Source organism: Pogoniulus pusillus, chromosome 27, assembly GCF_015220805.1.
Source record: "Pogoniulus pusillus isolate bPogPus1 chromosome 27, bPogPus1.pri, whole genome shotgun sequence".
In the NCBI taxonomy this organism is placed as follows: Eukaryota; Metazoa; Chordata; class Aves; order Piciformes; family Lybiidae; genus Pogoniulus; species Pogoniulus pusillus.
In genome coordinates, this window is record NC_087290.1 from 12,313,589 (window position 1) to 12,384,746 (window position 71,158).

Here is a 71,158-nt window from a genome sequence, read left to right on the forward strand (position 1 = left end):
GCTTGCCCCTTGCTGGAGCTCACAGCTGTGGCACCCAGTTTGGGCTCAGCAGGACTGTTAGAAATCATGAAATACAGACTAGGAGTCTGGGCTTTTAACTTTGTGTTGTCTCCTGGGTCTGTGTGCAGAAAGTGGTGTTTTACCTTTGCGCTGAATTTGAAATGCAGCTCCAGTAATCTTTGGTCCAAAACTGAGACAGAATTTTGGGTGACTGTAGAAAGCCAGGCTCGATGTAATCCACAGCATAACACTGATTTTAGGCATAAGCTCAGGTGGCCTGATGTTCTGTCCAGCAGATGAGGAGGTTCTGGGGAAAGGACCCCACCATACCCAGGCTGCAGACAAGAGGTCCCTTTGTAATACAGGAACAATATAGAATCAGTCAGGGTTGGAAGGGATCACAAAGATCATCCAGGTCCAAGCCCCCTGCCATGGGCAGGGACACCTCACACTAGATCAGGCTGTCCAGAGCCTCATTAAGCCTGGCCTTAAAGATCTCCAAGGATGAGGATACCAACTCCCTAGGGAACCCATTCCAGGGCCTCACCAACCTCATGTTGAAGAACTTCTTCCTAACATCCAGTCAGAATCTACCCACTTCTAGCTTTGGTCCATTCCTCCCAGTCCTATCACTCCCTGACAGCCTGAAAAGTTCTCCCCAGCTTTCTTGTAGGGCTGACAGCAGCTGGCTTCAGTGCTGTCTTACATAGCTCCTGAAGCTGGCAGGCCCTGGGTGGGTCCCTCTTGTCAAGTACAGCATCTTGTGCAGTTCTGACAGGACTGAGGCTCAGGCTCTGAGTGGTTTCCTTGCCTTTATTCCTTCTCCTGCTTTTTACATCCCTTCCTCTGTCACACAAGTAGCTTCTGTAACAGGCAGCTGTATTCTGCTCATGCAGAGCTAAGCAGCACCAAACATTGCCAGACCATTGCCCTCCAGCAACTCGTGCTAATACATCTTCTGCACCTCCTCTGCAGTGGTCTGCTTGCATCTTGGGCAAAGCAGCTCACAGTTATTCACAAGTCTGTCTGATTTCTTAATACAAAATAGCTATAACTACCTGATTTTTTTTTTACCCTCAGGGTCACAACATACAGAAGCTGCTTCTGTACTCCCTGTTCCTTTTCTTAAAGAGATTTCCTAGGCATTTTTCTTGTCCTGTTTTTCAAGTGAAAAGTCTAAGACCCTTTTACCAGGTGGAATGGCAAGTTGCAGGGATAGTATTTTACTTAGTGATTAAGTCACTAACCTTGAATTTCATCCCAGATTTCAGCACTGAACCTTACAGAATAAATTGATGTTTCAGCAAGCTCCTGAAATTATAGGAAATTACATTCTGATAGTGTCTTTAACACACCAGATTTTCACTGAGTAGTTAATCTTGAGGCTGGAATGTGTGCAAAGTGCTGACTTGAGGTGTTCTGTATTGCAGCAGGTACAAAGCCTACACCGCCAGGCTAATTACTTTGAGTATCTGGAGTGTGGAGGGGGCACAATTTCACTCCCCTGTTGCATGTATTCCTGTCAGACCACTGAATCATAGGATGGTTTAGGTTGGAAGGGACCTCAAAGCTCATCCAGTTCCAAACCCCTGCCATAGGCAGGGTCACTTCCCACTAGAATAGGTAGCTCAAGGCCTTGTCCAACCTGGCCTTGAACACCTCCAGGGAGGGAGCATCCCCAACCTCCCTGGGCAACCTTTTGGGCACTGTGAGCTGTAATAGCAGATAGCTGAGCCTGGGAGTGCACCATGACTGGTGTGAAGGTTTGTAGCTGAAGGCCTACCAAAGGGGCAGCACCTTCAGCACCGAGCACACACTGGCAGCCAGTGCCCGTGGGGGCTGCAGTCCTTGATCCCTTTGATGTGCTAATTGTGCATGGACTTTGCAGTGAGAGTGGTGGGGATCTGCACAGTGGGCTTCCAGCTCATGAAGAGGGGACCACCGTGTGCTGGGCTGCAGCAAGAGCAGTGTGGGCAGCAGGGCAAGGGAGAGGATTCTGCCCCTTCACTCTGCTCTCATGAGACCCCACCTGGAGTACTGTGTGCACACAAGTGCAGCAAAAGAAGGACATGGAAGTGTTGGAGCGAATCCAGAGGAGGCAACAAAGATGCTCAGAGGGCTGCATCAGCTCTGCAGCTCTGCTATGAGGACAGGCTGAGAGAGTTTGGGCTCTGCAGCCTGGAGAAGAGAAGGATTTGAGGAGACCTTGGAGTGGCCTTCCAGTATCTGAAGGGGACTACAGGAGGGCTGGGGAAGGACTATTGACAAGGTCTTGTAATGACAGGATGAGGAGGAATGGGTTTAAACTGGCAGAGGGGAGATTGAAACTGGATTTTAGGAAGAAATTCTTTACAGTGAGGGTAATGCAATCACATTCTGTGCTCCACAGCCTCCTTGGAGGTGTTCAGGACCAGGCTGGATGAGGCCTTGAGCGACCTGTTCTAGTGGGAGGTGTCCCTGCCTATGGTGAGGGGTTGGAACTGGATGATCTTTGAGGTCCCTTCCAGCCAAAACCATTCTCTGATTCTGTGAGTCTATGAATTTCTCTTAGCACCAATGCTGTCTTGTACAGGGTGTACATCTCTGTGCACTTCCCAGTGCTGGTGGGTGTGAGGCTGCAGTTCTTGGACATGACTGGGGACATGTGTGGAAAGAGCCTGGAGCAGTTTCCAGCTAGGAAATGGATGATGAATGTGTGAGATGGTTCTGCCTAGTGCAGGTGGCTCTCGTGGTGAACATCTTTAAGCAGAACACAGAGCAGCTCTGCACTTCACTTGAAAGATTTTGTCTCCTGCTCATCCAAAGGAGCTTTTTGAAAGATTTGAAGCTTCATCTTGGCTTGACTTTCCTCTGTACCCAAGTCAGCACTGGGACTCGCATTGATTCCAAGGAGAGCAAAGCTAATCCAGTGCTGAATGCTCTTAAAAAAACTTCACTGTTGCAGAAATTCCTTTCATGAGCTTTCTTCTGGCTTCCAGAGAGCAGAAAAAGGACACTGACCAATTTCAATCTTATTTTTTTTTTAACCTGAAAACTATTGAAAGAGCAACCTGGCAGTGTCAGGGTGGAGTTGGGGCAGGAATTAATTTAGCTTGACTTGAGAAACTTTTTTTCTCCCCTACCAACTATCTAGGCTGAGAGCTGCAAAGGCTTTGTATTTTTCCCATTTTTCATAGCAGAAGCAATCCTCTGAGTATTTCCTCCTGTAATTAGGGTTTATCATTCATTGCTCAGTGCTCTGGCTCTGCTTCTTTCCCAGATGCAAATCTTTGTTTATCATCCTGCAATAGATCATTATTCTGGAATATTCACATGGGAATATTCAGACAGGGTTGTTTGGGTTTTTTTTTTCCACCACAGTAACAGCAGTCAGCTCCTCATGGCCATTAAGGCAGGGCAATTCTTGTACTCTTTTACACGTCAGGAACCAAGTTTCTTGATCTGTCTTCTCTGCACCCTTGGTAAATGGCCCTTCATATTTGATGGGCAACAGCAGCATAACTTGGTGGTTTGTTTAGCCCTGCACCTTTCATTCCTCTTCCTCTTCCTCCCATTAGCATTGTGTGAATGAATTGTTTCTGCAGGCAGGCAGCTCGTTATTAATATCAGGTGAACCAATTACTGACACAGGAGCCAGTAGAACTGCTTGAGTGTGGAGGGATAATGAAAGCTGGCATTTCAAACCCACTGACCTCATTTATCTAAGCTGCAGTGATTTATGATGGAAAAATCCAGGCCCCAGCCCTGGGAGATGCTTGTCACCCTTCTGAACACAGCGCTTAAAGAAAAGGCATCCTCCTCCTGTGCCCTATCACTGCCCCTCGGGTCTCACTGACTGGCTGGAAACAAAGGCAAACCTCTAGAGCTAGTTGTGAAGAAAACTGCCACCACCTGCTGAAGTGAAATGAAACTGCCTCATGCTGTCCAGCGTGCATTAAAATTTCCCCACTGCTTTAAAGGGCAAATTGTCAAGAACTTGTCAAACTCACTCCTTCCTCTACCAAAGAACGGATGCCTGAGGATCTGTTTGCAGGATAATCCTCATAGTGTGCTCTGGACCTGTTCACAGGCTCACAGGGACCCAAAGAAATCATCAAGTCCAGCCCCCATGCCACAGCAGGATCATACAATCTAGCTCAGGTCATAAAGGAACATATCCAGACAGGCCTAGAAAGGCTTCACAGAAGGAGACTCCACAACCTCTCTGGGCAGCCTGTGGCAGTGCTCTGGGACCCTTCCAGGAAAGAAGTTCCCCCTTGTGCTGAGGTGAAACCTTCTGTGCTGCAGCTTCCATCCATTGCTCCTTGTCCTATCCCAGGCAGCAAGTGAGCAGAGCCTGTCCCCCCATCCTGACACCTGTTGGCCATTAAAAGATGTCTTTAGTTCTCTTTCTGTCTTTGCCTGTCTAACGATGCTTGACTTGGCTTTGCTTTTAGTAAATGTTCCTGTGATAAGCACGAGTGAGTAATGGGACAGCTTCTCTTGCATTCACCTTGCAGTCCAAAGAGAAAACAGCTCATTTCAGCAGGGAAAAGGCTCTTCCTGATCTGCCTTTTCAAAGCTTGAAAAGCAAATCAAGGGAGGTTCTCCTCCACCTCTACTCTGCCCTGGAGAGACCCCATCTTGAGTACTGCATTCAGTTTTGGGCTCCTGAGTTGAAGAGGGGCAGGGATCTGCTGTAGAGAGTCCAGCAGAGGGCTATGAGGATGATTAGGGGACTGGAGCACTGCCTGACGAGGAGAGGCTGAGGGGCCTGGGGCTGTTTAGTCTGCAGAAGAGAAGACTGAGAGGGGATCTAATAAATGTTCATAACTATCTGAGGGCTGGGGGTCAGGAGGGGGGACAGGCTGTGCTCACTTGCTGCCTGGGATAGGACAAAGAGCAGTGGATGGAAGCTGCAGCACAGGAGGTTCCACCTCAACACAAGGGGGAACTTCTTTCCTGGAAGGTTCCCAGAGCACTGGCACAGGCTGCCCAGAGAGATTGTGGAGTCTCCTTCTCTGGAGCCTTTCAAGGTCTGTCTGGATGTGTTCGTGTGTGATCTGTGCTAGATTGTATGGTCCTGCTGTGGCAGGGGTGTTGGACTCGATGATCTCTTTGGGTCCCTTCTAATGCCTGACATCCTGTGAGCCTGTGAAAACTGCTGGTTGGGAAGATGTGTTAAAGAAAGCCAATTAAAATGATAGCAGCTACTTTTAAGATGCCATCATGTAAATAAACCCATGCCTTGGTACCCCAGCAGGCAGATCAGGAGTGAAATTGCAAGTGATAGAATACTTGCAGGTTGGGTGCTGCTACCATGCTTTGTTCAACAAGTCTCCTTTCTTCCTGCTCAAATCTCTCTGCTGCAGACTCCTTGGGAAAGCAGAAGGCAATTTAAATAAAAAATGGCACAGATTAGGGGTCGGTGCCTCAGAACTTTCACATGCATTTGACAAAGCATCATTAGGAAAGTAAGAAAAATACAAAGCCAGAGGGGAATTAATCAGCTCCCTATGGCTGGTAAGAAATGCATTGCTGCTTTTGAACAAGGGCCTTTACTTTTAGTTTGGTTCCCTTCTGACCTGCATTCTAAAACACCAAGAGAAGTCTCAGGAGGCATCTTGAAGCTATAAAAACTTAATTGCTTGGCTGGCTGCAAACAGCATAAAGCAAGGATTTGTTTTCTTGATCAAGCATTATGTCTCAATACATGTCTTTTAGGAATAAGAAGTTATCTTGGCAAACTTGTTAGCTGTTTTCTGGTACCTTGGGGGAAGAGGAAGGTGTACGATAGAAGCTCTCCCAAATATATAACTCAAGGACTCTAGACACAGAAGACTAAAGGGCTTTTGCCTTGCACTACATCAAAGGTATCACATCTGATTGTACCTCCTTGAAAGCATCCTCCTGGGAGAAGCTGCAGCTCCATGAATATATCTACACATAAAACACTGCTTCAGCCCCAGACCTCATCATAATAGGATTGGACTCCTCTGGCAACGTGAACTTTTAAAACTCACAAATGGAAATGGAATTGAAAAGCTTTGAGGAAGTGGAATGTAATTTATTTACTGAATAATGGGGGGGAAATGGCTGCCTTTATAGAGAGTGCCTGCCATGCAGCTCCAGTGCTAGCTGGCTTAAAATATTGCATGGAGGGGGAGCAGCCAGATGGCAGGAGCTGCAGGAAAGCTGCTCCGAGGAGAGCAGCAGCCGAGCGTTGCCGAGCATGGTGGCTGCAGGATGGTTGGCAGAGCTGCCCAGGCTGGATCCCCAGCCTGAGGGAGCCTTCCCAGCTGGGCTCAGGCTGTCGAGGGAGATGTGTGTCCATGCCACCTTGGACTGCTGTTTGAGGGTGGTGTGTACCTGTGCTGGTTTGGTCTGCTGCTGAAGGAGGTGTGTACCTGTGCTGGTTTGGTCTGCTGTTGAGGGAGGTGTGTATCTGTGTTGGTTTGGTCTGCTGCTGAAGGAGGTGTGTACCTGTGCTGGTTTGGTCTGCTGTTGAGGGAGGTGTGTATCTGTGTTGGTTTGGTCTGCTGCTGAAGGAGGTGTGTACCTGTGCTGGTTTGGTCTGCTGTTGAGGGTGGTGTGTACCTGTGCTGGTTTGGTCTGCTGCTGAAGGAGGTGTGTACCTGTGCTGGTTTGGTCTGCTGCTGAAGGAGGTGTGTACCTGTGCTGGTTTGGTCTGCTGCTGAAGGAGGTGTGTACCTGTGTTGGTTTGGTCTGCTGCTGAAGGAGATGTGTACCTGTGTCGGTTTGGTCTTCTGTTGAGGGAGGTGTGTGCCTGTGCCAGCTTGGGCTGCTGAGGTGGAGAGCTCAGTTTCATCCTTTGTAACTCATTAACTCACCAAGAAAATAAAGCAAAGCCCCAAGCATGGTGCTGCCTCATACCTGGTGTGAGCCGCAGCCACAAGCCTGACCTCTGGAGCAAAGAGCCCCTGGGGAAATGAACTCAAACCTGCCCCAGAGCAATGTCTGTTCCCACCTGGCTTTAAAACGTTTTCTGTTGTACAGGTTCATGAGCAGCACCTGAAGTATTGTAGGGAGTTATGGGCTGCTCAGGAGTGGTGGAATGGGCCACAAAACACAGAAATGACTTGAGAAAACCAGTTTATAAATGTGAAGCAGGAATATGATGATCAAATTGTCAAATGGCTGTAATTCACCTCCATGTAATTTGGGAAATAAATTATAGTAAGCCTTGTATATGTACAATTTGCTCCTTGAATTCCAGTGTGTTCAGGCTTGCATTCATTTTTTATTAGCTGAGAATATTTCACCTTCTGGCTCGAGTTCAGAGCCAAAGGGTAAAACTAAAAACTGTATTTGTACATCAGCAGAGTGAAAAAAAAAAAGACATCTTTTATTTCCTGGCTGATAGAATGAAGTTTGCCCCTGCTGCCTGGCTAAAATATTGTCCTCAGTGAAAATAGGTGGTACAAATAAACAGAGTTTTCATTTGCTCAGGCAGACGTGGTACAACTAATTCAGAATAGGACTTAACACTGGGTATGTTGTGTGCCCAGGGAAGATGCAAGCCTGAACTCCTTGGAAGCTGCACATGGATTGGCCTGTCCACTGTGAGGAAAAAAGCATCTGAGCAAAACTGCACCTCCTAGGGTGCACTAAGAAGAGGGTGGCCAGCAGATGGAGAGAGGTTCTCCTCTCCCTCTACTCTGCCTTAGTGAGGCTCCACCTAGAATATTGCATCCAGTTCTGGGCTCCCCAATTCAATCTGCTGGGCTCCCCAGTGTGCTGGAGAGAGTCCAACACAAGGCTATGGGGATGCTGAAGGGATTGCAGCACTGCCTGATGAGGAGAGGCTGAAGGACCTGGGGCTGCTTAGTCTGGAGAGAAGAAGGCTGAGAGGGGAGTTAAGAAATGTTCATAACTATCTGAGGGCTGGGGGACAGGAGTGGGGGACAGGCTCTGCTCACTTGCTGCTTGGGATAGGACAAGGAGCAATGGATGGAAGCTGCAGCACAGGAGGTTCCACCTCAACACAAGGGGGAACTTCTTTCCCGGAAGGGTTCCACAGCCTCCCAGAGAGGCTGTGGAGTGTCCTTCTCTGGGGCCTTTCCAGCCCTGTCTAGATGTGTTCCTGTGTGACCTGAGCTAGATGGTATGGTCCTGCTCTGGCAGGAGGGTTGGGCTTGATGATCTCCAGAGGTCTCTTCCAACCCCTAAGATCCTGTGAGCCTGTGAATTCCAAGTAAAATTACTAAATGACCTAAAAATGTCTCGTTTGAGAAACAAGCTGTATTAAAACACATCTCTTTTGTCCATATTGTGATGTCTGAAGTTACAGATGTTAGATGGTTCAATATATTGTGGCCCATATTTGGGCAGCCCTTTGCAAGCTTTTAAATACTGTGCAGAAGGCTTGCTACCATTTATGTTTTAAAGTCCCTGGTAATGAGAATTAATTCTTTCATGATTTTTTGGTGCTACAGAGAGGCACAGTAAGTGTTATTTTGCAGTGTAATTGGTTTTAATTTCCATGTTGATTCTCATGTGGATTTCAGGCACTTAATTATAGCCTAAAGGTTTTTAAAATCATTGACCTACAAATTCTTGATTAACACAAATCTCATCCTGAATAAATATGTAAAGAATTTGCCATGGAGGGAGCTGCCCTCACTGGCTCTCCAGTGGAAAACTTTAACCTTCTGTGCAGCTGAGGCTGAGGCGAAGCTTGGCTGCGTCTTGCTGTCTGAGCCCTGCCCAAGGGAACAGCTTTTTTGCTCTGGGCAGCAGCTGTCTGCCTGGCCAGGCCTGTCTGCAAGGGCCTCTCAGCAGGTAAAATACTCCAAACCACCTGCAAGATCTTTCTCCTGCTGTCTGCTCTGCTCCACTCCTGCTGCATTTTCGGCAGCCTTCCTGGGTGGCTGGCTTGGGTCTGGTAGGGGTGTAAGGAGTGGAGCAAATGCTCTCTGCTCTGTGAGGCAGCTGCCTGTGAGCTGAGGATGGTGGCTGCAGGGGCTCTGGCACAGTGAAGTGACCCACAGCACCTTGGGGTCCATCCATTGGGTGCAGTGTGCCAGGCATGAGTGGTGGTGTGCTGTGGTACCTCCGCAGCAGTGGGGTCCAGCCCCACCAGCTACTGTGCTTGGCCTGTTCTTTCCCTGCTGAGCAAGGCTCTGCAAAGTCACTGCAGAGAGGGGATCTGAGCTCTGTAGAACAAGTGCAGGGCTGAGCAATTATGCAGCTGTTTAAAGGATTCAGTGCAGATAGCAGCATTTACCTAGAACATGATTAGCTGACTTTGACCAGTGAAAGTGCAGTAATAGAATGGATAAAGCACAACTCAGAAAGCAATTTAAAAAAGAATCAAATCCAAATTACAAGTGACATAGTAATAAACAGTGTGAAATGGCAAGATGTGTCCCACTCCACTCCCCACAAGCAAATGCTGTAACAATATTACAGAGCTCCTTTTAATTCCATTTTCTTGGAGAGCTGTGGCACGATGATTAATCAGTGAGGTGCTAAATGAATTTCCATTTCAGATGAAGTCTGCCAAGGGAAGCATTGCTGGCTCCAGTGTTAGGGGAAGCATTGTTCAGAAGGACTTAATTCAGTTTTGTATAAAGGTCTAACAGTTATTAAGATACATTCCAATTAGCTGTGGTTAAAAATTCAGTCAGAATTAGGTATTCACTGAGTCTTCTCTCCTGCTAAAGTGGATTTGTTTCATGGAAACATTCCCTCCCACCTTGCTTTTTTCCTCCAGTAAAGCTTAGTCCTCTTGAGGGTGTTTTGCTTCAGGATGGAGACACTTTTCACTATAGCTCCTTCCCAGTGCTGGTTCCCAGAGAGGCTCTGGGCTGGGCTCTGTGTCCCACTGCTATCGACCTGCTCCAGCTGAATGCTGGTGGGGCTGGCACTTGAGCAAAGGAAGTCAAGTGGCATTGGTGTTGGTTGACAATTTCTCCTTATTTTCCTCCCTTTTTGTTCATAAGTGGTAATTTCAATAAGGCTTCAGGGCTGCCTAGGGTGTTATTAAATCAGCCCTGCTAAAAGCAAGTCCTTCTCAAATGCAGATGCACCTCAGATGAAATAGAAACATGGGCACTTTGTAAACCACCAAGGCTGGAAGGGGTGCATGGAGCCAGGCTAGTTGGAGGATTTTGGAGCACAAGGCTTGGTGATGGAGACTCTGCTCTCTTCAGGGAGGCAGAGTGGGTACAGCTGGGCTTCTTTGCCTGATTTTCCCAGTTCTGAGGCTGCTCCTGCAGGGTTTGGGAAGGAGGAAAATGTTCTTCCTCCACCCATTCAGAGCTGCCAGAAAGCCCTCCTCACATGAGCTGCCACCTGGACAGCCCTCTAATTTCAGAGAATCAACCAGGTTGGAAGAGACCTCCAAGTCCAACCTAGCACCCAGCCCTATCCAGTCAACTGGACCATGACACTAAGTGCCTCATCAACACCTCCAGCGATGGGGACTCCACCACCTCCCTGGGCCAATCACTGTCTCTGCCAACAACTTCCTCCTAACATCCAGCCTAGACCTCCCCTGGCACAACTTGAGTCTGTGTCCCCTTGTTCTGTTGCTGGTTGCCTGGGAGAAGAGACCAACCCCACCTGGCTACAGCCTCCCTTCAGGTAGTTGTAGACAGCAATGAGGTCACCCCAGAACCTTCTCTTTTCCAGGCTAAACACCCTCAGCTCCTTCAGCCTCTCCTCAAAGGGCTGTGCTCCAGCCTCCCCTGTGACCCTGGCTGCCTGTGCCTGGGATTTTGCTGCACCTTGCTCCTTACTTGTGAGAGGGAGAGGAGCAGCCTGGCTGGAGATTACTCCTGAGGGTTTTTCTGGGTCAGAAGGTAGCAGATGGGGAGTTGGAAGAAATCTCCCTTGGTGTTTAGGGATTGCCCTTTCAGCTCTGCACACTCAGCTTGTGGTCCTGGCACCTATTCCTGCTCTGCAATGTATCAGGCACAGGGAAATGCTTCCAGGGCTGTTAGTTAGTCAAGTCAGGCAGATAAAACACCTTGTACGTTGCTGAGTATGAGCAAGCTGAAGTTTAACTCCTCCATCTGTGGGTAGTGTGAGACAGGGAGGAGTGTGGGGTGACTGTGTGAGGACAGACAGACTGGAGGTTGTCTTGGAGAGCTTCAGAGTCAGCATACGGCAACTAATCTGTCATGTGTGAAGATTTTCAGTCAGTTTCTGAGCTGGGGAATCAGCACTGTAGCAAAACAGGTTGGACCCTTGGCTACTGGAAGCTGAGCAGAGTTTTTCTGCACATTTGTGACTGAGAATCTGGTCTGAGGTTGTCACATCTCCCATGCCCCTGGTCAGGCAGCTACTGGAAAGCTGCAAATCCCACTGCAACTGGTGGGTGCTGACCCTCATCAGGCTTTAAACTGAGGCTGTCATCTTGTCAAGGTCAAGGGCATCCAAAGGCTTGGGGGTCATGCACTGGGTGCATTCATCCAAAATACTTTGCAGGCAGAAATGTATCAGAGCATCACTGACAGCAGGAAACAGAATCATAGAATGCCAGGGGCTGAAGGGGACCTCAAAACATAGAATCACAGAGTGGTTTAGATTGGAAGGGATCTCAAAGCTCATCCAGTTCCAACTCCCCACCATAGGCAGGGACACCTCCCACTAGAACAGGTAGCTCAAGACCTCATCCAACCTGGCCTTCAACACTGCCAGGGAGGCAGCATCCACAGCCTCCCTGGGCAACCTGTGCCAGTGTCTCACCATCCTCACTGTATAGAACCCTTTCCTAACATCCAGTTTCAATCTCCTCTCTGCCAGTTTAAACCCATTCCTCCTCATCCTGTCATTACAGGACCTTGTCAATAGTCCCTCCCCAGCCCTCCTCTAGCCCCCTTCAGATACTGGAAAGCCACTCCCAGGTCTCCTCAAAACCTTCACTTCTCCAGGCTGCAGAGCCCAAACTCTCTCAGCCTGTCCTCATAGCAGAGCTGCTGCAGCCCTCTCAGCATCTTGGTGGCCTCCTCTGGCCTTACTCCAACAGTTCCATGTCCTTCTTGTGCTGGGGGCTCCAGAACTGCATGCAGGACTCCAGGTGGGGTCTGAGGAGAGTAGAGCCAAGGGGCAGGATCCCCTCCCTTGCCCTGCTGGCCACACTGCTCTTGCTGCAGCCCAGCACAGGGTTGTGTCTGGGCTGCACTCACACTGCAGACTCATGTTGAGCTTTTCATCACCCCAGGCCCCCAGGGCCTTTTCCTCAGGGCTGCTCTCAGCCATTGCCCACCCAGCCTGGAGTTGTGTTTGGGATTGTGCCAACCCAGATGCAGGACCTTACACCTGGGACGGCGCAATCCCAAGATCCCAAGATCCCAAGATCCCAAGATCCCAAGATCATGTGGTCCAGCCCCCTGCCAGAGCAGGATCACCCAGAGCAGATCACACTGGAATGCATCCAGACAGTTCTTGAGCATCTCCAGAGAGGGAGACGCCACAACCCCTCTGGGCAGCCTGTTCCAGTGCTCTGTCACCCTCACAGGGAAAAAAAATCCTTCCTCAGGTTCACATGCCTCAACTTCCACCCATTTCCCCTTGTCCTGTCCCTGGGCATCGCCGAGAAGAGGCTGGCTCCAGCCTCCTGGCACTCACCCCTTACATATTTATAAACATTAAGACTTCTGTCCCAGGAAATAGGATTTCTGATCACCACACAGCCTGCAAATAGGAGAGGTCAGAGCTTCCTTTACCACTGAAAAACCTATTTTGCTCCATTTATTGTTAGCACCTGCCCTTGCAACAGTTCAACCTCACAGGAGAAGCAGGCTGAGGTCTGTCTCTGCTGGAGGAGCAGGGCTGTGACACTTAGTCTTGCTGAGGTGAACCGCTTGCAGCTTGTGCTTTGATCTGAGCTGAACCCTGAACTGGCAGAACTGGGCTACTAATACTTCACCAGGCTTTCAAACAGCCCTTGCACAGCCTCAACCCACTGCCTGAAAGATGCTGTATGTCTTCAGAACCTGATAAAATGCACAATTAAATTGGAAGGAAGATGCTCATCAGCTCCCTTGTGTGCTGTGTTGTGTCCTTGTGCAGTTTGCTGGGCTGGGATTTGTTCTGTTTCTCTGTTCCTTCTGCACCAAGTTGACAGGCACAGTTTGGATCTAGGGATGTGCACGGCTGTGGGAAGAACATTTCAGTAGATCAACATTTCAGGAAGGGTCAGTGAGAGGCATATATCTCCCCTCAAAGAGGATCCTTAGTGTTAATTGACCCCAAGTGGCAGGCACTATCTGGCAGCTGGCAGGCTGCTGGCAAAGGAACCTACACAGAGCCCTTCAGGACAGCACATCTTGTAGACCAACCCAGCAGAAAACCCACTGAGAAAGTGTCTGGCCAGCATGTTTGCTGCTGTGGGCTTGCACAGAGAGCTTCAGGAAAACAGCTTGGGGCAAAAGAGGGACTCTGAATATTTTGCTTTGCCTTGCTTGACAGAAGTGATCATTTTTCTTACTGCCCTTTTCCAGAATTAGCATTTTCTTCTATCTAATTCTTCCATTTCCTAATTTCCCCCCCATTTTTCTTCCTTCATGAAAAAAGACTACTAGTACTACTTCTGGCATATTTATCAAGCCTGCCTTTAACTGAGATTTATCTGTCAGCTGGCCAGACAGCCCAGTTACAGATACAGAGGCAATTTAAGGAGGAACATTTCAGTCTAAAAATAACACCAGGAGCATGCCAGCTTCCCACTGTCCTGAAAAGTCCTGTTCCCTGGTGGTGCTCCTTTCACCTCACTGCTCACAGCAAGCTCAGGATCTCTGCTCAGAGGTTTGGACAGGTCAGCTTAGAACCAGGAGTTGAATTCTGGTGTTCCAGAAAGAGATCATTTAAAACACTTCAGTTTCTGAAATGTCACAGAATATTAGGGCTTGGAAGGGACCTCCAGAGATCATCAGGTCCAACCATCCTGCCAAAGCTCTGCTCTTTTTGGTGCTCTGGGCTTGTGGGTGCTGATTAAAGCTCTGGAGCTTTCTGGTGGGACATTTCTCTGGGAGTCCTGGTAGCTAACAAGTTGTCCATAGCACAGCAAGGTGTCCTTGTGGCCAAGAAGGCCACTGGGGTCCTGGGGTGCATTAAGAAGAGTTTGTCCAGCAGATCAAGGGAGGTTCTGCTCTGCCTCTACTCTGCCCTGGTCAGACCTCATATTGAGTACTCTGTTCAGTTTTGGGCTCCCCAGTTTAAGAGGGACAGGGATCTGCAGGAGAGAGTTCAGCAGAGGGCTAGGAGGATGATTAGGGGACTGGAGCACTGCCTGATGAGGAGAGGCTGAGGGACCTGGGGCTGTTCAGTCTGCAGAAGAGAAGGCTGAGAGAAGATCTAATAAATGTTCATAACTATCTGAGGGCTGAGGGTCAGGAGTGGGGGACAGGCTCTGCTCACTTGCTGCCTGGGATAGGACAAGGAGCAGTGGATGGAAGCTGCAGCACAGGAGGTTCCAGCTCAACACAAGGGGGAACTTCTTTGCTGGAAGGGTCCCAGAGCACTGGCACAGGCTGCCCAGAGAGGTTGTGGAGTCTCCTTCTCTGGAGCCTTTCAAGGCCTGTCTGGATGTGTTCCTGTGTGCCCTGAGCTAGATTGTATGGTCCTGCTGTGGCAGGGGGGTTGGACTCAATGATCTCTTTGGGTCTCTTCCAACCTCCTGTGACCTGCTGGGACTGTTATTTTGTGCTAGGGAGATTGGAGTAGATGATCTCTGAGGTTCCTTCCAACCTAAGCCGTTCTCTGTTTGCTTGATTGATACTGAAAATGCCAGTCTAATGATGGCAAGGAAAAGGGCAGGGACAAGCAAACCACCTGGTTATGATACACATTGTCAAGAGTGGTGTCAAAATCCTCGTATTTCATACCAAGCTTTGCTTGCTGTTTGTACTGCAATGAACCAAACTGCTACAAAATGTCTTGGCATTAGCAACCCCAACAGTTTCAGAGTTGCAATGTGTTTTTTTTCCCTCATTCTGGCTTAGAATTGGCTGTTTTGAACCTGCACAACACTCAGAAATAGAAAAGTCTGATCCCTGCACAGCTTTATTACTTTTCTGTTTTACAGCCTAAGTTTATTTTCGAGAGGTTTTAATTGTAATTGTTTCACCTATTGTATTCTGCTCCATCCTGTGAACTACTCAGACGTTCTTTTGTGTCAGATATGCAACTTCTCAGGTAGTTGGAGAGCTCATGAATAAATTACCTCCTCCCACCACTCTCAACAGTTGATGTTTGGAACAAAAACCCACTTCTTGCTGCTCTTTGGCTGGCAGGTAATGCTCTTGAGATCATCAGAATGGTTTCCAATTTAAGCTGCTTGTAGCTCTAGACTGCACAAAGTCAGAAGGCTCTGCCTCCATTGAACTCCTGGGTGGGAGTAGCCCAGCAGTGGGGTGTGAGCTGGCTGGGGAGCTGCTGTGCACTTTGCTGTGCCATCCAGAAGATAATTTGGAGTGGCTTAGAAAGGTGGGGAGAAGATTCATCTGTCTGAGCTCTAACTCTGCTCCCCTCGATGCAGTTTTGGATGTAGGAAGGGCCATAGGAAGCAAGGAAGGAATGCAGATACCCATCCAGACTGCTGCTAATAAACCCCAAACCAGCTGAAATCTTTCTTCTCCTTCACTGCAGGGGTAGCCTCTACATAAAGCACTCCTTCAGACATTCCCTACAGAAGGAGTAAGTGCACTCTGAGCTCATGACAATACCTTTGGAGGGCTTGCAGGAGGAAAGAAATAAGACTTGGGGAAGGGGATGATTTTAGTTAAGGCTTTGCCCACACTTGCTTCTCTCTCCTTCATTTGGGTTCTGTCTGCAGTCGGCAGGCTTTCCTCTTGAACTCTCTTGTTGCAATCCAAGGGCTTAGTCCTGCAGATATTCTCTCTCTGTGGCAGCAGGCAGACAAAGTGCTTAGAAACAGTGAGCAGCAGCTGAACTACAGGAGGAACAAGATGTGATGTGGAGATACCTTGAGAGATGAGAGTTATCTAGCTATCAAAGGGGAGCAGGCTGCCAAAAGTGATTTGTCTTGGACTAGATGTCTTTTTTTCAGATAGCTGGGTTTAGGGAGAGGCTCTTCCCTAAGCAAGGCACAGGTATGATTAAATATTGGTGGAGCAGTATTGGTGACCTGTGAAGGTGTTAATCAGGTAGAGATTTCAGTTGGAGTTTGTGAGGTACCTGTCATTGGCCCTTTGTTTCTTGTGTGCTGAGCACTTCTCTCCCTCGGTGTGTCTGGGGGATGGGTTCTGCATCACAAATTGGTGCGTGTGTGGCATGGGAGATCAAACTGGCTCCAGTTGTAATGCTGCCTGCAGTGCCTGCGGTGATCAGTGCCCACAGGTCCTCTTTAAACACAGCTGAGAGAATGGTTGTGTAGCACTCATTGTGTCAAAGGCATCATTTTCCAAGGCATCAAACTGCTTCAACCTGCTCAGAGTTCTATCTTCTTCCCTGTTATTTACAGGACACAAACCCAACCAAACGAAAAGCAAACAGAAAAGGAGGACAGAGGAGAATGGAGATGGATGTTGGGAACAGGTGATTGTAGATTCCATGAACTATGCTCTTACACCTCTTGTACACCTTCAGGACAATACAATCCATCTGCTGTCTATTGCTGCCAGACTATGAGGCTTCCTACTATGCTATGAGAACAGATTGAGGTTGTTCAGCCTAGAGAATAGAAGACCCTGGGGGGCCCTTAGAGCTGCCTTCCAAAAATACCAGAAGGGACCCTACAGGAAGGCTGCAGCAGGACTTTTCCTGAAGGTGTGTCGTGACAGGACAAGAGGGAATGGTTTAAAGCTGAGGTAGAGCAGGTTTGGACTGGATGTGAGGAAGAAGTTCTTCAGTAGGAGGGTGGTGAGACTCTGGAACAGGCTGCCCAGGGAGGCTGTGGCTGCTTCCTCCCTGGGGGTGTTCAAGGCCAGATTGGATGAAGACTTGAGCAGCTGAGTCTAGCTGAGAGGCATCCGTGCCCATGGTGGGGAGGTTGGAGTAGATGATCTGTGAGGCCCCTTCCAACCTAAACCATTCTATGATGACATCTATTCTATGATGATTAATCCCAAGCTGCATTTAATTCACTCTTTCTCACAGGTATGAAATTGAGAGATAGTTGGAACAGGGCCATTGGCTTGGCTGAGAATCCACAGCAGAAATGCTCCACTGCTGCTGCTGCTCTTAGGTTTTCCAGCTCTTGTGAAGGGAAGCTGAAGTCCTAGAGATAATCCACAGTTGTGCATTCAAGTCCTAACCCTGCAGAAGTTGCAGCTGTCAGAATTCATCACTGCAGTTCTAACATAATTATTGTAAATGTAATCTATTTAGTGCCCCAGGACGTTTGTCCTGCTGGGCAGCCAAGTGGCCCTATGGACATGCTAGAGACAGCATTTTGGTGCCACTCTTTTTCAGATGTTGTTCTACAAAATCAAGATCCCTGTCACTCAAAGCTGTGCTTCTGGGAAGATGCTAAGGGCATAGTTTCTCTAAATTAAACTGCAGCCTTGGTACCTATTAGTGGCAAAGGCCTCTGTTCTCTGTGTGCATTCTGAACTCCTCCCCAAGGCGCTGGCGCTGGGGAGAGGCTCCTGTTGTGAAGCTGTGCTCCTGATGATCCATTTCCTAGCAGAGGTTTATGAACAGGCTGTGATCACTTTGCAGACAGCACATGAGAGCATTTTTAATTATAGCCAAAAAATGAAGTGCTCCAGCTGATGCTGGAGAAAGCATCACAGAAGAAAGCTTTGAGCTATAGTCCATATTTAGTTGAATTATTATTGGGACCATTGATTTTCAATTAATATTCAGTATTGACCATTACTATAAAGATGACAGCAACACACTGTAGCAGATTTATGGAGAGTTTTTTAACAAGCAATTGATTTTTTTTTCTTCCTCTGCAGCTGTTTCCATTAATAAGGCACACATGGAAATATTCTTTAAGAATTTGTTTCTCCCTAGTTCAGGGAGATGCTTTGTGAGAATCTGTTTGCTCTGGAGATGTCTTCTTCAGTGTAAAGCTATTTGTCATCTTTTCCTAGTGCTCAAACAGTTTGGGCTCTGCAGTCATAGAATCATAGAACCATAGAATCATAGAATCATAGAATCAGTCAGGGTTGGAAGGGACTGCAAGGATCATCCAGTTCCAACCCCACTGCTATGGGCAGGGACACCTCACACTAGATCAGGCTGTCCAGAGCCTCATCCAGACTGGCCTTAAACACCTCCAGGGATTGGGCTCTGACCACCTCCTTGGGCAACCCATTCCAGGCTCTCACCACCCTCATGCTGAAGAACTTCTTCCTAACATCCAGTCTGAATCTACCCATTTCTAGCTTTGTTCCATTCCCTCCAGTCCTATCACTACCTGACAGCCTAAAAAGTCCCTTCCCAGCTTTCTTATAGCCCACTTCAGATACTGAAAGGTCACAATAAGGTGACCTTGGAGCTGCCTTCTCTCCAGAATGAACAGTCCCAACTCCCTCAGTCTCTCCTCACAGCAGAGCAGCTCCAGCCCTCTGCTCATCCTCGTGGCCCTGCTCTGGACACCTTCCAGCACATCCATAGCCCTCTTGTAGCCAGGGCTCCAGAACTGGATGCAGTGCTCCAGGTGGGGTCTCACCAGTGCAGAGCAGAGGGGCAGGATCACTTCCCTTGCCCTGCTGCCCACACTGCTCTTGCTGCAGCCCAGGCTCTGGTTGCTCCCTGGGCTGCCAGAGCACACTGACAGCTCATATTGAGCTTCTCATCCACCAGCACCCCCAAATCCCTCTCCTCAGGGTTGCTCTCAAACCAGTCACTACCCAGCCTATATTGGTGCTTGTGATTGCCTCGACCCAGGTGCAGTCTGAGGCTGCTGGTGTGTAGTTAGAACTTGGGCTTTCTTTTGGCTGGTGCCTCTCTCTGGACAGTCCCGAGGCTGCCCCTGCCTGGAATAAATCCTCACCATTAAGGTGGGAAATGCCCAGCAGCTGTATTGTCAGAGGGCAGTGGACAGCTGCCAGATTTAGGTTACTGCAAGTAAGGAAACTTCATGTGGTGCTCAGGGAAGAGCTGGCTCATGAGCTGTGGAAGGCTCTGCTTGACCAAAGAAAACAGAGTTTGCAGTCTGGGTGTCCTCAAATGGTTTTAATCCATACAGAAATAAGAAAAAAAATCCCCAGCAGGCAGAACACCAAACACCACAACCAATAATGACAACATCAGTTAAAGACTTGCACAGCACCCAGGTGACATAATAGCAGGTATTAAATACTGCTTCTCAATTTCACGCTAGGGCTGCGTACCCAGGGGGCTGCTGCACTTCAGCCTCTTCAGGTATCCACCAAGCAGCTGAAGAACCATTTCAGCCAAAGCCCACTGGTGTTAACAAAGTGTTTTCAGGTCCATGCTGTAGCTCACTGAAATGGATTAATATCCTCTCTCTGCTTCATGGTACTACTCTGCTGCTCTGCTGTGAAGGGAGCTCGCAAGGTGACACAGCATTGGCAGAAAACTTCCTTTATTTCTTCCCTATGAAAACTGCATGAGAAGGCTTAGCCTGTATTTGCTTGCTTTAATGGATGCCCAACGTGGAGCAGAGCACTGAAATGTTTCCATGTACTACCTTCTAAAATGCAGATCAAACTTTTAAGCTGTCAGCAGTAATGGGCGAGGAATGATCTAGGTGGCCTGTGCCGGGGCTGACAAGCTAATGGCTGCGCTCCCGGCCCTCCACCCTGCTGCTGCTCTCTTAAGTGCATGTACTTCTTACATTAAAAGCAGCTGTGATATTACAGGAGAAATGAATTTGCCACTGTTTCATTTCCTTTTTGGAAACACAGTGCCTCATTTGGCTCCCAAACCTTTTACCCTGCTCTGCTGACCTCTGCCAATGCTTTGCTGAATTCTCTAACCTGAAGGAAAGGCTCCAGCAGCTCGCTGGCTGCAGTGCTGCCAGCACTGTGTGCTGGGAGAGGCTTGGCCTTTGCTGGGCTTGCTGAAGTCAAACTCTTGCTCTTCCTTGCCCAAAGCTAATTATCTCAGGGAAAGAAGGAGTGCTCCCTGAAATTGAACAGCTACATAGGATCAGAGAATCGTAGAATCACAGAATGGTTTGGGTCAGGAGAAGCCTCTACAGGTCATCTAGTCCAAGTGCCCTGCAGTCAGCAGGGACATCCTCAACTAGGTCAGGTTGCTCAGAGCCCTGTCAAGCCTGACCTTGAATATCCCAAAGAATGGGGCTTCAGCTACCTCCCTGGGCAACCTGATGCAGTGTTCCAGCACCCTCATGGTAAAGAACTTCCTCCAAACATTCATCCTAACTCTCCTCTTCTTCAATTTCAAACCACTGCCCTTGTCCTGTCCCTGCAGGCCTTTGCAAACAGTCCCTCTGCAGCCTTCTCATAGCCCCTTTTAGGCACCAAAAGGATTCTGTTATGTCTCCCAGAGCCTTCTCTTCTCCAGACTGAACAACCCCAGCTCCCTCGGCCTGTCCTTCTCTCTATGACATGATAATTTTAATACATCTTAAGAGATGGCCTATTAATGTTGCAATAAATTATGTATCTTACCACATTACCACAGCATTAAGCTCTTCCTGAAATGCTGGGAATCATTTTGGTTTTAGGATGTGAAGAAATGCAGGAATTGCTTTGACAGGCTGTGAGAGTGCTGCTGTGCTGGGCATTGTATTCATGAGAGGAACTGTTTACTGGGATGAAAACAGTTACATGCTGAAGAGTAAATTCCCTTCCTGTAATTGGCAGAAATATTACCATTCTGAAGCCTTCCAGGATCTGCACATGGAATTATGGTGCTTTTGTAGTGTTGGTGGTTTGCTGAACTCAGGCCAACAAAGAATCATAGAATCAGTCAGGGTTGGAAGGGACTGCAAGGATCATCCAGATCCAGCACCACTGCTATGGGCAGGGACACCTCACACTAGATCAGGCTGTCCAGAGCCTCATCCAGACTGGCCTTAAACACCTCCAGGGATGGGACTTCCACCACCTCCCTGGGCAACCCATTCCAGGCTCTCACCACTCTCATGCTGAAGAACTTCTTCCTAACATCCAGTCTGAATCTCCCCATTTCTGGCTTTGTTCCATTCCCCCCAGTCCTATCACTACCTGGCAGCCTAAAAAGTCCCTCCCCAGCTTTCTTGTAGCCCCTTTCAGATACCCTCCCCAGCTTTCTTGTAGCCCCTTTCAGATACAGAAATGCCACAATAAGGTCACCTTGGAGCCTTCTCCTTGCCAGACTGAACAGCCCCAACTCCCTCAGTGTCTCCTCATAGGAGAAACGAAGGTGAAAAGCCCTCACAGCACATCATGCCCCAGCAGCCCTGGGAGCCTGCATGCCCTGTGTCAGCAGCTCAGTGTCACAACCATGAGACATGGTGGCAAATGACAATCAAAAATCACAGAATCACAGAACATTAGTGGTTGGAAGGGACCTCCAAAGATCATCCAGTCCAACCCTCTGCCAGAGCAGGATCACCCAGGGCAGGTCACACAGGAACGCATCCAGACAGGTTTTGAAAGCCTCCAGAGAAGGAGACTCCACAGCCTCTCTGGGCAGCCTGTTCCAGGAGTCTGGCACCTTCACAGGGAAAATGTTTTCCCTTATGTTCCTGTGGAACCTCCTCTGCTTCAGCTAGGGAAAACATTGCAAAAACCCAACCATTGCTTAGGAAGGTCAGAGAAAGTGAGAGAAGCTCAGAGCTGTTTAAAATGAGCAAGTGTGAGGGACATTCTTGTGTGCTGGTCCTGGCCAGCTTTTGGGCTGGACTCCCTCAGCACACTCTCATCCTCCAAACAAAAGCCTGTGGGGGGGCTCCAATGGTTTGCCCTTGCAACGCTGGCATTTGTCAGCCTGAAATAACTGGTTCTGCTAGAAAACTAATAAAAAGCTCTTCTAGCCTGGACTGTGATTTTTGGAAACATCCAAGCTTTTTTCTTCCAAAGAGAGAAAGTTGGGACAGAAATATAATGTGCTTTGTCATGTTTAAATTTAGCAGGCAACAATGACCAAGGGAAAAAAGATGTGTAACATCTTTAACTCCATTGTCAGCCCTACTCACTCCCATTCTTATTGTCTGTGAGCAGCAGGATCCTCAGCTCTGCTGAAAGGCACCAGCAGGCGTCTGCTGTTCCAAAAACCTGGGAAGCAGCAGCAGTCCCCAGGGTCCTGGGACAGGGACATCAGCCCAACCACAGCTGAGAATGCTCTGCCTTAGCCTGGGAGGCTGGGGAGGGTCTCTCTGTCCTCTGTCACTCTTGGAAGCAGTGCCAAGCTCAAGGCTTGTGCTTAATGAGCTGGGCGCAGCACTGCAAGGCTTGGGAGCTACCACCAGGAGAGGATGGATGCTGAGGAGGCTGGAAGGGGCAGCATGGGGTTGTGCTGTCTGAGGGCACCTGAGTGGAGGCTACTTGCATTTCCATCTCTGTGGGTGCAAAAAGCCTTCATGAGAAGACATTCCTGTTTAATTTGCAGCTCACACTAACCTGGTAAACAGCCTTCTGTTCTCAGTCAGCAGACAAAGGCTTCTCAGATACTGCCTAGCATTTGAAATGCTTGCCCAGCACCAAGCACCAGCCTCATCTAGTTGGAGGTGTCCCTGCTGAGTGCAGGGAGATTGGACAAAATGACCTTTGAGGGTTCTTTCCAGCCCAATGCAATCTGTAAATCTGTGAATCAACTCCCAGATGCTTCCAAGATTTTTAGGTGGGAGGAGTCCAAGGTGGAAGCACAAAAATAGCCTTTCTTTCTGCTTGCTCACCTGGACCAAACAGGGACATGGTTTGGGACTGACCCTTAATTGAGTTGAAGGTTGGACTGGATGAGGTCTCTTCCATCTGAATGTTTTCTGTGATGCTGTGAATACCAACCCTGGGCTTGTCAGGAGCCCCACAGCTCACTGGAAAAAGCATCACCACCAAGGAAGCTTGAACTGCTTTAAAATGGAAGGTGACCATTGTTAGTTTGGCACTAGAGTAAGCATTGGAGTTTGAGGGTCAAAGCTTCCTACCATTGCTTCTGTAGAGCAGTAGCTTGGAACCAGCTCTTGGTGAATAGTTTGTTAATCACAGGTGCTAGGACCTTGCCTGTGCATCACCAGTTTGTAGGCTGAAACATCTCAGCTCTGGGGGGAGCTTAGCAGCCCTGCAGCTCTGGGAAGTTTGGAACTTGCTGTTCTGAGTTCTGTGATGTTTGTACCTCTCACAATCACCCTGGACAACTTTATGCTGTTTGATAGCTCCAGGCTGTGATGATGACATTCTTCTTTCCCCCCAGTGAATCACAGAATTACAGAATGTCAGGGGCTGGAAGGGACCTCCAAAGCTCATCCAGCCCAACCCCTCTGCCAGAGCAGGAGCACCCAGAGCAGATCACACAGGAACACACCCAGGAAGGTTTTGAGTATCTTCAGAGAGGGAGACTCCACAGCCCCCCTGGGCAGCCTGTTCCAGTGCTCTGTCATCCTCACAGGGAAAAAATTCTTCCTCATGTTTCAATGAAACTTCCTATGCCGCAGCTTCCACCCAGTGCCCCTTGTCCTGTCTCTGGGCATCACCCAGCAGAGCCTGGCTCCAGCCTCCTGGCACTCACCCTGCACATATTGATAACCATTGATGAGGCCACCTCTCAGGCTCCTCTTCTCCAAGTAGCACAGCCCCAGCTCCCTCAGGCTCCCCTCATAACAGAGATCTTCCATTCTCTTCAGCATCTTTGTTTCTCTGCTCTGGACTCTCTCAAGCAGTTCTATGTCACTCTTGAACTGGGGGGCCCAGAACTGGACACAGCACTTCAGACATGGCCTCAGCAGGACAGAGCAGAGGGACAGGAGAACCTCTCTTGACCTACTGACTACAGCCCTTCTAATACACCCCAGAATGGCACTGGCCCTCCTGGCCATGAGTGCACACTGCTGGCTCATGGACAACCTCCCATCAACTAGGACCCCCCAGATCCTTTTCCCCTTCACTGCCTTCCAACAGGTCAATCTCCCAATATGATGATTTCACATCTCCTGTTCCCTCAGCTCTAACATGAGTGATGTGTGACCTCTCACACAGAGCTGGCATCTTCCAGGTGATGTCTGTTTGTGTCAGCCAGGAGGCTACAGGAGCTCAGCTCACACAGTTCTGCTCTGTTACTCACCCCTGTGCTGTAGGAAGGATGCTTGCTTCTTTCTGTGCTTTCCTCTGGGCAGCCGTAATTCTGCAGCTCAATAGCTCTGAATTTATTCAGCCTAGCTGGATATTATCAGTTTATTTTTATGTGTGTGGAGAGACATAGCCAAGCAGAGAAAGGGAGGAGGAAAAAAAGACCCTATTGCTCTGGTAGGCCTTACAGTGGGATTTACACCAAAGCAGGAAATTCTTCATATAAATATTTCAGGACTCTTATCTCTGCAGAGATTAATCTTGGAAATGCTTCCAGGGGAAGCAAGGGCAGCTTGTTCTCAGCCTCTTCCTCACCCCCCCTTTCTACATCTAAGGCTGCAAGGGGTTCCTGCAGCTCTGGCTGCATCTCTGGAGGATTTCACATGTGCTGCACAGCATGGGGATGAGCAGGAATTTGGGCCAAATCTGGATTGGAGGAGATGAGACCCATGGCCAGGCAGGAGATTGTGGCTGGGCCAGGAGTGACGCTAGGACACTGTGCAGGGCTTCCCAGTCTGCCACTGGGCTGGAGTCAGCAGCAGCTGTGGTGTTGAGCTTCTGCCATCACACACTTTGCCATGGTCCTGCTGCTATGTGCTGGTCCACAGGTGCACCTGCCCTGGATAGCAGGGGCTAAATCTCTGCCCGTGGGCCTTGGAGATGCTCTGTGGTTCAAGGTCCTGTCAGCCTGGCTGGCAGAGCTGTGGCAGAGCCCACAGTCAGCTCAGCCTAGCTTGCAGCAGGAGGCGCAGGGCAGGGAACGGGCTTGCCTTGACCAAGCAGCACATTGCTGCAGCACTCATTGCCTCTGCTCTCCAGGACAGCTTTCTGCCATCTGAGATGTTTGCTATCTCTTCAACCCCCAAAGGGTTATTTGTGATGGAAAGGAAACGTCTGAGCAGCACCGATGAGCTGCCAGTGGTGGCTGGGCAAACCTCCCCTGCTGGTGGATGAATCCCTGGAGGCTCAGGATCAGAAGGGTCTTTAACAGCTGTGTGGGCTCCTTAGATGTGGCTGTGGTGTCGCTGCTATCTGAATTGACACATTACCTCCAGCACCTGAAATACAGCCCTGCAATTTGAAAGGAAGCTTTAGCATTTAAAAGAGGGCCTTGTGAGAGCACCTGTGCATGGAAATTCCACCTCGGGGGAGGGGTGACAGCTCCTGATTTATTCATGAGATTAATAACATTGTCTGGGTTGTGCAATCCATGCAGTCACACCTCCAAGAATTCATGCTTCATAGATGTCTTCCTTCATGCTTCATAAGAGGAGAAAAATGAGCCATGTGACAGGGAAATCAGAAATAATATTAGGAATTTTTCAGGGCTTTAGTGAGCAGAGCTTCAAGCCCTCTTCATTCTGTAATAAACTTTGGAGAGGGAAATGGAAAATGCCTTTTTTTTTGTACCCTTGCTGTAGAATGAATGCCTTGGAGCAAGGAAATTTGGCAGCCAGGTGCTTGATTGTTCTGGTGCCTTCTGTAAGAAATCTGTTTGCAAATACAAGGCAAAAAGTAGGACTAAATGGATAAGTGAAGGCCAATTGAGCAGGTAGCTGCAGCACAGGGAGCTGATGTGGATGTGGTTGTGCAGGAATGCAACTTAGCAGGCGATTTAGTAGGGAATGATTCACTCGGGGGCATTGGCAGGGCTCTGAGCTATGGCGTTGGATGTGGTGCAGTCATGTCACACCCCTGCCCCGGGGATGTGTCAGAGATGAAGGCAAAGGTCGGCGCAGAGGTGTGTCTGTAGCGCTGTCATTCCATGTGTGGCTGGAGCAGTGAGAACACAGCTACCTGCACCGGGAAAGGCAGAGGGCCAAATCTGCCTGGGGAGAGGGCTCCAGCCCTCAGCCTCTGTCAGACTCCTTAAGTGCTTTTGCGGCGCTGAAGGAGCCACAAAATTACTTGACACAGGAATGACCCTCAGAGGAGGTGATGAGAAGGAGCAAGAAGGATGCAGGCTGGGGCAGATGCCCCTGAACCTCGCCCCACAGAACACCTGTGCTGATGTGAGCACCTTCTGCGCTCGGCTCTGGCTCCCAGACAGCCTCGGCAGCCAGACAAGATGGGAAGCATACACAAGGCACCCTGAGACTAATTTTCTTGATAAACCAATGCCCCTTCTGGGTGCCCACCCTGGTGCTGGCTCTCCACGCGTGCCAGTGCTGCGCCCTGCAAGAGGCAGTGTCAGACAGGCTGGTTCAGGCGCTGTGAGCGTGCCACAGGAGGGCAGGAGCTCTGTGTTTGTGGTTCTGGAGCAAGGTTCTTGGAAAGGACAGGAGTGTCTGGAGGCTGTTACTCATCTGGTCATCTCCCTGGTGACTTGATCCTCAAGAGGCTGTGGAGATGAGTTGTATGCTCACGTGGAAGTAGTGGAGGTGCTCCAACAGTGCTGCTAGTGAAATCTTAGTGAGCCATCATGGCAGTTTCTCATGGAGAAATGCTCCTTTTGGGCTATATTTATGATTCTTCTGCTGGCTCAAGACTAAGTTGGCCAAGCTAAGTCCATTCAGAGTACTCAATTTGCTAAACAGGAGGCAAATAAAGACCCACCTAAACATCAGGCAGCAGGATAATAAACACAACCTCCTTTCCACACACCAATTTCTCAGAGAGGTAAACACTGCAATGCAGGTGGGGAGGATTAGCAGGATAAAGGACATGTTTAGCAAACAGCTACAAATGTTTGGAGGAGTTAGAAGCTGCTTAAGGCAAAAGTTTACCTGACCTGTTACCTCCTCGGGAAACCACACTGAAGGGATTTGCAAACCTCCTTCAGCCCTGGCCTGCTTTGCTCCTCCATTCACAACAGCTCCACTCAGCTCACAAACAGCAGAGCAAACTCCTTTTAAGGAGCTATTTTTGCAAAACATGAATATCACATAAGACCAAAATTGATAGCAGGAATAAAGGCTGATAGCTGCAATATTTTATATTTATACACTGCTTGCAGGAGATCTGGAGGAGAGGGCACAAAGCCCAAGATGCATGTGCAGTTTACTGAAAGATGGATAGGCTTCCAGTGTTTGCAGCACTATCAGTTATTTAGAATGTTTTTCCATCCATTACACTGAGAGTTTGCTCATTGGAAAGCAGCTTTGCCTTCTGGAGAGCAGAGCTCTTTGCAAGATGGAATGAAGCTAAGGCTCCAGCAAAGAAATCTTCTCGCCTAGCAAACAGAGAGAGAAGGGAGAAATGCTTGGCTGGGAAAAAAACAATCTTAACCTCCCCTCCCTGGGTCTGTGGTGGCCACACTTGCTCCCAGGCACTCTGCCAGTACCTGATGATGTGCTCAGACCTTGTGTCTGGCAGCTCAGGCTTGGCTCTGGGATTTAACAAAGCTAAGTGCAGGGTTCTACACTTTGGCCACAACAACCCCAAGCAGTGCTACAGACTGAGGACAGAGTGGCTGGAGAGCAGCCAGGCAGAAAGGGAGCTGGGGATGCTGGTAGATACTAGTCTGAACATGAGGCAGCAGTGTGCCCAGATGGGCAGCAGAGCCAATGGCATCTTGGACTGTATCAGAACGGTGTGGCCAGCAGGACCTGAGAGGTCATTCTGCCCCTGTATGCAGCACTGCTCAGGCCATACCTTGAGTACTGTGTCCAGTTCTGGGCTCCTCAATTTAAGAGAGATGTTGAGGTGCTGGAATGTGTCCAGAGAAGGGCAGCAAGGCTGGGGAGAGGCCTGAAGCACAGCCCTGTGCTCCTGTGAGGAGAGGCTGAGGGAGCTGGGGGTGTGCAGCCTGCAGAAGAGGCTCAGGGCAGACCTCATTGCTGTCTACAACTACCTGAAGGGAGGTTGTAGCCAGGTGGGGTTGGACTCTTCTCCCAGGCACTCAGGGACAGAACAAGAGCAAAAAGCCACAAGCTGTGTCCAGGGCAGGTTTAAGTCAGATGTTAGAAAGAAGTTCTACATGGAAAGAGTGATTGGCATTGGAACGGACTGCCCAGGGAGGTGCTGGAGTCACCATCCCTGGAGTTGTTTAAGAGGAGGCTGGATGAGGCACTCAGCACCATGGTTTAGTGAATTAGAAGGGTTAGGTGATAGGTTGGACTCAACGATCCTAGGGGTCTTTTCCAACCTAGTTAATTCTGTGAAGCCCACCTGGGGACACCCAGGGTGAAGCTGGGATGGCAAACCAGACAAAAGCCTGATGTGGAGGTTCATGAGCCTCAGGGTCCTGAAAACACTTGATGCAGTGTTGGTCTGGTTCAGCAAGGTGAGGAGGCTCTCCTAGCACACAGGTGAAGAGAGGTGGAGCTGGGGTCACCTGGCTGGGGGAGCAGTGTGGGTGCTCCTGTCTGCTAGCACCTGAGACAGCCTGCAACTGCTTAGCAACACTGTAAACAGGCAGATTAAATGGAATTGCTCAAAGCTCAGTTTGTATTTTAATTAAGTGTGTATTAATTTGACTTAGCTACTGAGCACTGACTGCTTTATGCATTCCTGATTTAATGAGCTAATGGTATGGGGATAAATAATAAATGATGGAGCAGTTCTTCATAGTGTTAGATTTCTCCCTTTTACAACACTTTTAATACATCTCTGCACAAGTCAATTAACTCCTCTGTTTACTCCTGATTGCAGTGATTATTGGGCTTGTGCACATAGTGAGACCTTACAGAGGAGTCACTGTGGCAAACAGTCAACTAGTGAAAGCCAGCTGACATGAAGGCATGTCCCAGAAGGATGGAGGAGGGCTTGGAGCTCAGTGGTTTGTGTGAACATTGCTTTGGTGAGCCGAAGGTTCAGAATCAAGCTTTGGTTTTGACTTTGTGCTTTAGAGCTCTAGAAAGCTGGCATGCAGCTTGGCCTGGTGGCTTTGGCTCTTTGCATACTGACACCAGGAGAAGTACTATGCTCTTTCTGTCATTTTGAACTGAAACACCTGAGGGTTGTTGGTTTCCTGAGGTGAGGGCACCACCCATAGAATCATAGAATCACAGAATGTCAGGGGCTGGAAGGGACCTCCAAAGCTCATCCAGTCTAACCCCTCTGCCGGAACAGGGCCACCTATACCGGGTTATACAGGAACACATCCAGGCAGGTTTTGAATATCTCCAGAGAGGAAGACTCCACAATCCCCCTGGGCAGCCTGCTCCAGGGTTCTGTCATCTTCACAGGGAAAAAATTCCTCCTCATGTTTAAATTCAACTTCCTGTGCCTCAGCTTCCACCCAGTGCCCCTGGTCCTGTCATTGGGCATCACCCAGCAGAGCCTGGCTCCAGCCTCCTGGCACTTACCTGTACATATTGATAACCATTGATGAGGAGATCTCCTTTCAGTCTCCTCTTCTCCAAGCAGCATGGCCCCAGCTCTCTCAGGCTCTACTCATAGCAGAGATGTTGCATTCTCTTCAGCATCTTCATAGCTCTAAGCACCTAGGTAGAACAAGGAGTGTGACGCATGGGGGGAAGCCTGCTTGGATCACCCTTGCACTTTTACTTCAGCCTCTGTCAGTTTGCTGCAGCCCAACCATAACCAGAAGTTATTTCCATCCTGCACCTTTCTCTCCATGCCACACTACTTTTTCTGCAGGCAGAGCCCTGTGGGTGTCCCAAGAGTTTTGCACTGTAACAGCTGAGGTGTCATCCTGCTGAGGTGCTTTTGTTGTGGAGATCTCAGGCTGGACCTGTGCTTACAGCACAGTGTGTGTGCATTCAGTGGGAGGAGGCAGCAGTGTGAAACAATTTCGAAGAGCAGTTGCCTCCTTACCAGGAGAACAGTCCTTGCTGCTCCTGCAGAATGAGGCAGCCAAGCTGTGTCAGAAATCTTCTGGTCTGCAGACCTGCTGTGTGAGTGTCCAGAGAACCAGCCCTAAGTGCTGCAGTGGTCTTCATTTCTCACCAGCTAGTCGTGCTGACCAGTCTGCCACCAAGCCTTGGGGGGTGCTGGGCAGGAGTGCTGTGTGTGACATTGACTCATGGTTGAGCAGCAAGCCCGAGGTGGCAGTGTGGTGAGCTTGAGTGCTCCTAGGAAGGTCTGCAGTTTGTGTTTGGGTGGTTGTAGTAATGTGGACTCAGACAAGTGTTGGTGTAGTAGAAGCTCAGTGACATGGTACTGAGCCAGGGGCTGCAGGTTGCTGCTGAGAGAGATGTCTCTGTTGAAGTTGGAAGTGACACACTCCTCAGGTCCCCTAAAACAGGGAGTGTGTTTCTCTCTCTGCTGCTGCTGCTTAGCAGCCCTGTGCCTGACCTGAGCCTCTAAGCCTGTAGGGACTAAAGGCACAGTGACTATGAGCTGGAGCTGAGTTACCTCCAGACATCAGAGGCTAATTCTCAGCTGGCTTGCTCAGGACAGGTGCCAGGGTTTCAGTGAGGCCCTGCTGGCTTACAGCAGCTGAGGAGGTGAGACTGGGTCTCCTCTCTGCTCTTAACTGGGCGGTTGAAGCCATACCTTGTGCTCGTGTCTAAGCTCGTCGCAGAGCACTGCAGCGCATGACAAATCATCTTGTGCATCAACTTGGCAGGAGAGCTGCTTCTAAGCAGTATTAAGAGTTATTCATTTGGAAAGTCAGACATTTCTTCCCTGGGGCATATCAGCACAACCTGTTGTTGTTAGCCGTGATGATGTTGATAACAGAGGTGAACATGTGAGTGAAGAGGAGCATGGAGCAGAGGACAGCAGTGCTGAGATGGCGCTTTGCCACCAGCTGCTCACCTTGCCGTCTGCCCTGCCTTAATCACAGTCCCATCAACTCCAGCAGTGAATGAGAGGAGAGAAGAACAAATGAGAGGAGATAAATGGATGCTGCAGGAAAATGGAGCCATAGGGGGAAGGGCTGTTTAATTCCAGTCTGAACAGCTGGCGAGTTGCTGAGGTTTAAAGACTGCTGCAAGACAGAGAGGCTGTTGGCAAACATCACTCCATCTTCTTGTCACCTGTTGGGAGGAACTTCATGCATTCCCAAACTTGTACTGATAATTTCAAGACATTCATTAGAATTTAGAATGCAAGGAAAAATTGATGTTTCTGTCCCAAATCTGCTCACTCTGCTCAGGGAATTTGCCTGGCCCTTATGTTTTCAGTGGCTGGAAGTCTCCTCACCACTGTTGGTTGCAGTTTATCAAGCAGTTCAGTGCAGTGAGCAAGCAGCTCATACTTGCTGATATGGGAATGCAAAGGAACATTTGAAATACTGAGAGCTACTTTCACACTGAGGCTGAAATCCTTTCTTGCCAGCTTGCCTCTGGAAAAGCTTCTTTCATCCCCAGGCTTCACAGCAGGCTGCAAGCCTTCCTCACACGTGCCCTGGTGCCACTGTGCTGGGAACATCCATGCTTGGCTGGGGAACGACAACGTTTCAGTGGCTCCTCTCTCATGGCAGTAGTCATGTTGCTGGATTTGTTTCTATGCTTTGATAAATCATTAGGCTTTGCCCTGGTGAGACCCCATCTTGAGTACTGTGTTCAGTTTTGGGCTCTCCAGTTGAAGAGACGGGGATCTGCTTGAGAGGGTCCAACACAGGATTACGAGGATGATTAGGGGACTGGAGCACTGCCTGATGAGGAGAGGCTGAGGGGCCTGGGGCTGCTTAGTCTGAAGAAGAGAAGACTGAGAGGGGATCTAATAAATGTTTATAACTATCTGAGGACTGGGGGTCAGGAGGGGGGACAGGCTCTGCTCACTTGCTGCCTGGGATAGGACAAGGAGCAATGGATGGAAGCTGCAGCACAGGAGGTTCCAGCTCAACACAAGGGGGAACTTCTTTGCTGGAAGGGTCCCAGAGCACTGGCACAGGCTGCCCGGAGAGGTTGTGGAGTCTCTTTCTCCCTGGAGCCTTTCCAGGCCTGTCTGGATGTGTTCCTGTGTGACCTGAGCTAGACTGTATGGTCCTGCTGTGGCAGGGGGGTTGGACTCGATCTCCAGAGGTCCCTTCCAACCCCTGACATCCTGTGAGCCTGTGACAACTGATGGAAAATGTTTTTTTTACTTTTTCCTTTATGATGGAGGCTCCTTTTACCCAGATTAATTAGTGCTGTAATGACAAACTGAAAACCCTCCTGGGTCAGTGGCAGAGGCCAAAGGAATTGATGAGATTCCTCAAAACTTGACAAGGTTCCTTACCCAGAAAGTAGACATTTTGGCTCTTGTGGTGGTCTGTGGGAATCAGTAGGCTCCTTCAGGTCTAGATGACCATTATAATTCTCCCCTACCAAGTTTCTCTTTACTGTGAAGAACATCTATGACACAGCAAATGTTATTAACAGCAGAGGAAAGCTTTTGCTCAAGATTAGGGTTGAACAGTGCTCCCTGGTTTACAACAGCTCTTGGCCCTTGTGGTGGAGAGTATGTCTTAAACTAGAGAGCATAACACAGCAGAGGATGGAGTGCTGAGTAGCTTTTCTGAAGTTGTGTCAACACTATAAATCAAACTGCAGGAGGACCATGATTTAATTCATTAAGAGTGAGAAGATTAATTACAGTGCTATTAAATATTTGATTAAATTAAACCCAAAGTATTTAAACATTGTTTTTCAAATAATATTTGCTCATTAATTAGAATAGCTAAATGTTCAAATTAATTAGAAGTGTGAGTTGTTGGGTGAGAAATCAACCCACACACACTTCCCTTCCTGGGGTGTTCCCAGCGTTTGGAGTGCAGAGCAATTGCAGCTGGTACCTGCTGCAGACAGAACTCTTGTGGCTGAGCCAGCCCAAACTTGGTTCTGTCTGTCACCCAGCTTCTTAGGCATCCTGCTCCCTGGTGCTCATTAGTGAGATTGGACATCTTCTGGAGTTAAACCTGGGTGTTCATGAGCCTAAAGCAGGGCACCAAGGCTGGAGAGGGGGCTGGTGCACAATCATTCTGCCCCTGTACTCAGCACTGGTCAGGCCACACCTTGAGTGCTGTGTCCAGGTCTGGGCTCCTCAATTCAAGAGAGATGTTGAGGTGCTGGAAGGTGTCCAGAGAAGGGCAGCAAGGCTGGGGAGGGGCCTGGAGCACAGCCCTGTGAGGAGAGGCTGAGGGAGCTGGGGGTGTGCAGCCTGGAGAAGAGGAGGTTCAGGGCAGAGCTCATTGCTGTCTACAACTACCTGAGGGAGGCTATCTACAACATCCTGAATGGGATGCTGGGGAAGGTGGTGGAGTAACCATCCCTGGAGGTGTTTAAGAGGAGGCTGGATGAGGCACTTGGTGCCATGGTTTAGTGAATTAGAAGGGTTAGGTGATAGGTTGGGCTTGATAATCCTCGAGGTCTTTTCCAACTCGGTTAATTCTGTGGTTCTGTGATTCCCAAAGTGCCATCTGTGTCCTTGCCCTGAACCTTCCCTGCTGCCCCTGCCGTGAGACCCCTCTGCAAGGCAAAGCACAGCACAGCACAGCCCAACAGCCTCTTGGGTGCTTTGACTTCTGATGGCATTTGAAGTCAAGGAAGGTCAGCATCTCCCAAATGTCTTCTCAACAGATGGGCAGGACTGGGTTTTCAGTGATGTAAAGACTCCACAGTGCTGCAAAAATGGGATTAAATGCCACTTACATCCATTATTACCCACAGGAGAAATGAGAGTGCTGTGCATAAGGTCAAGTGCTGGTAGTTATGCAAGCAGACACTTTGCCCCATCATTTTTTTTTTTGTTAGGAAGGGAGATAATAAGTCTTCCTCTAGAGATGTGGAATTCCCAGGCATCTGATATGCCCTGTGACGCAGACCACTTGTGTTGACCACAGCTGGTAAGCACCGCAGGTGACGCAAATAAATGTCAAGCAGAAAGCTTGAATTAAGACAAAAGTTCTTAAGCATCTCACATTTGTTGTGTTAGGAAGCAAATAGGATTACTGCAGACTCAGTGCCAGGGCTCTTAAAATGTAATTTTCTGTGTAAGAAGGTAAGTGTGGAAATCTGAGTGATGGATGCCTTCCCAGCAGCCCAGAGGATGAGTTGTTTCCCCCTGCAGGAGTCAAGTGCAAGAGGTGGAAAACAGTTCCCCACTTTCATTGCACCATTTCTCATTATCAGAGGAGCCTGTATCAGGAGTTAATTAAGACTTGCATCCATTCTGTCCAAGGAGATGATCAAGAGGTTTGGGCTGGAGTGGATTTTGTGAGCTGCAGCACTCCATGCCTGTTACAGAGATGAAAGGGAAAAATCCGCTTACATTCTTTCCCCTTTGTTGTGTGCCTTTGCCTCTGTCTCTCCGTGGCTTGCTGTCAGTGCAGCAACAGGACAGCCAGGGCAGCCCTCCCCGAGGACTCAGGTCTCTGTGCAGCTTCTCTGCAAGTCTTCCCCCCCTAGATCTGCACCACCATGTGATGGACACCCTGCGAGATCCTGCACCCAGCAGGCAGATGCATTACAGTTCTGTGTCACCAACATATGGAATTGCTTCCCATATCAATGAGTTCCCTGCAACGACTCTTGGAGCTAGTGTGAGTCTGAGGAAATAAAACCTGAAGTTTAGACCACATTTGAATTCTAAATGTCTTTTCTGACCCCCTGAAGATGGCTGGAGGCACCAGCTCCATTGAAGCTCCTTCCAAAGCCTTTACATCCACTGGGTGTTGTGAGCTCCCAGTGTCCTTCCTGTCACTGCTGCTGTTTGTGATCCAATACCAGGAGGACCTGCAGCACCTCAGGTGCCTTTGCTGGTTTTTTTGTCCTGTGTGCTTCTAAAGAAGAGGCTTTGCTGTCCAACAGGCAACTGAAGCCTATGAAGGAGGCTGTTTTCAGGGGCTGTGTGATCTGACTTCCTGCCAGCAGCACATAGGAAAACTAAGGAAAAAAAAGAAAGGACTTTTGAAAAGCCAGAGGAGAGAAGACAAGAGGAAGCTTTGCCATGGGATGTGCTTCTCTCCTTTGCCCCCATTGTTCTCTTCCCTCCCACCACCAAGTGCTGACCCTGGCTCTGTGTGTCACCAAGGTGTTTGGTTTTAGCAGAGTGAATTATTGCCACATCATTTGGGCTTTTCTGCTCTACTAATTTTACTGCATCTTCTATTTTGGTCATTTGCCCTACATTTTAAAGAGCAAATTAGTGTCCCACATTTCATCTCCAATGGGTCGAAAGGGCTTGTGCTGCTGCTCCCCAGTGCTCCCACTGCAGGCATCTCATCTTGCTTTGCTCCATTAAGCAGCTAGGCTGAGGGTTAAGCAATAACATACATCAGGCTGGAATTTGGTTCATTTTCACTTATATTTGTTAATTATTACTTACATCTGGTAGTGTTCCCAGGCATCTCTTGGCCCCGTGGACTTGGTGTGGTAGTTTGAGTGGTCCTAGGTCCATAGGATTTAATTTCAACTAATCTGATGAGAAGAAAAGACTTGAGGACTGGCATTGCAGTTGCAGCTTGGGTCCTCTGAGGCAGTAGCAGTAGCATCGATCCCCACCAGAGCAGAGTCTGCTCAGAAGCTGCTCCTCTAGAGCACCTCTGGCAGCGCTGGAACAGGTTGCCCAAAGACATGGTGGAAGCCTCATCTCTGGAGGGTTCTAAGGCCAGGCTGGATGTGGCTCTGGGGAAGCTGATGTAGTGGGAATTGTCCCTGCCCATGGTGGGGTGTGCGTGTGTGGGACTGGATCATAGAATCATAGAATGATTTAGGTTGGAAGGGACCTCAAAGACCACCCAGTTCCAACCCCCTGCCATAGGCAGGGACACTTCCCACTTGAACAGGTTGCTCAAGACCTTATTCAACCTGGCCTTGAACGTCTCCAGGGAGGTTGTGGATCACAAAAGCAACCTGTGCCAGTGTCTCACCACCCTCACTGTAAAGAACTTCTTCCTAACAACAAGCTTCAATCTCCCCTCTGCCAGTTTAAACTCATTACTCCTCACCCTGTCGTTACAAGACCTTGTAAATAGTCCCTAAAGGATGATCTTTGAAGTCCCTTCCAACCCTGACAGTTCTGTGATACTGTGACAGTGGCTTTGGTGCAGCCACCTCTGTGCTCACAGGTGCTGTGGATAGCCACCAGTAGGTAGAAATCAGCTGATTCCTACTCAGAAAGTGCTATTCCCTCAAGTGATTATATTCATTCATGGTTTATTTTTCTTCTCCCTTTTAATTCAGTATTTTCTCTTTAAAAAAAACCCTGCAGAGATTGACTGCAATTATTGCAGCATTGCTCTAACAGAAACCACCTACATTTCCAATGAATTTGAAACAGGTTTTTTTTTTTGTTGCCACACTTTAAGTTAAAAAAAAACAAAAACACAAAAAAAGAAAGTTAATCTCAAGGACAAAACCAATTTTGGTTTCATGTCGAGAAAAACAAAGCCTCAAACCTTAGCCCATGAACACTGAATTTTAACCATGCATTTTCCACTCAGTGCTGCCTGGGAAAGAGAAAGTGTTTGTTGATTGTCTTTGGTCAGTGAGCCAAACCCTCCCCCCCCACCCCAGCTACTCACCCAGCTCCATGGTATCCCAGGGGGCAATTCCAGTCTCACAGCAAGAATGAGATGAACAACAGACTGGAATCATAGAATTGTAGATTCATAGAATAGTCCAGGCTGAAAGGGATCCCCAAAGCTTATCTAGTCCAACCCTCCTGCAGTCAGCAGGGACATCCTCAACTAGACCATATTGCCCAGAGCCCTGTTGAGCCTCCCTCTCTTTCTCTGGCTCCAAGTGCCTTATTTTTTTGATACAGAGAGGACAACTTCTGAAGTTGTGCTTTGAAAACCCAACCATGTCTCTGTTCTCATATACAGCATAAGAGGAGGTTTTCTCTGGGTTTCACAGACCCTAAAATGGCTCAGGTTGGAAGGGACCTCAGAGATCATCTGCTGCTTTGGGCAGGGATGCCTCTCAGCTAGACTTGGTTGCCCAAAGCCTCATCTAAGGGCTTCCTGTGGCATGGGTGGTTATTTTTCTGCCATCTTCACTGGTCTGGATTTCTACTGACCTGATTTCACCATCAGCTTTCCCTCAGTCCCCCCTGATGTTAGGAGGAAGTTCTTCACAGAGAGAGTGATTTCCCATTGGAATGAGCTGCCCAGGGAGGTGGTGGAGGCACTGTCCCTGGAGGCTTTCAAGAAAAGACTGGATGAGGCACTTAGTGCCATGGTCTGGTTGATTGGATAGGGCTGGGGGATAGGTTGGACTGGATGAGCTTGGAGGTGTCTTCCAACCTGGTTAATTTTATGATTCTATGATCTGCTGTCCTGGGAGGAGGGGATGGCTGTGGACCTCCCGGGGACCTGCACCCTGTGGGCTCCAGCACTCAGAGCTTGATGGTCCCATAATGTCTCCTGGTGCTTTTACAGGAGCCCTGCTCTGTCTTGGGCTCTTGTCTGCATTCATCAGGTGCCTGTGCTCGTTATCTGTCTATCAAGGCTTTAAAAAGTGTTAGATATTATTTTAAGGGCATCTCTCTAAGAAATAATTACTCCACTGCGCCTGTAATCCAGTTTGTATTTGACGTGTCACTTCTAATAACTCCCAGAGTTTTTCTTTTTCCTACCAGAGACCTTATTTGTCACATTTCCAACAAAGAGCTCATCTCTTTTCATTAAAACCAGGCTTTTCAGCTCAGTGATTTAAAAATAGGAAATAAGATGAGGAAAAGAACAAATAGAGTCTGTGCTGCTCGGCTCTGCTTGATGGGTGAGCTGTACGTGAAGGGAAGGAAGAGCAGCTCCTGGTTTCTCCCGAGATGAATGAGCTGCAGAGGAGGAGTCCCTGGTACTGGGGGTGTACATGGGCCCCAGGGGGACCTGTTGAAGCTGGCAGAAGGGAGAAGTCTTCTTCTCATCCATGTGTCTCACCTACCCTCATGTGCTTTATCTTGACAAATGGGATGGGGATGGAGAGTTCCTGGGTCAGCAGCAAACCTCATGCTGCTGGTTCAGAATCCAGCTCAGCCCTTCTCTGCACAGCTCCTGGGGCACCTCTAGGCTCATGGTTGCCCAGAGATGGCTGGGATGAGCTGCATCAGCTGCCCTTGGGCAGTCTTTGGCACTCCTCTTCATGGCATCAGGCAGACTGGGGCTGGTGGCATTGTCCCAGTGCCTGTGCAATCTCTCACTAATAACAGGTGACAAAGACACTGGAAACCTTTTCTGCTTGGTAGTACACAGAACTGGGATGCACACATCACAGAGAAGGGGACTGGGAAGAGAGGGCAGGATCCATCCTCAGCTGGTGTAAATGCAGTGTAACCACCCCAGATCTGCTTGCTCCTGCCCCATGGACACTGCCCAGGATTTGGTCCACACTATTTCTGTGCTGCTCACTTTTGCCCAGAGACAGCCACACTGTGTGATGACCTCTCATCACATCTTGTTCATGGAGCAGCTAATCCTGGGGTCTTGACATCATAATTAGCCAGACAGAAATTACCCCAAACTAGAGATAATTTCAGAACTGAGAGAAAACAAAAACCTGCACAAAACCTCAGCTCCAACTTCAGATGCAGAGCTCTATAACTGATGCAAATGCTCTGACTGAAGAGCAAGATGCAACATCTGCAGAGCAGAAAAGCCACCCCAGCAGGATTGCTTTCAGACAAAACAGGATTTTTCTGAGCTCTCCCCGTGGCACCAGCAGGTCTGGGCACCCCCTGGGGCTGTGCAGCCCTTCAGAGCTCAGCGAGCAGGCAGTGATGGATTCGCGGCGGTAGTGGAAGCGGCAGCGACACCGCAGCCGGTTGCAAATGTGTCTGTCAAAGCTGCGAGGACTTGAGGAGAAGCACTGAGGAACCTGTGTGTGGGAAGCTGCCCCAGCTGCTGCCCACGCAGGGTCTGTCTCAGAGATGCAGCGGTCCTGAGCTTTCATCAGCATTAGGCATGGACGAGGGATGGGTTCTTACGCTGTGCCTAATTCCTGCCAGTCCTCTGGGTGGTTTATTTTGCTGTTACTGGAGCACTGCTGGCACCAATTGCTGTGTACAGTGGCTGTGATAGTGATATAAGAGTTCACAGGTGTTGGGCAGGCGTTGGAGCCTTATGACATAAGGTCTGAACAAAGCTAGAGCCTGCCCAGGGGGCTGCAGACCAAACTCTGCCCAAAGGAACTGCAGCAGCTCCTGAAACACTGTGGGGCTGCACCCAGGGTGAGATTTGTCTCATTAACCCTCAGCTGCAAGTGAATCTCTTGCTCCAAAGTAGTTGTCTAGGGTGATCTTCGTTGGTAATAGGGAGAGATGGTGGACAGGAGAGAGTTCTGGTTTGGGCTGGGCTGCACATGCAGCCCTCTCTCAGGAAAGGTGAGACTGGGCACAGGGGAGTTCAGAGGCCCCTGGATGCCCTCAGAGTTGCCATGCCTAAGATTTATTCTTGCATGTTTAAATCACTATTCAGTGCCCATTCCTCTCCTCTCCTATTTCCAATGAAATGAAAGGTCTGATTTAAAGTGGAAAAGGAATTGCTTTAAAACCTGCTATGCTGAAAAAGACCAAAGGTGCTGCTACTCAATTTTTGTCATTCTGACACCTCAGTAAGTGTTGCAAGGCAGAACAGCCAGGGACTGGCACCCCGTGGCTTGCTGGAGGCTGCCTGTGGAAGACAGGAGACTGCAGGAGGAAAGAGAGGTCCAGCATCTGCCTCTGTCCCACGTTTTGCAGTAAATTCTTCCCCCACCTCCCCCAGTTCAACAGAATTAGTAAACCCAAACCAGCTCAGAGCCCTACTTGTGTTCATTTTCTCCCCCATTCAGGCAACAATTCCTTGCTCCTTTCAGGGGTGTGTTTCAAATTTACAAATTCCAGACCCACCTACAACTGGGAATTTACTGTCAGGTCTGGGGCTACCCACGAGGGATGCCCTCCTGGTCTGGCCTGTTCCCTGCTGCTGCAGAGGCTGTGGCTAGCTGCAGCATCCCCAGCCTCCCCTAATGCTCATTCACTGGTTTCTGTGGTGTGTGTTCAGGTAGTTGAGGGCAGCAAATTCGTGTGCTCAGGGTGGTGGCAGCAGGAGATGCACCAAACCCTTGGGCACAAGCACTTCTAGCAGTCAGCCACCTCCCTGCCCCAGCATTTCTGCTGGCCTGGGGAGCAGTGGGCAGGCCAACAGGCTGGCTTGCTGTCTCCTGGAGAGGAGCTGGTGGAGGTGCTGCCAGCCTGCCAGCAAGGAGCCCCTTCTGCCCCTACCAGCATTGCTCTTGTGGTAGGCCTGGGTTAGCAGGAGGCTGGAGCAGGAGGGCTGCCAAAGGTTTTGTGTGTGCATATCCCCAGGGTGGAACAGAGCCCTTGGCCCAAGATGCTGCTGTGGGGGACTCACAGGTGTCTTCACAGCCTGTGGGATCTGGGGGAAGTTGTGGATGGTGTAGCTGGGTACCATGTGTTGGGATGAACTTTAAATACCACATAACCAGCTGCTGTCCACTTAGTTTCTCTGGTTTTGGTGTCTGGGGGCAGCTTCTCCCTATGCAAATCAGCCTAGCATCAATTTCTCCCTTCAGTGTGACAAAACTGGCAGCCTTTCAGAGCACGACCTGCATTTGCAGGGCCCTGCTGACCTTCTCCTGAGTGTGTATATATTTATTTAAATGATTTGTCTACTGATATATGGCAGCTTGGTGAAATGAGTTGTTAGCACATTAACCTTTCGAGCACTGAAGTCCAGTCTAAGTGATTATTAGATCAACTTTGACAGGATATTGGCTGTTAGCACAGTTTGTCTTGCAGCTGCTGTAATGCAGCGTTTCAGGTTTCTCCTGGACCACCACCAACATCTCAGCATTTCAACTAAAGCCTCAAGTTTCTCTTTCTGGTTTTAGAAATTCCAGTTCTGAAACCAGTACTGTTACTCAACCACCACCTGAATGACTGAGGGAGCAGGGGCTGGTCAGTTTGAGGAAGAGGAGGCTGAAGGGAGACCTCATTGCTGTTTACAACTACCTGAAGGGACATTATGGAGAGGCTGGAGCTGGGCTCTTCTCACAGGTAATTGGAGACAGAACAAGGGGGAATGGCCTCAAGCTGAGACTGGGGAGGTTTAGGCTGAACATTAGGAAAAAGTTTTTCATGGAGACAGTGGTCAGGGACTGGAATGAGCTGCCCAGGGAGGTGGTGGAGTCATCCACCCTGGAGGTGTTTCAGGGTGGTTTGGATGTGGTGCCTGGGGATATGGTTTAAAGGCAGTAGGGTTATAGTTCAGACTTGGTGCTCCTGAGAGGCTTTGCCAACCTGGGTGCTTCTGTGATTTCTGTGATTTCTCTGTGTTTAAAAGCCTCCTAGCTCTAGCAGAGAGACATGCTGCCTGCAACATGACCCCAAATCCCTTCATTTAACCCCCCCTCTGTGTGCTGCTTGTCTGGCTGCTCCCCATGCTGTTTTGGGAGCACCCTGGGCATGCAGCAGCCAGCTTGGGGGTGAGGTGGTGCTGCACAGAAAGTAGGATTTCTGCCTGGCAGGAGGTGCACAGCTGCAGAGAAGGGTCACCCACAGAGCTGGGGGCTCACCCCAGCAGCACCTATCCCCCTGCTCAGGCAGCATTCCTGGCTGGCTGTGCTGCTGCTGGCTGTGGCTGTGTTCTCCGTAGGGCTGGAAGCTGTTCAGTCCCTTGTGTTTTTCTCCCTGTGAATGAGATAGCTGCAATCAAGTCACCTTTAGCCTTCTTTTCAATAACTGAAGCAGACTGAGCTCTTTAATCACACACTGTAGAGCACAGCCTACAGACCTCAGTCATTTTTTTCAGGCCACTTCTGAGCTCCCTCCTGTGTTTCAACCATTAGCAAGCTTGAGCCTTTAGCAGTATCCAAGTATCATCTGTGAACCCCCAGTCACATTGCATGAGCCATGCCTGGTGTTTAAGGGATGAAAAAATAAGAGGGGGGAAAGAAATGAAAGCCCCACACTTGTGCATAGATTATATTAGCTAAGACATCTGGATGAGTGTCATTGCTTGAAGCCATTTTCATACTATTGCTTCTGGTGTCTGAGGAGCAAATAGCCTCTCATTTAATTTATACTGTAATAAAACCTCCTATTGATTTTAATAACATTGAAGAGGATCACTTTGAATGAAATCCCTAAGGCAGCTTCTCCATAAAAACTGACTCCTCTTATTTTCTTTGCACACGTAGGTTATGATTCGTGTCTGATAACTCCGAGCTGGGGCTTTGTTCCTGAAAAGCTGGGGGCTGGGTTTGAACAGAGTGTGAAGAAACTCTTAGGTCAGAAAATAGGTGTTTGGAAAATTCAGCACCAAGCCTAGCCCCACCGTTATGTTCCAGCACTGCCCAGTGGACAGTGCTGCTTTTCTTCCTGTCCTCATCATGCTCTTCCTTGAGGTGACAGCATGTGGGTGACACCAGGTGATGAGGGTGCAGGCTACCAGCCAGAACCTGACCCTGCATCACTCACTCACAGTGATGAGCACTGGGAGAAGCTGGACAGCTCTGGGGCTCCCTTCCCTGGGAGGCACCATCTGCCTGGCTCAGCAAACAGCCCCAAAGGGAAGGGTGAGCCTAAACCAGCAGCCAGGTCGCAGCAAGCTGCCCTGGGGCAGGATGTGGGCTGCAGGACAAGAACCTGCCTTGAGTGACATGCCCTGTGCAGAAGCTGCACCCTGAGCTGCTGCCCAGGCTTAAAGCTGCTGTGGAAACCAGGGTGCCTCAGAGAACCTCTCAGGATTTTGTTGTTGTTGTCATCTATTGACCTGCTGTGGACTTAACATTTTGCAGCTCTCTAGTATTTGCCACACTCCCCACAGGTGTAAATCCCATCCAGGTGGTTTTGCTGTTCCTCCTGGACAGTGAGTTCAGCTGTGTGTGAGCCCTTGCAGCACCAAGACTTAGAAAGGAAATCTGCTGAGTGAAAAACCAACAGCAGCCTAATTATTATTCACCTTGGTGTTCAAGTTTCACTTGGCAATGTGCTTCCCTGAGCTGAAGTGCTGAGCAGAATTAGGGCTTCATTGTTGAATGAATATTCAATATGCTTTTAGTATCACTGCCTTCTCCTTCCCCTGACCAAAGGTTCTGGTGAGACAGCTCCAAACAGTTTTGTTTCTAAATGGGAAGGGAAAAAAGTGCAATGCAACAAGAGAAAGAGAAAGAAAGGTGGATGGAGCATGGATCCATTCCTGAGCTGGTCTTTACCTGTGCTCCTGGAAGTCCTCCTTGCCATGTGAGCTGGGGGAGATGAGAATTGTGTGCTGGAAGCAGGTACCTCTGGCTCCCCAGCAAACCCACCAGCTTTGGCCTCCTGCAGAAAGGGACCTCCCAAAGAACAAGCCACAATAATCATCTTGATTGCTCATCTCCACACTGGAGCACTTTCTAACCTGCTCTGTCAACAGGAAGCCTGCGACACATCCTGCAGGCAGCCTTTTGTCTCCAAAGAATGAGCTGCAGAGAGTGAACTGAAACTGTCGATTTTGCCTCCCCTTTCCCCTTTGCCACCCCACCTTTCTGGTGGAGTGATGCTGGCCTTGCTCAGCCTGTGAGGACTGGCCCATGCAGGAGGTGCAGCAGCTCTCCTCCAGTCTCTCCAGGCTCCTGCAGAGCCAAGGGCAGATGCTACCCACAGCCTAAGCTGCTGGTGCCCCTCCACACCACTGTCTAGACAGGCTGGGGCTGGTATTGAAGCATGTGGTTGGTTTGGAGAGCATCTGCATCAATCTGCTGACCTCCTGGAAGGACACACACCCCAAAAACGTCACTTGGGACTTCTGCTAAGACTAGCTGCTGTACAGGGAGTGCTGTTTTCCTGCTCTGTTGCTGTCTTAAGGGAAATAAGGAATTATTTTCACATTATATTTATCCAGTCAATAAGAGGCGAGCCGAACAGTGAAGAAGCAGCCTGGAGGAAATTGCCTTGTCACAGCATGTGAGGATATGGTGAGAGCATCACATTAGCCCTGCTAGCAATTGCAGTGCTGTTCTTGTTTTGTCCTGCTTCCTAGCTGCCTGCCTTTCTTCCTTCATCTGCTAATTATGGAAAAGTACCTAACAGAAACTGAGGCAATGATCCCATATGGAATTTAAACAGATCCCTCACCTAGGACACAGAATTAGGTCAGTTGGCTTCCCTAGAACTGTGTTTATTTGGAACTGTCTCTTTTCTAACCTGAATGATTCTGTACCTGAGAGTTTTTAGAGGAAATCATGTACTTGGCATTCTCATCTCCCTCCCACCTACAAAACTGCCTCCAGCACTTCTGAAAACAATAATTTGCATTTAAGGTTGCAGGTAATGGGGGAGGTGTTATGGAGGCAGGACTGAACTTCAGGCTTGCCAAGAATGGTCTTGTCTCTTGTAGAGACAAGGTACTCAAATGCTGATTTGGAAGGAAGAGCCCCAAGATGTCCTCTGACTGTGGTACCCCACCCAAAGCTGCAGAAACCAAAGGGCTGTGCTCCTGAAAGGAGAAATGAACACCTCTGGGAAAGGTGGGATGAAGGTCCTGGTGCTGCAAGAGAAGGGTGACAGCATCCACAGTCCAGCATTTGTCAGCAAGGCTTAAACCACCAAAAAGGCAAGAGCTAAGATGTCTCTGAGCTGCCAGAAGAGCAGCTCCATTTGCTTTGGTTGCTACTTTAAACAAGAAAGAAAATACAAGGAAAAGTAAATGCAGAGGAAACCAAACAGGACCCCTGCTCTGAACTGGACATAGTTGGGCTGAAGCCCAACCTGCCCCTGCTGGTGCTCTGTGCCTTCATTTAAAAGAAAAAGAGGTTGTGATGGAAGATGAAGAGATTAGGCTGTAAGGTGACCCACCAGCCAGCACAGGTAAAGAAGGAGCATTTCCTCAGGACCACAGGCCAAAACCTTGCACCTCCCTCTCGTAAAACCCAGCACAGCTGCACTGACCTGCTCCTGCGCAGCACCCAAGCCTCAGCCTCCTCTTGTGCAAAGCCACTGCAGCTGCTGGGATGGGCAACAACCCTCATCTGGGCAGCAAGTCAACAGCTGCTGCTAATGAAGCTGCAGGTTTCTGAGTCAGGTTTTGATTCCTTCAACTGTGGTGCTGGGTTGTTTGTCAGAAAGCTGAGCACTGAACGGGCAAGGTGATCACGTCCCTGTTCCCTGGCCTGGGGCACAAATCAGGGAGGGGACAAGTCTCAGTCTCTGAGGCTTAGTTTGCAGAACAGATGGAGGTTGTGGCATGCAGGTGACATTGACAGACTCCTGTGAAAATCTCCTCCCTGTTCAGTCGCATGTGTGCACAGGGAAGGGATGATTCTGCAGCTGTGGGTGTCCCAGTCACCGGAGATGTTGATTTCACAACGCAGGTGTGGAGAATGCTGTTTCACTCTGCTCCTTGGAGACACATTTCAGAGGTCTGGAGTCACTGGGTAGGACTGTCAGAGGTTTGAAAAGCCTCCTTCACTGCTTGCATATTGCACATCAGTGGGTGCATGGCCACAGATTAGAAATACCAAAAGACTAGGGCTGGAAAATAGAATCCAAGATCCACAGTTCCCCAGGAAGAAGTTCTTGACAGTGAGGGTGGTGAGACACTGGCACAGGTTGCTCAGGCAGGCTGTGGATCACAGAATCCACAACCTCCCTGGAAGTGTTCAAGGCCAGGTTGGATGAGGTCTTGAGTGACCTGTTCTAATGGGAGGTGTCCCTGTCTATGGCAGGGTGTTGGAACTGGATGAGCTTTGAGGTCTCTCCCAACCTGAGCCATGCTATGGTTCTATGGTCCTGTCCGTTCCAGAGTAAGTGTCAGCACAGTGAGGTACCTGCAGACTACTATCAGCAGACCATGCTCATGACATGGGTGGGAAGCTTACAGCATGGACTAATTAGATTCTGTCCCCTGGGGGTAGTGGGCACAGAGAATGTGACTGGAAAGGAGCAGCAGCAGAGTGGGAATAGGGGTAGGCAGCCTGCACCAGACACAGCAGGAAGGAGAGCTCCCATCTCATAGAAAGAGTATTTATGAGGGGAAAATAAGGCATATGGAGATAGAGAGAGATAGAGACTGAGAATGATGAACTGGGGTCACTCTCAAGGCAGATGATTAAAAAGTGACAATCCTGCTCCAGGAACAACCAGAGTGTGATTGATGGCACAGTCTCCTTATCCTGCTGCCTCGGGATCCCAGCAGCCAGAGCTGTCTGGAAGGGAAGGAGGCTTCCAGGGAAACAAGGCTGCAGGGCACAGAAGTGCTCTCAGGAAACGCTCCAGAGAGGCTGACAGTTCCCGATGGAGAAGTGATCTGCTGGGAAATCTACACCCGAGGCTGTGCCCAGCAGGGCAGAAGTGACAGCACAGCTCTGTGCTGGGCAGGGGAGCAGGGATGGGGACAGTGCATCTGCCCTGGGGGCAGTGCAATGGTTCCAGATATCTCTCCTTGTCTGGGGACAGGTGTCCACCAAGGTTGCACTTTTAATTGGCTGCAGCACCATAGGATCATAGAATCAGAGAATCAACCAGGTGGGAAGAGACCTCCAAGTTCTACCAGTCCAGCCTAGCACCCAGCCCTAGCCAATCAACCAGACCATGGCACTAAGTCTTTTCTTGAACACCTCCAGGGACGGCAACTCCACCACCTCCCTGGGCAGCCCATTCCAATGCCAATCACTCTCTCTGGGAAGAACTCCCTTCTAACATCCAGCCTAGACCTCCCCCAGCACAACTTGAGGCTGTGTCCCCTTGTTCTGTTGCTGGTTGTCTGGGAAAAGTGACCAACCCCACCTGGCTACAACCTCCCTTTAGGTAGTTGTAAAGAGCAATGAGGTCACTTCCAAGCCTCCTTTTTACCAAGCTAAATAACCCCAGCACCCTCAGCCTCTCCTCACAGGGCTGTGCTCCAGGGCCCTTGCCAGGGGTTGCTAAATGCCTCTGTGTGTCCAGCTCTCTAGCGCAGAGGGATGAGCTGCCTGTTTTGAACCTGGCTTTCTTCTGCAGTCACCCTGAGGGAGATGCAGGTACCCTGCAAGAAAACCAGAGCCACCCAGACTCTTTCCCATTTGTCTTCTTCATGAAAGGCAATTTCCTTCCCTTCCTTTATGTAATTGTCTTGTCCTCAATCTAATATTCCAGGTTTATGAGGAACAACAAATCAATATTCTCCTTTTTTTGAAAACTGCTGATTAATTAATTGCTGGTGGCTGCCTGCATGCTACAATTGTGTTAGATGTCAGCAGTAATTAATTTTTAAAGGAAATTGGTTTTGCTCACTTTGGAACAGCATCTCAGATCCTGTCTTTGCTGCATATTCATCTGGAGGGACACGAGAGTGCTCTCTGCAGGGGCATAATCCTGACTGATGGGGTGATGAGCCAGCCCAGCTCGTGGGGGAAAGGGGAAGGTGACATCTGCACTGCAACTCCAGGGACTCTCGCAGCATTTTCACATTAAAGATGTTACTTTGGCCTCTGAGAAAGTGAAAACGCCTGCAGAAAGCTGAGACAGAGATAGATGTCCCTCTGGAAAAAGAGTAACCATCTTCACCAAGGGAGAAGAAAACCCTGCAAGGTCCCCTTCTGCTGCTTCCCAGACACATTTGCTGTTTTATCATCTCTACTTGGAGGGAAAAATCAAACCTCAGCTTTTCTCTCTGACACATTAAACTCAGTGTAAGTTTCCAGAGGATAAACAGGAAGGAAGCAGCTGCCTCCTCCTCCTCTGCCCTGGCTGGTGCTAACACCTATTTCTTAATGCCTGCCTCAGACCAGTTTTCTCCCTTGAAGGTCAAATGTGGAAGCTCAGCCACATCTCACTGCCAGACCAGCTCAAGAAACCTCCATCTGCTCGTTCAGCCTCAGGGGCATCCGAGGCTGACTCCAGGGCTCTTCACACTGCTGCTCAGAGCCTTTCTCTTCCGGTGTGTAATGGGCACAGTGCAGTCCTTCACTGCCAACAGCTCTCATCTGGGATCTCTGGCGGGTACAGGAGTGATGTGTGGCCATCCTTTCACCCACCAGTGACCTGCTGCCACCCTGGCACTGGATGCTGCAGCACTGCGGTGCAGAGCAGGGTGAGGGCGCAGCTGCCAAGAGACAGAGGGAGATGCTGCTTCCCAGCCAGCGGTGTAGAGGGTTTGAGAGTGCCAGGATGGAATCAAAGTGGAACTGAGCCAGGACAGCAGCCTTAGCACAGTGTCAAGCATTCCAGTCTTTCAGGGGCTCCCAGGCCGCTGCAGTTGTACCAGCTTTACAGCTTAACAGATGACACCAGCAGCCCGGGGGCACCGGCACAGCACCAGTGCCAGCCCTGAGCCAGGGCAGCACCCGGGAGCTGGCCTCACTGTGAGCTCCACAGCCTTTAGGCAGAAGGGGAAGGGAAGGGGAAGGGGAAGGGGAAGGGGAAGGGGAAGGGGAAGGGGAAGGGGAAGGGGAAGGGGAAGGGGAAGGGGAAGGGGAAGGGGAAGGGGAAGGGGAAGGAGAGGAGAGGAGAGGAGAGGAGAGGAGAGGAGAGGAGAGGAGAGGAGAGGAGAGGAGAGGAGAGGAGAGGAGAGGAGGCTCGAATCACCAGAATGCTTTCAAAATGGCCCCAAATGTTCTAGCAAAAGCTTAGCTCTCTTCATTGTTCCTGTGACTTCAGTGGTTCCCAATCTGACAGGCTTTTTCCTCCCCTTGTTGCCTCAGGGTTATTGCTGCAAAAATCACTTGAATTTCTTGTTACATTAACAGATTCCAGTGCCACCAGCACTGATTTACTGTGCTGAAGTGAGAATTAAGGGGTCATTTCCCAGTGATGTTTGCTGTAGTTTGTATCCTTTCCCATCTCACTTTGGTCCTCTGAGGACTGAGCTCTTGATTCACTGCTCTGAAAGAGCTGGGGGAGGCAGAGGCAGAACCTGGGGTGATTTTTAGCTTTGCTTTCCTGCTTCTCTCACTGTTGTTGCTTCTTGGACACTTTTCCCCATCCCACTCTGTGCATTCTGCGTCTCTGGCCCACTCCAGGAGGTGAAGGGCTGGCAGCTGGGCTAGCAGGTGCAGTTCCTCAGGCTCTGTGACCTGAGACCACCTGGAGCTGCAGCAGGAGATGCAGCAGGAGCTGCAGAGTTCTCAGTTCCTGCAGGACTCCACAAAGTTTACTGCTCCATTAGACTTCCCTTGTCAAAGATGGGAGGAGGGAAAAAAGTGCCCAGAATTGAAAGTCTTCGTGTTGCAGCAAACTCTTCCTTTGTCTCAAGACCTTCTCCAGCCTGCCTGAAAACTGCTTCTGCTGTTTGAGGTGGGGGGCAGATGGGTGTTGGACACGTGGCAGTGAGGTAAGCACAAGCACATCTGCTCTGAGCTGTGGGAAGTTTGTAGCAAAGGCAACTTGGGCCACGTTTGTGCCCAGGACACTGTTCCATCCCTCTTGCTCGGGTGTCAGATGGGGCTGTGTGAGATCCTCCCAGTACACTCTGGGCCAGGGGTGCTGGGGAGACAGCTGGCTCTGTGGACCCGCCTTAACCACGGTGTAGGTGTGATCATACTGAGTGTGGTGGTGTCCCACTGTGGTCCTTTGAATCCCCCAGCCCTGATGCAGCTTGGTTCTTGCAGGAAGGCAGGAGGGCTGTAGTGGTTTGGGTGTTACCCCCCTCCCACACACACAAATTCACCCAGACTAAACTCATCTGTCTAGAGGTTAGGGAATGGAGCTGTATTTAGAGCTTTGCACAATGTACAAGTGAAACAGATACAATATAGACAGATACATTCACAGCTATATACAGTAATGTGCAAGGAAAAAATAATAGAGATACAAAACCCCTCCCAGCAGCACACTGCCCCAAAGGGGCTCCCAACTACCCTTCCACCTTCTTTCCACCCCCTCCCTTATCTCAGTATCTCCCTTACGTGAAGGGTGAGCTGGAAAGGTCAGCCAGAGGTGTTAGAGGCAGAGTGATTAGTTGGGAATGTGCAAGTTCAGGCAGAAGAGTTAACAGGGCAACAGCCAGGCAGAAACTGACTTATCTTTCTTTGTGTCCTTGTTTTCATACGTCCCAGCAGAACAAATGGGTGATACAGACATCACCATTACTTTCCTTTCACAGCCAAGAATCTAATTTCTCTCATTAAAATATTGTAATTAGCCTCAAACCAGCAGGAGGGCAGAGGGAAGTGTGTGGAGCTGTGGGCATACCGGCGGGCAGAGAGGAGCTGCAGCTCAGGGCCGTGTGTGTGAGAAGCTCAGCTGGGGAGCTGTCTCTCACCCAAAGTGTTTTGGACAGAGGAGAAGGAGGACAGAGCCGTGCCAGCTCTTCTGACCTCTTGTTTGCAGGCGTCTGGAGCTGCAGCAGTCCAGCAGGCTGGCAGAATATTTGTCAATAAATCTTGAGCGTGGCAGTTACATTTTCTATCCTGTGCTGGAAAAAGGATTACTGTATTTACTGCAGGGACAGGAAGATTGATTCTCACTTGGAAAATCTGCCAGATTTCTTGATTTAGAGAGCTGATGATTGGTGGAGTGCTTAGACTTGATTTATATCAAGTTTTCTTGCTTGCTTGCTTCCTCTCTTTCTTTCCCCTGCACGTTGCTTTTATGTTAACATGAGCTGGGCTTATTCTGAATGAGTCTTTGCTGCACAAATATTGTTTTCTTTGGATGCTTTTGATGTTCAAGTCAAAGCTCTCTCCTCTAATGCCTGCTTACTTGGAGTAGTAATGTGACTAAATTTCACTTGCATGAAGTGTAAACAAAGTCACTGTGCATTAGAGTGAGATCCTGTCCACCTCTCTGTGCTGTGATAGAGACCTTGGTCCTTCCTGAGGACCTCACATGGTGCTGTTGAGGAGCTTAGGTCACCTACACACCTCCTCCTAAGCTACTCTGGACCTCCACATTAGCAAATGCCTCCAGGGGAGGCAGGTAAGTCAGCTGGCACACAGAATCTCGGGGTTCTCCTATGGCAAGGGCTGCTCTGTGCCATCCCTGCCATCCCTGCAGTGCCCAGGGAGCAGCTGCCCACCTGCACCCTCCTCTTTGTACCCTGGGGAACCCTTGCTGTGGTGAGGTAGGCAGTGGAGAGGGCTTCTGGGTGGGTTTGTAAAGCAACGACAGCATCCCTCATCTCCACAGGGCTCTCAGTCCTGCTCAGGAACTCTAAATTCAGCTGAATAATTTAAAACAGAGGCAAGGAAGCAAATAAAATGAACCCATCAGAGGCAAAGAAACTTAAAAGGATAATTGATGCCTTGTTGTTAGCACTACAGCAAGCACCTTCCATCACAGCAGCAGTGCATGGCACTGCTCTAGCACAAACACTTCTCCATCATTCATTACACCACCAGCCCCCTGCTTTCTCTACTTTGCTTTCTGGCCAGGCCAGCCAGGCTCTCACTGCTGCCAGTAGCTCAGCCCAGAGCCCAACATCTTTGCTACCTGGGCACCTTGGGTGCTCTTCCCTCCCTTATTTGCCAGGAGTTTCACTTCCAGCAATGAATAAGATGTGTAACTTTCCAAAATTGGTTCACCAAACAAGATGATCACGAGACAAATGCCAAGCAAGCAGCTGCAGCTCTTCTGCTGGGTGATATTAGCAATTAGTGGTATTGATGAGGGAGGCTCAGTGATTAGCACAGTTGCCTTTGTGTCAGCCCAAAGTGATACAATTAATTAGCAGAGAAAAGAGAAGGGGAGGAAGGATTAAAATTATAGAACATCTGCAGTAAGACATCCATTTAATTATTTTTTTCCCTTCTCATTCTGCAGAGCAATGCTTTGTGCATGAGAAGTTCAGATTGCTCAGGGAGGTGGTGGAAGCCTCATCCCTGGAGGTGTTTGAGGCCAGGCTGGATGAGGCTGTGGACAGCCTGATCTAGTGTGAGCTGTCCCTCGGCATGGCAGGAGGGTTGGACCTGGCTGATCCTTGTGGTCCCTTCCAACCCTGACTGATTCTATGAGTCTATGAAATGCTTGGGGTAAACTGCCCCAGGCTGAGCAGGCTGTGCTGCCCTACACTGCTCTCTCCACGCTGTCCCCTGCCCCGAGGTGCTTCTCTGAACCATCCTAGTCCCATAGCCGAGGAGCTACCCTCCCACAGACATTCCAGCCCAAGCTTTCAACCTGAAGCATGGGTGGATGCCTATTCCCCTTGTGCAAAGGCCTTGCCCAGACAGCTCTGCAGCAGATTATTCACACCTTTGATAGTCAGGTTAATGAGAGTTGGCCCAGCCAAAGGCAGAAAGATGGATCATAGAATCATAGAATCAACCAGGTTGGAAAAGACCTCCAAGCTCATCCAGTCCAACCTAGCACCCAGTCCTATAAAATCAACCAGACCATGGCACTAAGTGCCCCATCCAGTCTTGAACACCTCTAGGGACAGCGACTCCACCACCTCCCTGGGCAGCCCATTCCAATGCCAATCACTCTCTCTGGGAAGAACTTCCTCCTAACATCCAGCCTAGACCTCCCCTGGCACAAATTGAGGCTGTGTCCCTTTGTTCTGTTGCTGGTTGCCTGGCAGAAGAGATCAACCCCACCTGGCTACAACCTCCCTTCAGGTAGTTGCAGACAGCAATGAGGTCACTTCCAAGCCTCCTCTTCTCCAGGCTAAACACCCCCAGCTCCATCAGCCTCTCCTCACAGGGCTGTGCTTCAGGCCTCTGCCCAGCTTCATCACCCTTCTCTGGACACTTTCCACTACCTCAAAATCTCTCTTGAATTGAGGGGCCCAAAACTGAATTGAGTAGCTCACAGATCCATGATCCCCCTAGGTCCTGATCTTGTTTCCAGAACCCTGGGCTAAGTCTGTCTCTTGCCAAGCCAGGCTGCAAATGAACACATGCATGTAAAATGTTTACAAATGGTCCTCCACCAAGCCCCCCTCAGCACCTGACATCTGCATTCGTGTTTTGAAGGGAAGCTTTGCTTTGCTTCCTCCCGTAGCTGAGCAGCAGTAGCAGTCAAAGTGAGTAATAGTTGAACGTGCATAATCGTGATCTAATTACAGCAGTATTGAATTGCAGGTGAAGCATTAAACTGATCTGAAAAATACCTCTTTGCAAGTATCTAGTATTGATGAAAAGGTCATTACACATTTACAGGGAAGTCTCTTCTGTGCAGTGGGTTAGATCAAGGCCAGCATCGTGCTCGTGCCTGCGGGGCTGGAGCAAAGTCAGATCCTGCATCAGGCTGATGCCGAGTGGCGCAGGCACTGCCTTCACCCTTCATACTTCATGCAGCTTTCAGCTAATGAGGAGACATCTGGATTTATCTCTTATTAAATCTTTACTGCTCTTTTAACAATAAATGGATGTATAATTAACACAGGCAATCTTATTACATCCAGATTAGGCTGCTTAGTTGAGACAATTGAAGTTTTTAATTGGAGGTGTTGCTAAGTGCCTCATTTTCTTACAGCAGCGATTGTGGCTCCTTGCTAAATGTGTCAGACCTGAGGCAGATAAGAGCCCTCAGGATGCTCCTCAGCTGGTGTGTGAGCTCTGAATTCAGGACAGTTCAGTTCATTTTCAGTGTCTCTGCATGGCTTCTCTGTCGATGCCCCAGCTCTTTGCAGATGGTTTCCTCCTTTTCCGCAGAAGTGGCTTGGGGTGGGCAGTGAACCCTGCACCAAGCAGCTGTTGGGTGGCACTTCGGGCATCTCCTGGCAGGTGAGTTCCTGATGAGGTCCTTGTGACTGCACCAATCTCGTCTCTGCTGCTAACCAGGGAAGACTCGCTGCTCTTGCCAGCTTTAGTGGCTCCTCTCACTTGTCCAGCGTGCTTCTTCACCAGAGTCCTGAGAGCAGAAATCTCAGCACCATCCTTGCTCTCAGCAGTTTGCTTTTACCCTTCTCTCTGCTATCGAAATCTGCCTCACTCCATCTTCATTACCTTGGCAGGGACTCTGACTTGGTTGACCTTGTGTTGACTGAAATCCTCTTTTTTTTTCTTTCTTTCTTTGTTTTTGGGTTTTTTTGTTTTGGTTTTTTTTGGTATCTCATTAAGCTTTGGGACAACTCCTGCCAAGAGCAGCACAGATTCCAGGCAGTCCTGTCAACCATCCCCTCGCAGCACAGCATCACCCTGCAGGGGTGCTGGATGCTGATGTGCAGTGAAGGGCAGACAATGCAGCCCAAGAGGGTTTGGGTAGCAGGGGCATGCAGCCAGTCCTGACACGTGGTCTGCTGTGCAGATGGCTGTTGGTGAACCAACGTGTTAGTGAAGACTGAGTAGTGCTGTGGTTTGTGGTGCTCCATCTTTGTGTGGAAAGTGCCTTATGGGAATGCTTCCAAATGTTGGGAAACAAGGCAGCGTCTCTCCCCACTACAGCTCAAGATGTGTTGGCAGGGAAGGGACTGGTGATAGTCTTGCAGCAGTGCCACCACCCTGCTCCCCATTCAGCCCAGCAGTGGCTTGGGAGACAGGACAGGCTGGCAGTGGGGACAGGGTGGCCACTGGCCTGGAGCAAGGCTCCTCTGTATCCCCTGCCACAGAGTCTGTTGGTCATGACTTGGAGGCACCCCAGCAACTTTCTAGTCTTGGGCATTGTCCTCCCAGCAGAACTGTGATGGAATCTGTGGCTCACATCCCAGGGTTCCCAAGCACTTCCTGTGGCTGATGCCCACTCCAGCAGGAGCAGCCCCCACTTAGTGGAGTGTCCTGAGATGCTCTGAGCAGGCAGAGGAAGTGAAATGTCAGGAGAAAACAGGAAATACTGAAATAAAGCAAATAGTTGCAGAAGCAGGTGGAAGGAGCTCAAGGTCATTTCTTGTTTTCTTTTGTGTTCATTACTTAGACAAGCAAAAAACCCCTTTTTTTTTGGGTACAGCTGCTGTCCTTTTCCCCATCATCTTCTTGATGAATACGTTCAGATTTCTGTGCCAGAAATAAAAAGCAGCCATCGTGTTCAGGAAAGTAGAGGTCAAGAGAACATCTGCCTGCCTTCCCTACGCTGTTCTGCACTTACCACTGTAACAATCAAACGCAGGAAACATCTGCTTTGGAAAGAACTTCAGCCGGGAAGGAGCCAGGCGCTGCTGAGTCAGAGCATCCTGCGCTCGCTCCTCATCACGGCTGTTTGTTTTGCCTTCGCTGTGCTGCTGCCCTTTGCCTTTCCCTGCTCATGCTCCTTTCTTCTCTGCAAGACCAGGAGAAGCTCCCAGCCCGCAACCTGCCCAGCCAAACAGCTGCTTAGAGACAGGGGAGGATGGCAGGGCTGTGGTGACCATGGCAGGAGCTGTTGCCCTGCAGATCCCCAGCTGCGGAGGCTCCACCAGCCCAGCTCCTGCAGCCAGAGTCGCAGGCAGCCACAGGTACACAGGCTCATAGGGTGTCAGGGGTTGGAAGGGACCCAAAGAGATCATCGAGTCCAACCCCCCTGCCACAGCAGGACCATACAATCTAGCTCAGGTCACATAGGAACACATCCAGACAGGCCTTAGAAGGCTCCAGGGAGAAGGATCCAGCAGATCCCTGTCCCTCTTCACCTTGGGAGCCCAAAACTGAAGACAGTACTCAAGATGAGGTCTGACCAGGGCAGAGTAGAGGCAGAAGAGAACCTCCCTCAGTCTGCTGGACATGCTCTTCCTAATACACCCCAGGACCCCATTGGCCCTCTTGGCCACAAGGGCACATTGCTGTCCCATGGATGTTCTCCACCAGCACTCCCTTTCCACAGGGCTGCTCTCCAGCAGGCACCTCCCAGCCTGTACTGCTGCAGTTCATTATTCCTCCCCAGGTGCAGGACTCTACACTTGTCCTTATTGAACCTCATTTGGTTCCTCTGTGCCCAACTTGCTCTGTCCAGCTCTCGCTGGAAGGCCGCACAGCCTTCAGCTGTATCAGCCAAGCCTCCCAGTTTGGTGTCAGCAGCAAACTTGCTGAGCAGACTCTGTCTGTCTGTCTGTGCCCTTATCAATGTCATTGATGAGGATGTTGAACAGCACTGGACCCAGCACTGATCCCTGGGGGACTCCACTAGTAACAGCTCTCCAGCTGGACCTGGCACCTTTGATTACCACTCTTTGACCTCTATCTTGTAACCAGTTCCTAATCCACCTCACTGTCTGCTCTTCCCTCCCTGAACTTCCTGAGCTTGCTCACTGGGATGTCATGAGAGATGGTGTCAAAGGCCTTGCTGAGGTCAAGGTAGACTACATCCACTGCTCTCCATGAATCTACCCACTCAGTTATGACATCATAGAATGCAATCAGGCTAGTCGAGCATGATTTCCCCTTGGTAAATCCATGCTGATTACTCCTGATAATCTTCTTCTCTTCCAAGTGCCTTGAGGTGCCCTCTGAAGGAGCTGCTCTGTCATTTTTCCAGGGATGGAGGCATGTGCCTGGCTTACAACTCTTGGAGCAGGTGACTTACATAATCCTCCTGCTTCTCACAGCCTTTTATTCCTCTTTTCCTAGTGGGTGAATGTGCTGAGTCACTTTGGTGGTGACTGTGCTGTGGTGGCAGGCAAGACCTCAGCTCCCTGGGTACCCTCTAATGCCTGCATTGTCACTGTAGGGATCAGTTAGCTCTACCCCCACCAGGGGCCAAAGGTGACCCACTGAAGACCTGCCTCACCCCTTCTCAAGGGGCTGGTAGAGGAGGGAGTTAACTTCCCCAGATGGGCAGGCTTGAAGCTAGACTTTTTTGTTCCAATAATGTGGATCTTGCTGCATGATTATTGATTTTATTTTTTTTAAAGCTCCTAAACTGCTCCATTTACTGACTCGTGCAATCCTTCACCATATCCCACAGCACCAGGCACAGTTCAGACACATCTTTCCCATTCCTTCATGGCTTAAGCAAATCAGATTTATTTTTGTCACTGAAAATGTCAGAAGGATCCAGCCAAAACAGAAGCTTCTCCTTATCCTATGGCAAGAGCAAGCACAGGCCATGGTTTTCAGAGTGAAAAGTCAGGCTTCCAAGCTCCTCACTAGATATTGAGCATCTCCATGTCAGAAGACATCTGGAGAGCCTAGCAGCATCCTGCTCACAGTCAAGCCTGCAGCTGTCCAAGGCATACACAGCAGTCCCAGCTCGGCGCTCGCTGCCTTCACAGAACCACAGAATTAACCAGGTTGGAAAAGACCTTTAGGATCAGCAAGTCCAACCTATCACCTAACCCTTCTAATTAACCAAACCATGGCACTAAGTGCCTCATCCAGCCTCCTCTTAAACACCTCCAGGGATGGTGACTCTACCACCTTCCCGGGCAGCCCATTCCAATGCCAATCACTCTTGAGCTCCTTCCTAACATCCAGCCTGAACCTGTCCTAGCACAGCTTGAGGCTCTGTCCTCTTGTTCTGTGCCTGGGTGCCTGGGAGAAGAGACCAACTTCACCTGGCTACAACTTCCTTTCAGGTAGCTGCAGACAGCAATGAGCTCTGCCCCGAGCCTCCTCTTCTGCAGGCTGCACACCCCCAGCTCCCTCAGCCTCTCCTCGTAGGGCTGTGCTCCAGGCCCTTCCTCCTTCCTTACCCTGCTTTATTTGCTGCTCTTTTTCACCAGCTCTGAGGTGACAAAAGCCTGCCTGGGACTTCCAGTGGAACCAAAAGGAGGTCCCACACGGATTTTTTTCTTGTTCTTTATGATGGCTGTGACTGAATCCCTTCAGCACCAATTTCTGTTGCTGTGGTGGTTGTAATTAACGTCATTTACTTTGCAGAATATCAGAGTTCTGCAGTAAACATGCCCATAGAGATTTGTCCTGAATAACAGTGCTTTAGTAGAGATAATCCTTAGCTACTTGGCTCAAACAACTTTTCAGAGCTGGAAATCTCTCAGAGAGAAGGCAATTGTGAATATTAAAAGGGATTTGGAGAAGGAGGCAACAAAAAAAAATATTACATTTTCAAATATTGCAATGAGTTGAAGATTTAACTTAGCAACATCATTGAATCCCTGCCCGGGCTCACAACCTCATTTTGTCTCGTATTAGAAGACTCTTGGCTGCATTTTAATTGTGTGCATAATATTATTGATATTTAGCAATTGTTTCTGTCACCTTCCACCTCAATCAGCATTGCAAAATGCAGTTTGAACTAACTGGAAAGTAATTTCCTGGCTAATATTCCCTCTCATCTCCTGAGAGGAGCTGATAGAATGGTGAGCAAAGCATGGATCAAACGGTGCCTGTCTCACAGATCTGCTCTGTCTGCAGGCTCCATGGCAGCTCCCATTGCAGGGAGAGTTGTTTCATCCCACATAATGAGTGGATGGATGCTAAGCAGCTCTTCTCAGCAGCTCAGGCAGGATATGCAATGTGGCTGGAGGACAAGACTCATAGGAAGTGGCAAGGTGGCCTTGAGTGCTGTGTCCAGTTCTGGGCCACTCAGTTTAAGAAAGAGGTTGAGGTGCTTGAACCTGTGCAGAGAAGGACACCAAGGCTGGTGAGGGGGCTGCAGCACAGCCCTGTGAGGAGAGGCTGAGGGAACTGGAGGTGTGCAGCCTGGAGGAGAGGAGGCTCAGAGGAGACCTCATTGAAATCTAAAGCTTCCTATAAGGAGAGGCTGAGGGAACTGGAGGTGTGCAGCCTGTAGGAGAGGAGATTCAGGGGATACCTCATTGCAATCTATGGCTTCCTAAGAGGAGAGGCTGAGGGAACTGGAGGTGTGCAGCCTGTAGGAGAGGAGATTCAGGGGAGACCTCATTGCAATCTGTGGCTTCCTATGAGGAGAGGCTGAGGGAGCTGGAGAAGAGGAGGCTCAGGGGAGACTTTATTGCTTTCTATAACTACCTGAAGGGAAGTTGTAGCTAGGTGGGGTTGGTCTCCTCTCACAGGCAACCAGTGACAAAATGAGGGGACATAGCCTCCAACTGCACTGGGGCAGGTTTAGGCTGGATGTTAGGAAGAAGTTCTTCACAGCAAGAGTGATTGGTATTGGAATGAGCTGCCCGGGGAGCTGGTGGAGTCACCATCCCTGGAGGTATTTAAAAGGAGACTGGATGAGGCTCTTAGTGCCATGGTTTATTTAATTAGAAGGATTAGGTGATAGGTTGGCCTCAATGATCAGAGGTCTTTTCCAAGCTGGTTAATTCTGTGATTCTGTGAGGGCAGCTCCTGCAGGACCCATGCTCTGCTTTGGCTGCTCTGCAGTGCTGAGCTCCTGTGGGCAGAGTGGCTGCTGAGCCACAGACAGGTCCATGAGCTCCTGCTCTCCACTAAAGAGAGAAAAACGTGGAAGAGTTTCCTCTCAGCTGCCCTTTTTAGGAAAGTGGCAGCCCAGACTCCCTGGTGCTGAATCCCATTTTCCTTCAGTTAGTGAAACACTGTGAGATGTACATGTCCTTTACCCACGGTGCTGCCCAGCAGCTCAGGAGCCAGGTGCCCTGTGAGCAAAGCACCTGCAGCTTGGTCCCTTCCTGAAGCAGCCAAAGAATGTGTGAGCTCCTGCAGCCACAAGTGATGGCAAGGAGGTAATGGAGGCAAGGTCTTGTAATGGCAGGACGAGGAGGAACGAGTTTAAACAGGCAGAGAGGAGATTGAAACTGGATGTTAGGAAGAAGTTCATTACAGAGAGGGTGGTGAGAGACTGGCACAGGTTGCCCAGGGAGGTTGTGGATGCTCCTTCCCTGGAGGTGTTCAAGGTCAAGTTGGATGAGGCCTTGAGCGACCTGTTCTAGTGGGAGGTGTCCCTGCCTGTGGCAGGAGGTTGGAACTGGCTGAGCTTTGAGGTCCCTTCCACCCTAAACCATTCTGTGATTCTATGAAGTGCTGAGGTGAAGAGCTCCAGCTTTGTCTTGCTTGCAGCAGCTGCATGCAGCAGTTTGTGTACTTGCTGCAGTAATTGTGTTGCCTGCTGGAATTCCTTACTTGCCACTGATTTAATTGCTTGGCTGGGAGATGTTAATTGTTTATTGACACTGTTCAGCTCCATGCTGGGGTTAGACAGAGCTTCAGACTGAGCCATGCCCATGGGCTGAAGTCTCAGATGAGTTTGTGCTTTGCAAACAGGGAGACAGTTTTCTCCATCACTACTCACCACAAAGGCTCAGCTGAGCTCACCTGGGGTGCTGGGTTCATGCCCGTGCTGATGAAGAGCAGCGAAATACGACAAGGAGCAATGGATGGAAGCTGCAGCACAGGAGGTTGCACCTCAACACAAGGGGAACTTCTTTCCTGGAAGGGTCCCAGAGCACTGGCACAGGCTGCCCAGAGAGGTTGTGGAGTCTCCTTCTGTGGAGCCTTTCCAGGCCTGTCTGGATGTGTTCCTGTGTGACCTGAGCTAGGTTGTATGGTCCTGCTGTGGCAGGAGGGGTGGACTCGATGATCTCTTTGAGTCTCTTTCAACCCCTGACATCCTGTGAGCCTGTGAAATCAGGCACTGGAATGAGCTGTCCAGGGAGGTGCTTGAATCACCAACCCTGGATGTATTTAAAGGTCTTTTGGATGTGGTGCTTAGGGATATGGTTTAAGGTGAATCTTGTAGAGTAGGGTTCTAGGTTGGACTTTGTGATCCTGAGGGCATTTTCCAACCTGGATGTTGCTGTGATTCTGTGAGAACAGAAAAGGCTCTGTGTGTGTGAGATCTGTGTGACTGGGCCTGGTTCTTGTGCTGGGTCTATGAGATCTGCGTGCACCAGGATGCACTCTTAGTACAGACACTGACCCTGAGCCATGCCTGTGGGTGGTGGACGCTCTGGTGATGAGAGGAAAGGCAGGAGTATCCCTGGAAGAGACTTGCTGGGGTCTGTGCTTTGGCCTCAGCAGCTGTTCAGCCCTGCTTGGCACCCTGGCTCAGGCTTTTGGCACCTGGTGCTATGTGTAGGTTGCTGTCTGTCCTGCTGAGCTGTGCTTGCAGTTATCAGACACTGAAGGCATCCAGCAGAGCTGGTTCATGGTTGAGCCTTGTCCAGGCTTTGCTCATTGCATCAGTGGATGGTGTCACAGCCTGGCTCTGCAGCACCAGCCAAGGACCATTTTCCAATAGGAGAAGCAGGTTTTCTTTAGTGAGCTTTGAATCAAGCTCTAACATGCCAGCCTCAGGCAGAGGTGGGGAAGGGAGGCCGTTTGAAGAGAGGAAGTAGGTCCAGGTCTCTGTGTTATAACAGCTTCATGCTAGGGAGATCAAATTTGCTTCGCTGTTCTAATTTAAGCGTGCACAGCATGGGAACGTGGAGCCTGTGCCCGGCCAGCTCCTGATTATGCTGCAGCAAGGAAGCTTTAATTTAACCTTTTGCTATTCTGAATGCCTCTGAAGGGCTGTTTCTGCTGGCTACTGTAGTCATTTCCATATCACTAAATTTCCCTAACAAGCCTGCACTCTAACAAGGAGCTGTGAGCTTCGATCCCCCCTGGTTTTTAATCAAGTGCATCACTACAAGTCAATAACCTGTCAAGTGCTCCTCAGCCAAACCAGCCCACTGCTGGGGACAGGCATCCATGGTGTGCTCAGAGAGCTCCTCCTGGGAACAGGCATCCATGGGATGCTCAGAGCTCCTCCTGGGGACAGGAATCCATGAGATACTCAGACAGAACTCCTCCTGGGACCAGGCATCCATGGGATGCTCAGACAATGCTCCTCCTGGGGACAGGCATCCATGGAGTGCTCAAACAGAGCTTCTGCTGGGGACAGGCATCCATGAGATGTTCAGACAGAGCTCCTCCTGGGGACAGGCATCCATGGGGTGCTCAAACAGAGCTCCTGCTGAGGACAGGCATCCATGGGGTGCACAGAGAGAGCTCTGAGCCTGGTCCTGTGCTGTGGCACTTCCCTGGCTGCTGCCTGTGGAAGGGGAGTATCTGCTGCCAGTGGGTGTTGAGCTCTTAGGGCAGTCGTTGCTACCTCCAGCTTGTCAGAATTTCCAAAACATTCCATTTGCATTCCTGCCAGTGGATACTGAAGTGTCTAAATTCCCTGAGGAGCTCAGAAAGGAGCCCAGAATGAAAGAGACTGTCTGGTCCTGACTGTGCACAGCAAGGCTTGCTGTAAAAGCACAGATCTGTCCAAAACTGTCCTTTCCCCACCTCCTCCTTCTCCTTCTAATTAAAAGGTGTGAGGAGAGAATTATTTCCTGATCTCACTCAGAGCTTTCAAAACAACTTCTTGAGCTGATTGCTTGAAAGAGGGTTGTGAGATAAATTCCCTTAAGCCAGCAGTATGAGCTATGAAATGGGCACAGGACAAGCATGCAGTTGTTTATTGCTGCACCCAGCCTTTATCAGCAGGAGAGATGTTCAGGAGGTGCTGATCAGCTGCATCTGTGGTCCCAGCTGCTTTCCCTCATTCCACTTGCTTCTCCCAGAAGACTGAGGCAAAGGGTCAGCAGACAGACGGACAGACTGCCCTGTGAGCTGCACCTGTGTCAGGGGGGATTCTGGGGCTCTGGTTTAGCAGCAGGACTGTGCAGCAGGTCTAATTATAAATCCTTTGGTAATTAAAACAACAGCTGTTGTCATTAAAAGGCTCCTCATTAAATGGCTGGTAGCTGAAGCTGGGTTCTCAGAGAGCTGACAGCAGTGCAGGACTTGTGAAGCAAGAAGCAGCAGTGAGGAAGAGGCAAATGCTCCTCAGCAGATGAAGTTATCCACAGTCTCCTTTTTCTCAGGAGAAATTTTTGTCAAATCTTCCGTGGAAAAGCCAGAGCAGCAGTGCCAGAGCAGCAGTGCCAGAGCAGCAGCCCTGGACTCAGGCACTGGAATGAGCTGCCAGGGAGGTGCTGGAGTCACCCACCCCAGATATGTTTAAGGGTGGTTTGGATGTGGTTCTTAGGGACATGGTTTAGGGTGAATCTTGTAGAGCAGGGCTCTAGGTTGGACTTGGTGATCCTGAGGGGCTTTGCCAACCTGCATGTTTCTGAGATTCTGTGGTTCAAGGTCTTGCAGGAGAAGACAGCCACTGCAGCCTCTCCTGGGTGCTGACCCAGGGGATGCTGACCCAGGGGAAAACCTCAACATGAGGAAAAACTTCTTTATGGTGAGGGTGACAGAGCCCTGAAGCAGGCGGCTCAGAGAGGTTGTGGAGTCTGCTCTGGAGACTTTGAAAACCCACTTGGCTGCATTCCTGTGTGGACTGCCTTCAGTGCCCCTGCTTTTGACAGGGGGCTTGGACTCCATAATCTCTAGAGTTCCCTTCCAACCTCTAACATCCTGTGATTCTGTGATGCTTCCACTCTCCCCAGCCCCCACCAGCCATGACACACAACACAGGCAGCCTTATGGCACCCAGGGCAACGTCAGCTTGGAAACCCACTCAACCATAAGCATCCCCAGAGGGCCAGCAGCCACCAAAACAATCTCATCCCTCGAGTTCATTCAAGACAAGGCAACCTTGGATGCTATGGAATGAACAAAAGCCTCAACAAGGCATGGGGGGAGCTGCATGGCTGTCGTGTGCCAGGTGCACATCACTGCAGGAGCCAGAGGACAGTCCTGAGCAGCCTAAGAGGATTCTTTAAGCTCATTCTCCACTTTACAGATATTTGGCTTGTGGTTTTTTTTTTTTGTTGGGTTTTTCTTTGCTGCTGCTGATTAAACATTTTGCAGGAAGACATCACAGAAGGGATTTTGCACCAATATCCATGGAAACAATAGAATGTTTCCATCCAACATACATATTAATTTTTTTCCAAGCTGTTATTAGCTGTTCCTGCCAAAGGGGTTTAAAGCAGCATTAGGAAAGCAAAATAATGTAGCAAAAGATGTGAAACAGGATGACTGTGACAGCAATTATGAAGAGGAGGGGTTTATTTTTTTTGTTTCTGAGCTGTTTTCTTAAGCTGTTCCTGTCTAAGCCCCATTGTGTCAGGTTCAAAGAGCAGGGCTGTTTTCTTTGCTGGAGGGATCAAGTCAATGCCATGCTGACTGCGTGCTAACACGACCCTAAGTTCACAGAAAACCCACAAAGCTCTTCTGGGCTGCATCCAAAGCAGCTTTGCCAGCAGATCCAGAGAGGTGCTCTGGTAAGACCTCTCCTGGAGTACTGTGTCCAGCTCTGGAGCCCTCAGTATAGGAAGGACATGGAGCAGATGGAGCAGGTCCAGAGGAGGGCTGTGAAAATGGTCAGGGGATTGGAGCACCTCTGCTACAAGGACAGGCTGAGGGAGCTGAGGGTGTTCAGCCTGGAGTAGAGAATCATAGAATCATAGAATCAGTCAGAGGTGGAAGGGACCACAAGGACCATCCAGTTCCAACCCCGCTGCTATGGGCAGGGACACCTCACACAAGATCAGGCTGTCCAGAGCCTCACCCAGCCTGGCCTTAAACACCTTGAGAGATGAGGCTTCCACCACCTCCCTGAGCAACCCATTCCAGAGTCTCACCACCCTCATGCTGAAGAACTTCTTCCTAACATCCATTCTGAATCTACCCATTTCTGGCTTTGCTCCAGGGAGACATAATAGTGCCCTTCCAGTACCTGAAGGGGCTACAAGAGGGCTGCAGAGGGACGGTTTGCAAAGGCCTGCAGGGACACAACGAGGGCAATGGCTCCAAACTAGAGCAAAGTGGATTTAGATTGGATGTTAGGAACAAGTTCTGCACCATGAGAGTGCTTAGAATCATAGAATCAACCAGGTTGGAAGAGACCTCCAAGATCATCCAGTCCAACCTATCACCCAGCCCTATCCAGTTCCTGCAGTGCTGGAACACTGCAGCAGGTTGCCCAGGGAGGTTGTTGAGGCCCCATCCCTATCCTTGAGCTCTGTGGTAAAGGGTTGGACTTGATGATCTGTGAGGTCTCTTCCAACCCTGATGATACTGTGATACTGTGATACTGTATTCAAATGGAGGCTCAACAGGACTTGGAGCAACCTGACCTAGCAGAGGATGACCCTGCTGTGCAGAAAGGGTTGGACTGGATGACCTTTGGAGGTCCCTTCCAACCCAGACCATTCTGTGATTCTATAAAAGTCAAACCTGAGTCAGGCTGGGAAGAGGAGGATTTTGTCACACTGCCAGTGACAGCAACCAATCCTCAGCTCCTGTGGAAAATAGGAGAGGCTGAAATTGCAGAGACAGGATTATGGCAGAGTTGTAATGTCGTGATCATTACTTATTCCTCGAGCATTCATTATTGTTAGATGAATCATAATGAACTCATCCTGCATTAATATAAATGTAAAATGCAAATCCATGCAAATTCCTGTGTAATTCAGCATCATTTACTGTGCTGTTAAACTTCTTCAGGAGCTTCCCCTCAGCTCAGCTCTTTCTCTGAGAGAATCACAGGCTTACAGGATGTCAGGAGTTGGAAGGGACCCAAAGAGGTCATCGAGTCCAACCCCCCCTGCCACAGCAGGATCATACAATCTAGCTCAGGGCACACAGGAACACATCCAGACAGGCCTTGAAAGGCTCCAGAGAAGGAGAGTCCAGCTCTTGATGACAAGAAAAGTGGTGATCATTTGGCTGTTGGGTGCCTTGCAGGACTAGCAGAAGGCAACAGTTAGTTGCTGTGAGACACTACTGAGAAGAGAGGCTTCTTGGAAATTAGAGGTGAGCACTGTGAGGACACTGTGCAGTTCCAGCATCAATTAAAGGCCATTTGAGTCCTTTCACTGTGCAGGAGCTGTGTCAGATCTGGGCTGCTTTAATTAAAAGTCCATTTTATTGCTTCTCCCACTTCCCTGGGTGATTGATGGGACTTTGAGCTGCACTGTTTGGAGGAGAAGGAGGCAGAAACTCTTTGGGAACTTCCAGCTTTGTGACCTCTTTTCTGATGTTCCTCGTTTCCTGGGCAGCTGGGAGAGGCTGACACTGAGAGAAATTGAGGCGCAGGAGGTTCCATGTGAACCTGAGGAAGAATTTTTTCCCTGCGAGGGTGACAGAGCACTGGGACAGGCTGCCCAGGGGGGTTGTGGAGTCTCCCTCTCTGAAGATATTCAAGAATCATCTGGATGCTTTCCAGTGTGATCTGCTCTCAGGAGCTGGACCAGATGATCTTTCCAGATCCCTTCCAGCCCCTGACATTCTATGAAAGAGGTCCCAGAGTGAAACAGGCTCAGGGGTGGCTTTTCTACTCTTATTTTTGGGAATACTAGTGGGAATTGTCCCTGCCTATGGCAGGGGGTTGGAACTGGACGATCTTTGAGGTCACTTCCAACCTAAATCATTCTATGATTCTGTAATACCTGGTTTGTGTTGGTTAACCCAACTCTGCCTGGTTGAGCCCTCACGCAGCCATCCTGGTTTAGCCAAAATCCTCAGGAACCTGCATCTCTCTGCTGCCCAGGAAGAGGAGGAACACCAGAAAACAGGTTTGCAAAGCTGGAAGAGCTCCCAAAGAGTTTCTACCTCCTCCTCCTCCAAACAGTGCAGCTCAAAGTCCTATCCCTAGCTCAGGGAAGTGAGCAAAACAATAAAATGGACCTTCAACTAAAGAAAGCCTTTTGGCTCCGCAAGTGCCTGCATTGAGAGAGGTGACTGCAGAGAGCTTTGGTTCCTCTCCTTTCACAGAGGTCCGCGGGGTACTTCAGCAGAAGGTGGACTTGTGGTTTCCACTGCTGGCTAGGACTCAGCTATTAAGGATGGCCTGAATTTGTCTAATTGAAATTCGGAGGGAAAAGGCAAATGTTTTGTTCTTAATTGGAAGAATCTACTTCAAAATTGTGAGAGCGCTTTTGAAATGGAAATTGCAGTTCCCACCCTGAGGTGGAGGTGCGCAGAGAAGCTCTTGGCATTTCTCGCCTGCTTTAAGATCACTTTCCTGATGAAACTGTTCCCGCAGCTTTCATCTCTCGGAACAGCAAAGCTCCACCTGCCCCGGGGGCTTCACCAGAGCCTGCTCCCTTCGCCCAGCCCCTTCGCAGGGGAGGGGGCCAGAGAGAGAAGCTGTCACTTCCTTGCGGTAATTTGCCAGCCTGTACTATTGCCGTGATTAATTGTCCACTGTCCTTGGTACCCGAAGCGGCGGAGAACAAAGGGAGAAACCATTTCCTTTCAGGAGGCAACGTCTTGGAAATCAAAGCACCTTCCAGCACACGCCAGGCACCTGCGTGATTATCATAATTAATTGAATTACAAGTGTTTGCTCACTTTGGGAAGATGAAGAGCATTAAATGCTGGATGGGTCTTTCTTTAACAAAGCATCAGCGGGCACACGGAAGCGAGGAGCTCTGAGGGCAGATCGCTTTCCATTGGAGCAGCAGCCTTCATGCAGAGTGTGATGAATTCACCTCCTGCAACTTCCACCACATCGGTTTCAATTAACGTTGGAAGCAAGACAAAGAGCTGGACATGTGCAAGTGTCTCTGCCTCAGCTGTGGAAGGCTTCCACGAGCAGCTGAAGTGGGGGAGAGCTGAATATGTCAAGTGACTGCGAGCCACGTTCAGCACAAAGAGAATTTTCTCTGTGCAGTGAGCAAAATTGTGATGTGTAGGAGATTTTGAGAGAGGAAGAGGGTTTTTTGCTCTGTTCTGATGAAAAAAAACACTCAAAAAACCCTCTCTTTTCATGACCAGGCCAAAGTGCCTCCTGTTACAGAAATGTACCCCTCCATTTCTTCCCACCTCTGCAGAATATCTTCTTTCTCTTGCTGGGAGGTGCTGGGAGAGTTACTGCTTTTGCCTGTCCCTGCCATGTGCCAGCAGGGTGACAGAAGGGGAGTGGAACTGTTCATTACTGAGGCTTTGCTGTAATGGCCTTTTAATTTATTTGAAATTCCTGCTCTGCCTCAAAAAGAGCAAGGCTGGGAAGTGGTGAGCTAAGAAGGAACTGAAGCCAATGTAAATGAGAGGCAGGGAAGGGCAGCACTGCTGCACAGCACCACTGGCACAGTGCTCCTGCGCCGTGACCCTGCTGCCGGGATTGGCTCACACTGGCAGAAGCTTTGCCCGGCCCTGCAGTGGATCAGGATAGAAAAGGATCTACTCACAGGCTCACAGGATGTCAGGGGTTGGAAGGGACCTAAAGAAATCATCGAGTCCAGCCCCCCTGCCACAGCAGGACCATACAATCTAGCTCAGGTCACACAGGAACACATCCAGACAGGCCTGGAAAGGCTCCACAGAAGGAGACTCCACAGCCTCTCTGGGCAGCCTGTGCCAGTGCTCTGGGACCCTTCCAGGAAAGAAGTTCCCCTTGTGTTGAGGTGGAACCTCCTGTGCTGCAGCTTCCATCCACTGCTCCTTGTCCTATCCCAGGCAGCAAGTGAGCAGAGCCTGCCCCCCTCTCCTGCCCCCAGCCCTCAGATAGTTACAAACATTTATTAGATCCCCTCTCAGTCTTCTCTTCTCCAGACTAAACAGCCCCAGGTCGCTCAGCCTCTCCTCATCAGGCAGTGCTCCAGTCCCCTCATCATCCTTGTAGCCCTCTCCTGGACCCTCTTCAGCAGATCCCTGTCCCTCTTAAATTAGGGAGCCCAAAACTGAACACAGTACTCAAGATGAGGTCTCTAATGTGGTTGATGTCATCATATTGATCTCTCCAAGCAGAAATTCATGGAGGTGTTTCTCCTCTCGATTGCACCAGGGCTGGCAGATCAGTGGAAGGCGGAGTCTGGGGTTCTCCTTGCAGCTGCTTCGTGCCACAGCGCAGGGCCTGGAGAATAAATCTTATGAGTGACTGAGGGAGCTGGGATGGTTAGTTTGAAAAAGAGGAGACCTCACTGCTGTCTACAGCTACCCAAAGGGACACTGTGGAGAGGCTGCTGCTGGGCTCTTCTCAGAGGTAACTGGAGACAGAACAAGGGGGAATGGCCTCAAGCTGAGACTGGGGAGGTTTAGATTGGACAGTAAGAAAAAGTATTTTGTGGAGAGAGTGATCAGGGACTGGAATGAGCTGCCCAGGAAGGTGTTGGAGTCACCCACCCTGGATGTGTTTAAGGGTCGTTTGGATGTGGAGCTTAGGGAGATGGTTTAAGGTGAATCTTGTAAAACAGGGCTCTAGCTTGTACTTGGTGCTCCTGAGGGGCTTTGCCAGCCTGGAGGCTTCTGTGATTCTGTGAAGCACATCCAAGTGTTTTCCTTCTTTCTTTCTTCCCATTTTAAATATTTTGCCCACTAGGTAAAGTTTGGAAAGGAATCTTCAGTCCTTCATATTGCACAAAACAGTTTCTGATAATGCAGGTGAGCAGTGAAAGGCTTAAATTATTCTGGCCTCCCTCTGAGGTAGAGCACACATTTGCAGCAGGAAAGGAAAATGACTGTTCTCAGGGTTGAGATGCAGCTTCCTCTGGTCTGCCTCCTTCCAGGCTGAAGGTCTCTGTGTCCTTTTCTCAGGTTATGAAACTTGCAAAGTTCTGGCAGCTGTTTTCTACACGGGGTGCAACTTTTCATATTTAAGTGCCATTTCCATAAATGCATAGTAAAGCTCTGGGAATATATACAGTGAGTGGCTCTCAGGTCTGCCCTGCCTTGATGGATCAGCACTTTTCTTGTCATTACTCTCCTTCCAGCTTTTGTTTAAATGTTCTCCCCTGATAATTGAATATGTAAAACTCCAACCTTGTGAGCAGCCAGGGATCAATGAGGGCTGATGTGGAGCACAGCAAATATATGAGCTAATGGCTCTGCTTTTATCGAGCCCATTTAACAGGCAGTGACAAGGGGCCTGGCGCTCCCCTCACCGGTGCCCAGCCTGTAAATCTGTCCCCATCCCCAGCAAGATGAGCCTGGCCTGAGCTCTGCCCATCGGAGTGGTTTGTGTGCCTGGCTCCAGGAGTTTGCTGAATCAGGGCCTCAGCTAACAGAATCCAGTGTCTAGGGCAGAAGGGGTGAGAAGGCAGCAGCAGAGGAGGTGGATGGAGGGACCTGTCTGCTCCCTTGTGTGCTCTGCCACAGGATTTCACTCAACAGCTCTCACCAAAGAGGCTCAAGTTGTGCCAGGGGAGGTATGGGCTGGGTGTTAGGAGGAAGTTCTTCACAGAGAGAGTGATTGGCATTGGAATGGGCTGCCCAGGGAGGTGGTGGAGTTGCCATCCCTGGAGGTGTTCAAGAAAAGCCTGGGTGAGGCACTTGGTGCCATGGTCTGGTTGATTGGCTAGGGCTGGGTGCTAGGGTGGACTGGAGGAGCTTGGAGGTCTCTTCCAACCTGGTTGATTCTGTGAATGCTCTGAGTCCTGAACGGGCTGGTGCCACACCGTCACCCTCCTGCCAGATGGGATACCCAATGGCTCTCAAACTGCTGCTCGCTGTGGTGGGACAGGAGCAGCTGAGGCTATCTCCACAGTGCTGCAAAAAAAAGGAGCCCTCCAAGCCCAGGAGTTAGGAGTGGGGAGCCCACATCCCTCCCCCGTGGTGTCAGGCCAGCCCAGCTCTGCCCACAAGATGTCTGTGCTGTGGGAAGCTCCTTCCCTGCATCCATCCATTTCCTGAGGTGGCAGTGAGTGGAGCTGTAATTTCCTATTTAGGTTTATTTGAGTTAGGAGTTTGTTCTTTTTTTCCACCACCTGCACACTCACCAGAGCTGGAGGCTCACCTGTCTGAGCCCACCTGGCACTGTGCACACTGCCAGAGGCTGGCAGGCACTCTTAATGTTGTAAATCAAACACCAACCTTTATTTCCTACCCCCTGTGGGGCAGCCAGGCTTCCAGAATGTTCCTGGTCATCTCTGTCCTCTTTCAGCAGCAAGGAAAGGGAGGCCACAGCCTCATTGCTTGTGAGTGTTGTTTGCACCTTCCCTGGGCACGGGACTTGAGCTTGGAGCTTGATTTAGTGAGAGCAGAGATGGTCTGGCATGTTACAGGCACCAGCAGCAGGAGGCTTCCTGAGGCTGGCTGAGGGCAGTTGCAGACAACGCAGATTTATCGTCATTCTCAGTGGGAGTTTGGGCTCTCTCCAGGCTTTGCCAGCCCCTCTGCCATGCACCAAATCAAACCTGATCTTCAGGGTGCTCGTGTGTCTGAACACAGGACTTCTCCAGTTTCATAGGGTCCTAAATCATGCAGAAATATTTCTGCCTGTGAATGGGACCCCTCCTCCATCCTCCTTCTCTGCCTTCCTAAAGCATATGTGCAGGGCTCGGTGCGTGAGCAGCACCGCCAGAACCAGCTCCAGGGGTGGGCATGCAGCGTGAGGGGAAAGGAAATGCAACACAGGCAGAAAGAAGGACAAATTCCTTGGGAAGCCAAGCTCCTGCTGAGCTCCTCTTGGACAAACAACGACATCTGCTCTCTTAACTCCGGTTCAGTTCTCTTCTTGCCACTCTGCCTGAGACAATATTTAATTGCTATTAAAGCAGCATGTGTGACATTGAGCATATTCAGCAGTATTTGGAATGAAGGCTACCAAAATGTTATTTTTATGTTGATTTCTAACTCAAATCTTCAATTTGTGGCATTTTCATTATGATTTTGGGGCTTTTTTCCCCTGTAATGATTGAATATACCCAAGAGAAGTGGAAAAGCACAACATAGGCTATGATC